The sequence below is a fragment of the Urocitellus parryii genome, chromosome 5 (genome assembly GCF_045843805.1).
Source record: "Urocitellus parryii isolate mUroPar1 chromosome 5, mUroPar1.hap1, whole genome shotgun sequence".
NCBI lineage: Eukaryota > Metazoa > Chordata > Mammalia > Rodentia > Sciuridae > Urocitellus > Urocitellus parryii.
The window spans coordinates 158,131,199-158,184,871 of NC_135535.1; the positions used below are offsets into that span (position 1 = coordinate 158,131,199).

The following is a 53,673-nucleotide window of genomic DNA, read 5'->3' on the forward strand; positions in this document are numbered from 1 at the left end:
ACCCATCACTTTATTTATATCTCCAAGTCCGAATTTAGCCATTTGACTACACCTAGCCACAAGTGAGGCTGAGAAATTAGTCTATGGCTGGGTGGTCAAGTGCCCAGCTAAAACCTATAAGATTTTATTACTGAAATGAAGAAGGTGAAATGGATACTAAGAGGAAATGAGCAGTCTCGACAAAAGGAGGGATTTGAGATAGAGGTTCCTGCAATTCAGCAGGTGAGGACCAAGCCAAAGAAATAAACATTATTTTTCATATTCGGGCTACTGAGACCCGTGGATATATTGGTGTAAATACAGACCATGTGTCCCCTCTCTAATTATGAGCTACTTGAGAGAAAGGCTGAGACTGACACTGACATATCTGCTACAAAGCACAGGGATGCAGATCCCCTACCTGCTTAGGAAGTGTTTATTGATCAACTGTTTAGTCACCAACAGGCCAGGAAACCATAAATTCATTCATCTTCTTCAGTCTTTTTTTGTAGACCAGCCTTTCTGTCCCCGACTCACCAGGATATCAGCAGGTGCTCTTGGTTGCTAGTCCAATATCCACCCTTCTCTTTTTCCTTACCACTACATCCTCTTTTTTTTTTTTTTTTTTTTTTTGATAGCAGAGATTGGACCCAGGGATGCTTAACCACTGAGCCACATCCCTAGCCCTTTTTTATTTTTATTTAGAGACAGCTCTGACTAACTCGCTTGGGGCCTCACTAAGTTGCTGAGTCTGGCTTTGAACAGGTGATCCTCCTGACTCAGCCTCCTGAGATGCTGGGATTACAGGCACACACCACCTTGCCCTACTGCTCCTCATCTTCGTTAGGGCAGCAGTATGCCAGCCAAGCACTCACTTTCCCTGCCTCTCTTCTGTGTCATGATCTGTTAAATTGTGCTAGTTTGCTACAGCTGTCAAAACAAAGGACTAACAGCATAGGTTAAGCAATAGAAAGGTACTGTTTCACAGTTTGGGAGGCCAGAAATCTAAAATCAAAGTATTAGCTGGATGAGATCCTTCTGAGTATGTGAAGGAAGTACCTGTTCTGGGTGTCTGTCCTTGGTTTGTGCATGGCCATCTTCTCCTAGTGCCTGTGGACGCCACCTTCCAGCTGTGCAGGCTGCTTGGGTCTGGATTTCCACGTTTTATAAAGATCACTTATGTTGGGTTAGAACCCACCCTAATGCCCTCTTTTTAACTCGATTGCCACTGTTAAGACCTGTCTCCAAATAAAGTCACTTCTGAGTTGGGACTGTAACATATCTTTTGTAGGGTGGAGGACGGGGAGGGGGAGGAGCAGGATATAACTCCACCTGTAACGCCCCTGAAATAAAACCAGAAATCAGTTGGGGATTTCTGGGCAAGTGTTTACATTGCTGATAAAACAGATGACTCTCCTCCTGCCTTTTGATAGTACAACGTCTGCCACCATCCCCTGGTCACGAGAGAGGAGTCCCCACCAGCTGCAGTAGCCAGACATTTTGTTCTGTGGCTTTTTTTCCCCAGACATTGAAGGGGAGTTTGCTATCACCCGTAACTGAGGGCCTTCCTAACTGTCCCAGCAGCTCCTTAGACTGTCTTTAGTTCCTCTATGTGTGTTAGAGGATGTTCGGAACTTTATATAACCTTAAGAATTTTCTAGGGGTGGGGGGGCGGGGCTGGGTTGTGGCTCAGCGGTAGAGCGCTTGCCTAGCATGTGAGAGGCCCTGGGTTCCATCCTCTGCACCACATGAAAATAAAGAAATACAATAAAGGTATTGTGTACATCTAAAAAATAAATATTTTTTTTAAAAAGAATTTTCTACTGTATGTGTGTGTGTGTGTGTGTGTGTGTGTGTGTGTGTGGCCATTTAATTTTTTTTTTTTTAATTTTGAGACAAGTTTTACTAAGTTGCCTAGGGTAGCATTGAATTTGTGATCCTCCTGCCTCAGCATCTCCATCTATTCCTCTATCTTCTGATATCTTATTCTAGAAGTCAAGCAGAGGCCAGAGCAGTAGCTCATGCCTGCAACTCCAGCAGCTCAGGTGGCTGAGGCAGGAGGATGGAGAGTTTGGTGTCAGCCTTGGCCATTCAGTGAGACCCTGTTTCAAAATAAGAAATAAGGAATAAAAAGGCTGGGGATGTGGCTCAGCAGTAAGCCACCCCTGAGTTCAATCCCCAGTACTACTAATACTAATAGTAATAATAATAAAGGTCAGAAAAACAGAATTGTAATCCCAGAAACTAGGAAGATAGAAGCAAGAGGATAACAAGTTTGAGGCCAACCTCAGCAATTTAGTGAGATCCTATCTCAAAATAAAAAACAGAGGGCTGGGGTTGTGGCTCAGTGAAAGAGCACTTGCCTAGCACATGCAAGGCCCTGGGTTCAATCCTCAGCACCACATAAAAACAAATAAATAAAATAAAGGTATTGTGTCCAACTACAATATATATATATATATATATATATATATATATATATATATATATATGAAGCAGGGTTTATTTAAAAGGGGGTAACATAGGCTTCTCCCACAAGGGAGAAGGGGGCCATAGCTGGTAACATGGTATCCCCCCAAAATAAATATTTTTTAAAAATAGAAAGTGCTGGGGATGTAGATCAGTGGTAGAATGCTTCTGTGTTCAAACCCCAGTACCACCAAATAGTAAATAAATGTGCAAATAAATATCAGGCAAACTGACAGAGTATTGGAAAGGCAAAGGCACACATGCTTTTTACCTAAATGCCTGCAAAGGCTGGGCTTTGAAGAGACAGAGGATGCTGGGCATGGTGGCGCACACCTGTAATCCCAGCAACTCGGGAGGCTGAGGCAGAAGGCTCAGGAGTTCAAAGCCAGCCTCAGCAATTTATCAAAGCCCTGAACAACTCAGTGAGACCCTGTCTCAAATAAAAAAATAAAAAGGGTTAGGGAGGGGGCTCAGTGGTCAAGCACCCTGGGTTCAATCTCCTGGTACTAAAAAAAAAAAAAAAAAAAAAAAAATGACACAGAGTGGAGATGGAATGAGCCTCAGAGAGAGCTCAAGACCTGAACCAGGGAAGTATAGGAACAGGACAAGGGAGTGGAGAGAGAGGCAGACAGCAGGTAGTCAGAGCATTTCTCACAGAAGGATGAGTCATATGGGGGAAGCTCAAGAAAGTCCCAAGGAAAATTTCTCTGCTACCTAAATATGATAATTAAAAAAAAATCACAGGGTAAATGAAAACTGGAGAATATCTAGGTCAGGTATAACAAATTCATATGTTTCCAGGACCCATACATAGAGTAAAGCAGGCAGGTGAAGACTGGAGTATGGTCCCTCTGATGAGGCGGCTGTAAACCAGCTCCAAATATTGCTGCTGTGCTGTGGCCTAGAATGGCTAAACCTGACTTTTTAAAAGCTGGAAATATATCTTTTATATTAGAATATCCAGGGCCGCCCCCTCTTTTTCTGGTATTGGGGATTGAACACAGGGGTGCTTTACCACTGAGTTACATCCTCAATCTTTGAGACAGGATCTTACTTAGGGCTTAGTTACTAAGTTGCTGAGGCCAAGTCTGAGGGCTGAGGCTGGTCTTGAACTTGCAATTCTCGTGCCTCAGCCTCAGGAGTTTCTGGGATTACAGCTATGCACCACTGCGCCCGGCTGGCATACCCAGTTTTTTTTTTTTTTTTTTTTTTTTTAATGTTGGCAACCCATCAATCAATTTTGAAAAATTCAGATGGGCCAAACAAAATGCATCTGTGAGCTGGATGTGGTCACCAAAGTGCCATCTCTGGTCCAGTCCCATCTCATAACAAAGCAGTGTTCCACACTTCAGTGTCTCACACAAGCCTGCCCCAGCCCTTCCCAAAAACCGTCCATTACAGAGACATCACTAGAAATCTGCTATACCCTGCTCTCCTAGACAAGGGTCCACTTCTCTGCTGCAGCTTTAGAAAGGGCGCTGGGCATCCATTGATCTTTTCTCTTTTGTATGTTTATAAAAAAAAAAGCCATATAGAAATAATAAATACTCATAGTTCTTCGGGCTGTCCATAAGAGAGTAACAAGCAGAAATGAGAGCAGAGCAGGAGACAGCAGGCTCCATTTAATGGATACACCACGTGATGTGCTTGAGAGACACCCTGTCAGGGGTTCAGCAAGGAATCTGGGCTGTACCCACAGATTTCGGAGGCAGCCAGCAAGGAAGAGGACAAAGAGGCAAGACCTGGCTAACAGCAACACTCTGTGAGGGGCAGCTGGGTGGCAGATGGTGGCTAAAGACTGAAAAAGAGATGCCAGGAAGGAATGAAGAGAAACAAAAGGGACCAGGGTCCAGAAATGCAAGGGAGGAGAAAGGGTTTTTAAAAAAATAATTGCTGGGCATGATGGCACACACCTGCAATCCCAACTACTCAGGAGCCTGAGGCAGGAGGATTGCCAGTTCCAGCTCAGCCGGGGGCAATTTAGCAAGACTCTGTCTTCAATTTTTCTTTTTTATCTTACAAAGTGTTGGGTGTGTAGCTCAGTTGGAAAGCACTTACTTAGCATGCACAGGGCCCTGGGTTCCATCCCTAGCATTGAAAAAAAAAAAAAAAGAAAGAAAAAAGTCAGACAGGGACTAAAAAGTGTCCATTGAATGTGACATCAAAGTAGTTTGTGTGCAATGAATGGCTGAGTAGAGGCCCAGGACAACAGTGGTAGCTAGAAGGGCCTGAGGGCCTGGAGAGGGAAGCTTCAAACTCATGGACACGGGCCAGCTCAAACTGACGGCAGCAAACCAGGGGAAACAAAGTCCATTGGAGAAACGCAGAACAGGGGCCCAGGAACACTGGAGCCCCTCAGGTTTCTTTTTTATAGAACAAAATAGAGCTTTTTGAATAATTCCCTGCCTTAGATCTCCTCAGACTGCCTTAGCAAAATCAGACTGCACCAGGCACAGTGGCGCAGGCCTGTAATCCCAGCTACTTGGGAGGTTGAGGCAGGAGGATTGCAAATTCAAGGTCAGGCTGGGTAATATAGGGGAAAGCTATATCAAAAATAAAAAATAAAAAAGGAAGAAGAAGGAGGAGGAGGAGGAAGAGGAGGAGGAGGAAGAGGAGGAGGAGGAAGAGGAGGAGGAGGAAGAGGAGGAGGAGGAAGAGGAGGAGGAGGAGAAAAGAAAGAAAGAAAAAAAAAAACCCACATACTGAGTGGCATCGACAACAGAAGTTTATTTTCTCACTGTTCTGGAGGCTAGAAGGCCAACGTCAAGGTGCTGTCTGACTGGGTTCCTGGCCAGGGCCATCTTCCCAGTTTCAGATGGCTGCCTTCTGGCTGTGTCCTCACATGGAGGGGAGAACTCTAACACCCCCATGTTCTTATGAAGGCAGTGGCCCTATCAGAAGAGGCTCCACCCTATGAATGCTGTTTTAACTGCAGTCATCTCCCTGTAGGCCCCATCTGCAAACACAACTACCTTGGGGGCGGGTGAGGACTTCACCATAAGAATTTTTTTTTATATATCTTTGTTTATTCATTTATTTTTATGTGGTGCTGAGGATTGGACCCAGTGCCTCACACATACGAGGCAAGCGCTCTACCACTGAGCTACAAGCCCACCATAAGAATTTTGAGACACTGGGTTCAATCCTCACACCACATAAAAATAAATGAATAACAAAATAAGTGTTGGTGAGGATGTGAGGAAAAAGGGATAGTCTTACACTGCTGGTGGGACTGCAAATGGGTGCAACCAATCTGGAAAGCAGTTTGGAGATTCCTTAGAAAACTTGGAATGGAACCACCATTTGACCCAGCTGTCCCACTCCTTGGTCTATAAAATCAGCATACGACAGGCACACAGGTACATCAATGTTTATAGCAGCACAATTTACAATAGCTAAACTGTGGAGCCAACCTAGATGCCCTTCAATAGATGAATGGATAAAGAAACTATGGTATATATACACAATGGACTATTACTCGCCATTAAAAGAGAATAAAATCATGGCATTCGCAGGTAAATGGATGCAGTTGGAGAATATCATGCTAAGTGAAGTACGTCAATCCCAAAAAAACAAAGGCCGAATGTTTTCTCTGATAAGTGGATGCTGATCCATAATGGGGATGGGGGGAGCAGAGGAGGAATGGAAGAACTCTAGATAGGGCAAAGGGGAGGGAGGGCACAGGAGGGGGCATGGGGGTAGGTAAGATGGTGGAATGAGACGGACATCATCACCCTAAGTACATGCATGAGGACACGAATGGTGTGACTGTAATTTGTGTAGAACCAGAGACATGAAAAATTGTGCTCTATATGTGTACTATGAATTGAAATGCATTCTGCTGTCATGTTTAACCAATTAGAATGAATGAATGAATAAATAAATAATAAATAAATATAGGTATTGTATTCATCTACAAATAAAAATATTTTTAAAAAAATTTTTTTGAAGAATTTTGAGGGAACACCATTCAGTGTCCAGCACTCCACGTGTTCACCTCTATGTCTGCATGTCACCAGACCGTGCTGGCCCTTATTCAAGATTCAAAGAGGACCAGGATGCCCTGGAAGAGGGGCTCGTGACATGGCCCAACCTCACAGCCAGTCATCACTACCCCAGGGATTCTGAGTCCGGCTCAGCAGCGTGGAGGGATGAACAGCCCCACCCCAATCCTGCGGAGGCCATGGTGCAAGGAGATGACCCAGGCAGGCGGACCTGAGGGCTAGGTGGGAGTTCCTCCCGGTCTGCTGTGGTCCCTGCCCGCACTGGGGGCCACACTCAGAGCTGAGCACATGGTTTGGAATAAATTAGTTGATGGACAGATGGAAGCCAGGCAGCTTGTCCAATAACAGATTCAATCTTCCTCTCTGATCCCAACTGTGCCTACCCAGTCAATACAAAAGGATTCCCACTGGAAGCCCTGGACTCCGCCCAAGAGAGGCCAGGACTCCAGGGCAGAGCACCTCTTGCCTCAACTTGGCCAGCGCGGCCTTTGGCTCACGGGCTCTGTACACAGTGTCCCCTGCCTTGGGGCTGGGCCGTTCAGGGCGTGGCTCACCACTCACTGTTTGGATGACTGCATTTCCATTTCAAAAGTGCTCTCTGGAGTTGGAGCTCAAACTCTCAAGTTCAGCACATTCCACCAGACGTGGTGTGACCTTAAGAGTACTGCCCACGATGATGTTCCTTCCACCCTGCAGCCAGGGGCCACAGAGGGGGAGTTGTACCCACGGAGAATCTTCCGCTAAATACCAAGATGGAGAGGAAGAAAGACAGGAAGGACAGGTGTTGAAGTGTAGTAAGCAGGCAGATAATAAACTGGTTTCAACAGAGCACCTTGTTATGCCTAAGTAACTTGAAGCAAGCTATCCTTAATTTTATTTTTTTCTTTTGGTACCAGGGGCTGAACTCAGGGGCACTCAACCACTGAGCCACCCCTATTTTGTATTTTATTTAGAGACAGGGTCTCACTGAGTTGCTTCGTGCCTCGCTATTGCTGAGGCTAGCTTTGAACTCCCGATCCTCCTGTCTCAGCCTCCCCAGCTGCTGGGATTACAGGCGTGCCCACGGCACCCAACAGGCCTTAATTGTCTGAAGTCTAAAATGACAGACAAGAGACCCCTCCAACAAGGCCTCCAAAGGAGTAAATACTAAGACCAAAGCATGGCCCTCTCATGAAATAGCTGGACAGACGGCCATCCCCCCTGTCCCCTCCAGCCCTGATGGACTCTGGCACCTTCTTGGATTCCGTTTGATGCCTGATCACCGTCCCCATCAGCCAAATCTTGGCTGGGCCTGACATTTAATCCTCAGAAGAGCACTCTTAAATAAGGATTGCTCCTCCTACTTTCCAGGCAACAGGCCCAGAGTTCCTGATCATAGAGCAAGCTGGTGGTACAGCCAACATTTGAACTAAAGCATGTCAAAACCTGTGCCTGGTGAACTGTTCCCAGCAACCATGAAAGACTGGAGAAACTTCTGGAGGACACTTTGGACAAGTTAGCTTCTCTGAGGCGGTTTCCTCATCTGTGTAATAGGCATGATAACTCTTACCATGCGTGGGCTGTCGAGGTATTAAAGATCTCTAACAGGCATCTAGCATAGCTCCTGACCCAGCCTTGATGCTTATAAATGTTATCTATTATTATGCATTATTATCACTTTCTCAACAGTCTGTTTCTCATATTTCAAGAGCTCAGGAAATGATACTGCTGAACTCATTGGACTTCAGCAGATGTGATGATAAAGGGTGGGCACCTGAGGGATAGCTGGTACTCTTTAGGAATGCCAGAGATCGGTGCTTGCAGGAGAGAGTCCACAGGACCAACCAGAGCTCTTGGCCCAGCTCCCTCAGCTTCTGGCTGCATGATCCAGGAGCAGTGGGTGACCTCCTTTGAGCCTCAGTTTCTCATCTGCAAATTGTAGGTAAGGATAACGAGCACCCTGCTCCCATCACAGGCTGTGGCTCAGCTGAGATAATGGTTGTGAAAGTGCTTTGTAAAGTGGAAAAATGTTATCCGGATGAAAGGAACCATTAGCCTCATGGTGATACAGATCTCATGAGGGTGTTGCATTGCCAAGGGTGGGGACCAGCCTCCCTCAGACCCTGGGAAAGACAGCACCAGAGGGAACAGGCGGCAGGCGAATGTATGAGTTACAAGAATGAGTTTGGGGAAACTAAGGTGGCAAAATACCAGGATGGATGACTACAGGTGGGGTACCCCTGGTTAGGACAGCAGGTCACTTCAAATTTTTGAAACTCTAGGTATATTGATAATATTTAAAAATTCCAAGACAGGGTTGCCCGTATGCAGTATATTTTGCATTTTCCACACTGGCAATATATCAGGTATGGCTCTAGAGGGTCCTCTGGTTGTGGGGTCATAATGACTCAGCATTCTCAGTCCCCAACTATTTAGATAACCTCATTTAGAGAGAATATCTAACCTGAGATCACTAGGGACTCTGTTAGTCTCCCATGGTAGGCTATAGGGGAGATGACAAAAGTATGTCTTTCCTCTAAATTCTCATCTGATAAGCAGTCTTTGGAATATCCAAAAATGGAATACTACCCAGCCATAAAAAACCACACTACTGATAGAAGCTGCGCATATGTGAGTGAAGAAGCCAGACATAGAATAACATATGCAATATGGTTCCATTTCTATAAAGTTTTAGGACAAATAAAACTAATCAAAAATGAGAGAAAAGCTGGGTGCAGTGGTGCATGCCTATAATCCCAGTGGCTCAGGAGACTGAGTCAGGAGAATGGCGAGTTCAAAGCCAGCCTCAGCAACTTTGTGAGGCCCTAAGTTTCCCAGTGAGTCCTGTCTCTAAATACAATATAAAAGTAAAAGGGCTGGGGACGGGGTTCAGTGGTTAAGTGCCCCTGGGTTCAATCCCTCCTAACAAAACAAAACAAATGAGAGAAAGCAGATCATTGATTACCTGAGGCTGGAGCTTGGGGTTGGGGTTGGGGGTTGCTGACTGTAGGGGAGTACAAATAATTTTGGGGTATGATGAAAATGTTCCGTATCTTGGTTGTGGCAGTATTCCCAAGGGTGTAAACTTTATCAAAATGCATCCACGCATACACTTGAAAGGCGTAATGCGTGTGAAGTACACCATGAGCCAGATGATCCACACAAATTCACGTCTGAATGGGAAACCTGAAAAGCTACGGCCCTTCCCCACACCCCCAACACTCTGCTTGGGACTGAGTCTAGTTTCTCTTTCTCAGCTTCCAGAGAGGTTTTTGTTTTGTTTTGTTTTGTTTTTGCAGTGCTGGGGATTAAAGGGGGGGGGAGGCTTGCAAATGCTAGGCAAGCCCTCCACCCCTGAGCCACACCCCCAGCCCCCAAACTGACTATTAAATAGGGGTGGTGTTGAAACATATCTCCCAAAGTTCCTCTAGCTAAGGACAGTCACCAAGAAAGTTAAAACATATTCTCTGGCTAGTACAGCCTATCGAAATCTACACACGTAGTCACCTGGCCTTTGTTTCTGTGAATTGTAACTACTCCTGAAGGGACACAGGAGACACAATCTAGTAGCTGCTCCTCTCCAGTTTGATCAAAGTGCATAACATTCACTTTTTTTTTTTTACATTGATCCCTTATTTCTTATGTGGGTGAGTGGATGGGTGGGCTGTATAACCCTGCCAGTGGGGACCCAGGCAGCTCCCTGGCTGGGCTGCCAGTACCACTGTGAGTTAGGCAGGAAAGTTGGGGTGTAGGGGTGATCAGCAGAGTCTGGCACACAGTAGATGCTCATTAAGTACTTGCTGAGTTCATGGGCAGTAAAAGCAAAGACAGAGGATAGCTGCAGGCCAAATCTGGCCACGGCCACTTGTTTTGTAAATAAAGTATGACTGGACTCACCTCATTTGTTTGTATATTGTCTATGGCCTCTTTTGCCCTGCAACGACAAAATGAATAGCTGTGACAGAGACCATGTGACTTGGAAAGCCTAAAACAATTACCCTGTGACCATTTATACAAAATGTTTGCTGACCTCTGAGGTGAGGCAAGGAGGGGATGCTTTTAGGAATTAATCCCAGAGCCAGGCATGCTGGTTACACATCTGTAATACCAGCGGGTCAGGAGGCTGAGGCAGGAGGGTCGCAAGTTGGGAGGCCAGCCTCAGCAACTTAGTGAGGCCCTAAGCAACTCAGCAAGACCCTGTCTCTAAATGAAAAATACAAAGAAAAAAAAAAGGGCTGGAGATGTGGCTTAATGGTTAAGGGCTCCTGGGTTCAATCCCCAGTACCGAAAAAATAAAAAGTAAAAAATTAATCACGGAGGCTAGGAGGAAGGAAAGTAGAAGAAGTGAGAAAGATGGTGGAGTGAATTCCATTGTCCAGCTTAAAGAAAAAAAAAATTCCTAGATTTTTTTTTTTTTCCTCCAGTGCTGGGGCTTGAACGCAGAGTCTTATGCTTGCTGGTCAGGCGCTCATTCAGCCACTGAGCTACCCCTACCTTTCCTGGTGGATACACAGGTCAGTGGACTCGATACCGCTCTCACTGCCTTCTGGTTCCCTCTTTCTTCCTCACAAGGTGCAGGCTGGGAAGCTCAGCGATATTTTCCCATGATCCCTTGTAGCCAGTGCTTTGAGTTACCCCCATGAGATGTCCTCCCACAGGACTTGCATTCAGAACTGAGTCGAGTGGCTGAGAGGTAGTGTTGCTCCAGGCATCCGCCTGCTGATGAGGATGCAGCAGGCTTTGTGAGGCTTCGATCCCCATCTCTGAGTTTAGGCTGTGTTGGGGCAGAGCTGCTGTCTGTCCCCAGTCTCCTGATTACGTATGGCTCAGACTCCAAACTTCCCAAGAAGTCTCTCTACAATGTTGTAAAGGTCACTCCTGGAGGCCCAGCCTGGAGCCCCTTTTCTCTAAGTTCTTTTAAGCACCTACTTTCGTCTTCTCTGAATGTCTTTTTTGCTATTGCAACTCACTCCTGCCCGCCCCACTATTTAAAAACATGGAATATGTTGTTTAAGTGAAACAAAGATTAAACAAAGTGTTTATGTCTTCTCTCCCATTAAACCTCTCTGAAATGAGAGTAGATCATTTTTTTTAGGTACTGGGGACTGAATTCAGGGGCACTTAACCACTGAGCCACACTCCCAGCCCTTTTTTATATTTTATTTTAGAGACAGGGTCTCACTGAGTTGTTTAACACCTCACTAAGTTGCTGAGGCTGGCTTTGAACTAGCAATTCCCCTGCCTCAGCCTCCCAAGCCACTGGGATTACAGGTATGTGCTACCATGCCCGGTTTCCTCTTTTATTTTTTTTTTAAACATTTATTTTTCAGTTGTAATTGGACATAATACCTTTATTTTGTTTGTTTATTTTTTTTTAAAGAGAGAGTGAGAGAGGAGAGAGAGAGAGAGAATTTTTAATATTTATTTATTTATTTTTTTTAGTTCTTGGCGGACACAACATCTTTGTTGGTATGTGGTGCTGAGGATCGAACCCCGGCCGCACGCATCCCAGGCGAGCGCGCTACCGCTTGAGCCACATCCCCAGCCCATGTTTATTTTTTTAATGTGGTGCTGAGGATTGAACCCAGGGCCTCGCACATTCTAGGCAAGTGCTCTACCGATGAGCCACAACCCCAGCCCCCCCAGCAACCTCTTTTAATCTTGAGGCTTTTTCTTTTTAAAATTTATTTACTACTACTGCTACTACTTATTATTATGATTATTATTATTATTAGTAGTAGTAGTAGTAGTACCAGAGATTGAACCCAGGAGTGCTCAACCATTGAGCCACATCCCCAACCTTTTTATTTAGAAACAGGGTCTCACTGAGTTGCCTAGGGCCTCCCTTAGTTGCTGAGGCTGGCTTTGAACTCACGATCCTCCTGCCTCTGCCTCCAGAGACACTGGGATGCACCATTGCGCCCAGCTTTAGTTTATTTTTATTGGTGCATTAAAATTATATGTAATAGCCAGGCACGGTGGCACACACCTATAATCCTAGCAGCTTGGGAGGCTGAGACAGGAGAATCATGAGTTCAAAGCCAGCCTCAGCAACTACAAGGCACTAAGCAACTCAGTGAGACCCTGTCTCTAAATAAAATACAAAGTAGGGCTGGGGGTGTGGCTCAGTAGTGGAGTGCCCCTGAGTTCAATCTCTGGTACCCCCCCCCAAAAAAAAATCATACATAACATTTGAACTCATTATACCATATTTGTAGGTGAGCATAACATAATTTGATCAATCTCATTCCCCAGTGATGATCTTTTAAAAGGTAAAAACCCTTAAGGACTAAGAAGCCAGGAAAGGGTATGTCAATGCCTGAGGAGGGCAACACAATTTTGGAAGCTAGAAAGTAGAGACAAATGACAAGAGACGAGGCTGACTGGAAAATGTGAAGAAGCAGTTAATAAGAAAAAGGCCACTTGGTATCTAGGACTCCAGGAAGGCTCAGCTTTTGGAGAATCCTGGTACTTCTGTTATGGGGGGAGCGGGGTTTAGAGATGGATCTGGGAAAAAAAAGAAAAAGAACCGATTTGATATCACTGAAAGGAGCATTTGGACCCCCCCACACTCGCACCCCTCCACCATTCTATATGGATGAGGACCTCCTCTGTGTCCCTGGGGGATGAGGGGCTTGTCTTCTCTAGAGGCTGAACAACAGGCACAGTCCAGCAGGACTCTGAGACACATCCTAGCTGTGACCTGAGGAAGTTGTACTGAAAACAGAGTCATCAGAAGTCTGGATTGGGAAGCCCATATTCGTAATGGAGAGAGGGTCCCTGCTCCCTCTCAGCTCCAGCTTGGCCCTTAGATACCTGGTACTCAGACTTACATGCCCTGGCAGGAAATCAAGGATGCTCTGGGGAACAATGTCAATCAAAAGACAGAACATCTACAGATACTGGCATTGGGGGCTCCCCTAGTTAAATGGCTGGCCAAGACCCAACTACCCTACAGAGGACCCTACCCTGAGACAAGCCTTCTTTTTTTGAGGGGGTGGGGTACCAGGGATTGAACCAAGGGGCATTTAATCACATCCTCAGCCCTTTTTTGTATTTTATTTAGAGACAGGGTCTCACTGAGTTGCTTAGGGCCTCACTAAGTTACTGAGGCTGGCTTTAATCCTTCTGCCTCAGCCTCCCAAGCCATTGGGAATACAGGCATGCGACACCGTGCCCAGTGAGACAAGCCTTCTTATCCTGTGCCCACTCTGATCCCCACGGAATGAGAGGAGAATTTGCAACTCATATATTTGATGAAGTTCTGGTGTTCTGAATACATAAATTGCTCTTAAAATTTAATAATAAGTCCAATAACCAATTTTAAAATGGGCAAATGATTTGAATAGACATTTCTCCAAAGAAGATAGACCTTGGAATGGCTTCATGACATCATGAAGATGCTCAGCATTATTAATCATTAGAGAATGTGAATCAAAAGCACAATGAGGATCCACTCCACACCACCTAGGATGGCTAAAATGAAACACACAGGCATTAACAAGTGTCGGTCAAGGACATGAAGAAACTGGAACTTCACATACTGCTGGAGGGACTGTAAGATAGATAAAAGGCGGGTGATACTTCACTCTCCCCCAAACCTGAGGACTGTATTTTAATTCAGCCTTCATTGGTTTCACTTCATCCCATCTGAGTCTTGCCCTCTAACTTCTTCTACTATCTTCACCCTTTGCTGTAGCCAGAAAGCCAGCCCACAGCCACCTATGTCCCTAGAACACAAGAACTCTGTAATTAAAGACAGATCAAAGACAGGATACATTTGTAAACCACACACTTTGTAAGCTCTCCACAAATGTAAACTGCTATCTTTTGCCTTTTCCTTCCACTTGAAAATGTGTCTTTCTCTTGCCACATCCAAAGTGGTAGAGCTTTCAAAGTTAAGTTCGGCCTCCTCCCCCCACCCCAATTCTGGGGGCTCCAGACTGCAGGGCAGGAAGAAGACTTTTTGCTCTAAATTCTGGGGGTCTCACCACAAAATCAGTCCCATATTATGATCTGGCCCAAACTTCTCTGTGCACATTCTTTTGTCTGCATCCCTGTCAAACACCTGCTGGGCTTTCTAAACAGTGAAATCATCAGTGTTTTACTTATGTTAAACCCTTAATCTTTTTTGGCTTTACTCATTAAAGCAATATTCATCCTTGTGATGTGGTGGCTATTGGTCTTTTCCTTTTCCTAATGGTCCTATGTTGTTTTATGTGTGTGTGCAGGGACTGTCTCTGGAAGCATACACAATAAATTGATACTAATGGTTGTGCCTGAAAAGAGGAATTGAGAATCTGGGAGAAAATGGCACCATAAATCTTTCTGCTGTGCTTGATTTTTTTTTAAATGCATCTGGCATGCATTGCTTGTATTTAATAATAAACAATTTAAAGTACGAATTCACTTTTTTGTGGTGTTACTGATTGAACTCAAGGGCATTTGACCGTTGAGCCACATCCCCAGTCCTATTTTGTATTTCATTTAGAGACAGTCTCACTGAGTTGTTGAGCAACTCACTTTTCACTGAGGCTGGCTTTGAACTCGTGATCCTCCTGTCTCAGTCTCCTGAGCCACTGGGATTACAGGCACAGTTTCGCTTTACTTATTTTATGCACACACAACACACACACACACACATATTTTTTTTCAGTTGTTAACACATACCTTTATTTTATTTATTTTATGTGATGCTGAGGATTGAACCTAGTGCCTCTCACATGCTAGGCAAATGCTCTGCCAACTGAGCTACAACTCCAGCCCACAATTTCACTTTTGGGGGCTATAAATGGGTAGGAAGCGGAAGTTGGCTTAATGAAAGTAGTGTTGATTGACAACCCCCCCACACACGTTGATTGACAAATAAACACACACATTGATTGACACACACACGTTGACTGACAGACAGACGGACGGACGGACACACACACACACACACACACGCACGCACGCACGCACACGAAAGTCCTCCTCGTCCTCCTTCGCCAGGCTCAGTAACGCTTCACACAGACTCCCTCAACCCACTTCCCTCAGGCCCAAGTTAAGCCCCGCCCTCTAACCCCACCCCGCAGGTCCCGCCCTGCATCTACGTCACCTCCGGCCGACAAGCTTTCCCCGAACTCCCTCTGGCTCCCGCCTTCGCCCGCTTCCGGTCGTCGTCGTCGCCGCTGCTGCCGCTGCTGCTGCTGCTGAGGCTGCAGGCGGAGGCCAGAGGACCGGGCGGCGGCGGCGGCGGCGGCTGAGAGGGCGGCGGCGGGAGCGGAGCGGGACGAGAGAGCAAGAGAAAGCGACCGAGGAGCTAGCGCAGCGCGCCTTGCCGCCCGCCTGAGCAGCCGGAGCCTTCCGGGCCCGCCGCCGCCGCCGCCGCCCGCCTGCCCGCCCGCGGACAAAGCCTAGAGCCCGCGCCCAGAGCCATGTCCTCGTCCGCCGGCAGCGGCCACCAGCCCAGCCAGAGCCGCGCCATCCCTACCCGCACCGTGCCCATTAGCGACGCCGCGCAGCTACCTCACGACTATTGCACCACGCCCGGGGGGACGCTCTTCTCCACCACGCCGGGAGGTGAGACCGCGTCCCCTGCAGCTCCTCTGCGTGCCCGCGCCGCCCCCGGGACCCCGCTCGCGGCTTCGGGACCCTGCACTTTGCCTTCTGGCTGGCGCGCGACTCGAGTCTGCTCGCGCCTGCTCACCCGCCCACCCGGGAACGTGGCTCGAGCGTCTCAGAGAAAGCCCCGGTTCCCGCTTCGTGGCTTTAACGAACTCGACCCAGTTTCTCTCCCCGTCGCCTCCTTCCCAGGCGGATTCGGCCGCGCGTGGCACTCTGCGTTACCTTCCCCTCCTGCAGTTTGTGCTCGTTAATGCTTGACTTCGCGGGTGTTCCCCTGGCCTTCCTAGAAAGGAAGTTAGAGAGCGGGATTCAGTTCTGGGACCCTTCGGTGACATGTTTTGCTGTTTTTAAAAACGTCAGGAGGAGGCTGGAATGCAGAGTCCCGAAGCCTCGCCCAGTGTTATCCTGCTTTGACAGCATTGTTTACCTTGTTGGACGAGGCCCCACGGGTGGGGGAGTCCCCAGGCCGCGAGGAAAGTGTGATACAATAATGCTCAAGTCATAGCCAAGGGGAAGGAGGTGAGAATGGTGGAACGCTGGCAGCCTTAAGGGTAGAGTTTCCGAGTCTCTGCCTTTGGAGATTGGATTGAAGGGGGGCTTTTTGTCAAGCAGGACACCCTGGTCAGGTGAGGTTGCCTGATCCTGGGGAATGGGCTTGTAGAAAGAGGCGATGCACAGGGAGGTTCCTGGCATTGCTTTTCAAAGGAGGACGAGGAACTGTTTACAAGCAACAGTGGGGTAGAGGTGAAGCTTGTTGAATTGGTCACGGGAGAAGGGAGCTCAAAGGTTGTCTGTCTCTTGCCAGGGCTGTTCTCCAAAGGCAAAAGACTGGAACCAGGCTTCCTTTTAAGTTTAGATCTTTGCCTTCTTTTAGTGACCAGGCAGTCATCCCCTTGTAGACAGAGGGTGGGGACTTCGCTGGCAGCCCCTGCGGTCTACAGGATCTCTGGCCTTCTTTTTGTGGGCAGGGATGGCAAGTTGTACTACAACCAATCCCTGAATCCGTTGCACAATGGCAAAGCTTGTAGAGTAAGGGAACTGCCTTGCCAACACCAAGGAATTTAAATCTAGGAGAGAGAGTTACTGTGGATAGATCTATGGATAAGAAGCGGAAGTTGACTCAAGGAAAGTAGTGTTGATTGACAAACACACATGCACACAAAAGTCTTCCTCATCCTCCCTCCCTTGGCTCAGTAATGCTGAGAGATCCATGCTGTGCTTCCAGCAGTTCAGAACACGTGTTGCTATAACAACACAACCAGCTATGATTTTTATTTGGAGAAGAGACTAAACTTTTAGCTATATATTAATTTTCCCTGAGGGAAGAGCCACAGAGGGAACCCCTGCCATATTTCAAAAGTTAAACTGTTGTACTTTCAAAACAAGGGCTTTAAAGATAGAAGCCTGTCTCATAGTCTGGATTAGTTCCTAAAATGCTTGGGAAGATTTCTGCCAGAAATACTGATCCATTTACCCTCCCAACACACTATCACTACTGCTTGATCAAATATCACTTAACCTGCCTCCACACAGCTTATATGCATACTTTTGTTTTACATTTAAATACTTGTCATTGGCTCATCTGTAAAGTTGAGTTTGTATTTACTGGTAGATCTGCATGCACGAAGTGATCTTTTTTTGGATACACAAGTGCTCGTTTAATACTTAACAGAATACAATATCACTGCAGTTGAGTTTAATCACTATTTTAACAGTTAACTTAGTGCTGATTAGTTGTGGTTGTGTAGTACTTGACGTTTTTCTCCTTTGGAGATTTTCTGACCTCTGATGATTTGTTTCCTCTCTCTTGCTACACCCTTCTTCTCCCTCTTACCATGTAATTTTATTTCCCAGAACCAGAGTGAAGTTATTATTTGGTCACCTCTAGATTCCCAAACTAACGTGGATACATATCTTCAGTGAGTTTTGTGTGCTTAGTGCAGTGCTTTGCACAAAACAGAACAATACTCAAAAGTAGGAAATGCAATTGCTCTGAATGGACTTAAAATCCTGACTTGGAGAGATAGGAGGTGCAGATTTTTAGTCAAGTGCTGGTTTACATTTAGACAAATGAGAGTCAGTAGGCTTATATTAGAAATCTAGGCTAGGTATAGTGGCACATGCCTATAATCCCAGCCATTTAGGAGGCTGAGGCAGGAAGGTTGCAAGTTCAAGGCCAACCTCAGCAACTTAGTGAGGACCTAAGCAACTTAGTGAGACCCATTTTCAAAAAAGGACTGGGGATGTAGCTCACTGGTCAAGTAACAGTAGGTTCAGTCTCCAGTAGAAAGAAAATAATGGGGGGAGTACTTTTCCTGTCAAACTTCTGGAAACCTGGAGTGGATAACAGTTGATGAGCTGTATGCCTTAGATGATCAGACTGGGCAGATGTGTTTAAAACAATGCCAACTTTGTATTTCTCCACCCCTTTGAGAGTCCTTTATTCATTGGATATCACAGGATATCCTACTCTGGAAGTTTCTCAAAATTGCTTTCCTGTGGTTTGGGAAATGAGAGGTGGGTGAAAATACATTTGTCATAACATCTTGGATTTCTTGTATTGCTAAAAGAGTGCCTGAAAAAATATTCATTATTAAAAAGGGGAAATTTTTTTTTGTCCTGGATTCAAGTGGTAGAGCGCATGCAGCAGGCCCTAGATCCAAGTGCCAACACCACAAATAAGTGAATAGATTGTAGATAATATTCAGTTCTTGCATTGGGAGGATGCTTCTATCTTTGATGGAAGGTAAGAGTTAGCTTCAGTTTGTATGTGTGTGTTGTTGAAGATTAAACACAGGGTGTTGAGCCTGCTAGGCAGTTGCTCTCCCACTGAGCTAACCCCAAGCCCTAGCTTCACATTTATAATATTGGTTAGCCAGAAGGAACTTAATGGCTTTGTTTTATATTTGAAAGAAACTGAAACCCAAAGAAACCCAAATTGGCTGTATCATACAGCCAATTAACCTAGGTGGGTACTCTCAAATTTAGTACACTGGCTACTATTCCAATTTTTTCTTCCACTATATGTGGCGCTGAGGGTCGAACCCAGTGCCTCACACATGCTAGGCAAGTGCTCTGCCACTGTCCCACAACCCCAGCCCCTCACAAACAACTTAAGAGACTATTCTGTCTCTGGAATACTAGCTAATGTGATTTTGCTACTTTATTATTCTTTTCCTAGGCATGGAACTGTGACTTGGGAGAGTTGTGCTCTGGGGAATGAACAGACACTAGACCTCTTTTAGCCTTGCTTTTTCATATATAGCATCCTCATCAGCTATAGAAAATAATGCTGTAATGAACAACAAAAGGTCACTAACTGATGGTCTGAAATCTTGTTTGTGCTATAACTCTTCCTTTCTTGCCTTCTGGTTCCTTTCTTCTGCTCTTGGTTCACTGGGGAAAAATTACCTGAAGGCCATTGAAAGAATTGGTAAAGGAGAAGCGAGAAGAAGGGGAAAATAATTCACTTGGCGCGAGCTATATAAAAAATTTGTATTTTGGGAGAGACCTCCTTCTTAATCTGGCTTCTTTCTTGGGATGAATGAGTCATACTCTATAGAAATGGGGAAGGAGGACCAATTTCTGATGTTGTCACAGCATTTCTTATTGGGTGACTTCAGGCTGAGTATATTCTAGGCCAATACCTTCTGAGCCAACAGAGTGTTTATTTAACTCAATAACTTCAGTTCTTAACAAGAGGACTGCATTATTACCTGTGAGAAGTACATGGAAAACATAATGAAGAGTATTCATCTCACTTTGCCTTGTTAAAGAAGATACCATTGACTCACCTCAGAATTATCACAGATTAATGTGTTGTCATTCTGTAGGAGATTCAGCTTTGGTCTCATATGTCAGCTGCCAAAGTATATATTGGAGATGTCCTTCCGCTTTTATGTTGGATGCGGTGTTGTTTTCTGGGGCGGGAGAACTAAATTACAGTCCCAGAGAAGGCAGCAGTCCTCATCCTCAGGGCAGTGTGCCATGTGGAAGAAGCATCTTTGCCTGACCGAAGTCAGATAATCTGAGTATGATGAGGGGAAACAGCTCCTATGGGTAGATAGATAATGCAGCATACATGGCAGACCTTCATGTACTTCCCTGCTGCTCCCCCAAAGACTCCTGCACAAAATAGGAAGGAAAGTGATATATCTACACTGGCAACACCAAGGTTATTAAGGAGAGAGATTTTTGTTGTTGTTGTTTTTAGTTGTAGATGGACACAATACCTTTATTTTATTTTTTTTGTGTGTGGTGCCAGGGATTGAACCCAATGCCTCACACATGCTAGGCAAGCACTGTGGCACTGAGTCACAACCCTGCCCCAAGGAGAGAACTTTTTGAGAATTTGTCTTAAAAGTAGTTGCAGGGGTGGGTACTGGGGACCAAACCTAGGGGTGCTTTACCATTGAGTTGCATCTCCAGTCCTCTTTATATATATTGTTTGTTTGTTTGTTTATATTTAAGATGGACACAATATCTTTTATTTTATTTGTTTATTTTTTATATGGTGCTGAGGATCGAACCCAGTACCTCACATGTGCAAGGCAAGTGCTCTACCGCTAAGCTATAACCTCAGCCCCTTATTTATTTATATTTTTAAGGTTTTTTTTTTTAAGCTTTATTGGCATATGATTTTTTTAACTTTATTTATTTTTTTATGTGGTGCTGAGGATCAAACCCAGTGCCTCCAGCCCTATTTTTAAGTTTTTTTTTTAAGAGAGAGTGAGAGAGGAGAGGAGAGAGAATTTTTTAATATTTATTTTTTTTTAGTTCTCGGCGGACACAACATCTTTGTTGGTATGTGGTGCTGAGGATCGATCCCAGGCCGCACGCATGCCAGGCGAGCGCGCTACCGCTTGAGCCACATCCCCAGCCCCCTATTTTTAAGTTTTGAGACAAGTTCTCACTAACTGGCTAAGGCTGGCCTTGAACTTGCAATCCTCCTGCCTCAGCCTCCAGTGTTGCTGGGATTACAGATGTGCACCATCTGGATGAGTTGTGGATGTCTATCCATTAAGAGAGGAAAGGATCCTTCACAGGGCAGTTTTTTGGTGAATAGCAGGACTTGTTCTTGGCTCCCAAGTTGTAAGGTGAGCAAATTAATGTTTAGAAGATTTTTGCTGTTCTATTTACAGTAGCTCAATTTATAGTTGAGACTGGCAGTAAGTAGGTAAGGCCTAGACTACTATTTCCAGATATATTCAATGTTTTACTTTGCTTTTTGCAGGCCCCTTAAAATCTGTATGTTCTGCCAGGCAAAGAGGCTGAGGCAGGAAGATCACAAGTTCAAGCCAGCCCCAGCAAAAAGTGAGGTGCTAAGCAACTCATTGAGACTCTAAACAAAATACAAAATAGGGCTGGGGATGTGGCTCAATGGGTAAGTGCCTCTTGAGTTTAATCCCTGGTACCATCATCACCACCCCACCACGCAAAACAAAACAAAACAAAAAACCTGTATGTTTCTTAATATTCAGCAACTATCTACCCCTGGTGTGCCCAGTATTTAAAGATCCCCTTTACCTGGTTCTCAGACCACAGCTTGAAGCTAAAAGCTCAGAAATTTTGAGTATTTACATCTAAATAAGTAATTGTTTAGATCTCTAGGATAAACACCTTGACAAATAATTTGTTTCATTATGTAGTTTTAAAGAGAAAAACCTCACTAAGCAAGGATAAATTGGAAAAAGCAGTTAAGTTTTTGTTATTCCTTGAAATTTTCTAAATCCAAGATCATGTCATCTGTGAATAAAGATAGTTTTTTCTTATCAATCTGGATGCCTTTTAATTGTCCTGGCTAGTGTCTTCAGAATGTGTCACATCTAGTACCATAGTAGACACATATGAATAGATGTGACATGGAGTAAAACATAGAGAATGGTTTCTTTGCCTTATTTTTGATCTTAGGGGAAAGCAGCCAGCCTTTCATCATTAAGTAAGCTGTTAACTGGGGGCTTTTTGTTTTTGCATTACTAGGAATTGAACCCAGAACCTTGTATATACTAGGCAAGTGCCCTACCACTTAGCTACATCCTCAATCCTTCATGAGAATTATTTGAGACAGGTCTTGCTATATTGTGCAGGTTGATCTCAAACTTTCAATCCTCCTGTCTCAGCTTCCCAAGTAGCTGAGATTGCAGGTATATACTACCATACCCAATTTTACTGTGGTTTTTCATAAATCTACTTTATTGGGTTGAGGAAATTCTTTCTAGTCCTGTTTATTGGATGTTTTTAATCATAAAAAAGTGTTACCGTGCTGGGAAAAGAATCCTGGGCCTTGTGCCTGCTAAGTAAGCTCTTTACCATTGAGCTATACCCCAGCCTCCCAATTTTTTCTTCTTTTTTTTTTTTTTTTTTTAATTTTTAATATTTATTTTTTAGTTCTCGGCGGACACAACATGTTTGTTGGTATGTGGTGCTGAGGATCGAACCCGGGCCGCACGCACGCCAGGCGAGCGCGCTACCGCTTGAGCCACATCCCCAGCCCCCCAATTTTTTCTTCTATTGAAATGATCATGTGTGTTTTGTGTCTTATTCCATTGCTATGTATTACATTAATTGATTCTCACATTTTGAATTGGTTGTATTCCTTAGATAAAATCTTAATTGGTTTTGGTATATAATACTTTTTATATGTTGCTAAATTCAGTTTGCTTAATTCTGGGGATTGTACCCAGAGATTTTCTACCACTGAGCTTCATCGCCAGCCATTATTTATTTTTTTATGCTTTTTAAAATTTTTGAGACAGAATCTCTCTCAAGTTGCTATGACTGTCTTTGAACTTGGAATCCACTGCCTCAATATCTGGAGTAGCTGGGATTACAGGCAGTTGCCACCACTCCTGGTTTAGTTGTGGACTTTGGAGTCTGTATTCATAAAGCCTATTAGCCTGTACTTTTCTTTTGATATGTTTGGTGTTGGTATTAAGGTAATACCACACTTTATTTTTATTGTTTTTCAAAATGCCCTTCTGTTAGGAACTTTAGATAGGGCGAAGAGAAGGGAGGAGGCATGGGGGGTAGGAAAGATGGTGGAGTGAGATGGACATCATAACCCCAAGTACACATATGAGGACACAAATGCTGTGACTCTACTTTGTGTACAACCAGAGACATGAAAAATTGTGCTTTATATGTGCACTATGAATTGAAATGCATTCTGCTGTCATATATAACAAATTAGAATAAATACATAAATTTAAAAAAACTGGAAAAAATGCCCTCTGTTTATAGCAGAAGTACTGACTATTGTTTACTGGTGAAGATAGGATTGGCTATAGATTCTCAACTACTTATCTGAAAGTGTGAGACTTGGGATTCTTCTTTAAATGTCCTGGTTAATCATTAGGGCCTCAGAGGAGCTGCTTTTAACACCAGAGATTGATTGTTAGTTGTTGGGCTGTTCCTACATTGGAAGGAAATTGCTCTCTTGTTTAGTAAATTCTTTTGGCACTAGGTAAAAACATTAACGTAGAACTGTGACATTTCTAGGATTAGTATAAGCTCCTTCTATGGGTAAAAGTGGAAGATACTTTTAAAAAAAAAGAAGTAGTAGTAGTGTTGGAAAGGAAAGAAAACAATAGTAGGAATGAAAGCCAGGTTTGAATCCTAAAGTGTTTTCTCCATACCATACCATTAGCAGTGATTGTTAATTACTAGCATTACAGTGACTTGAAAACATCTGTGAAATTGAATCCAAAGAATTGATCCGAGATGCAGTCTACATATTTAGCCTATATTTTCTTGTAATCAGAGCCAGGCATTTCTGGAGAGAAAATTTATTTCCAGGTGTACAAGCCCAAAGAGCAGTGGGAGTATTTGATATACTTCATTTTGACTCAGATTTCCTGATGGTTGAGATAGACTTAAAGTCGGTAGGCGTTTATTTAAGGGTGGATGGTGTCATATTACCATTTTGGACCTGGTACCTAGCCCTCAGCATCTGATTCAACTCATTTTGAAACCTAAATTCAAGTAAACCAGATTTGTCTAGAGTACCTGTGTTGTTTGTATTGTGTCATGATACCTTTGTCACTGTGTGACCTTTTGCAAATACTTTTAACTTCTCTGGACGTATTTTTTCATCTGTAAAATAAGAGACTTCCCCCAGATCCTCTGTAAGTTCTTTTCTAACGCTGGACCTTCTGAATAGAAAATCATTTGATCAGCTTCTCTTTTAGCCTAGAGTGTGTTCTATTGTGGAGGTGGCCTAAGTGATTGGGCAGAGTCCATTCTTTTTTTTTTTTTTTTTTTGAATTATTATTTTTTTAGTTGTAGTTGGACACAATACCTTTATTTATTTATTTTTATGTGGTGCTGAGGATCGAACCCAGGGCCTCGAACATGCTAGGCAAGCACTCTACCGCTGAGCCACAATCCCAGCCCCAGAGTCCATTCTTAAACATTAATATCTTGGAAATCTTGTTCCCAATTATTGAATCTTGAAATTAATCAAGGGATAATTGGATAGATATTTCACAAACCTTGGGTGCCTTCCATTTGCCATAGTGTTTAGCCATATTGTTAAAAGGCCCTGAGGCTTCTAGTTGGGTCTTTTGTTGATGTAAAAATTGTCTCTATTAATCTTACTAGTACTTTAGGGGTTTGATGGTTTTGCACGCCTAATGTGGTTCGGCCACTACCAGTCTCCCTGGAGGATATTGAGACACACAGCTTTTAGTTTCCTTTGATAGAGCTTTTCAGGAGTCTATTCATCCAGAACCTTCACGAACAACAATGTTTAAGGCCTGGGGTTGTAGCTCGGTGATAGAGAGCTTGCCTTGCACATGAGAGGCACTGGGTTGGATCCTCAGCACCACATAAAAATAAAGGTGTTATGTCTATCAGCAACTAAAAAAAAAAAAGGTTTTTTAAAAAAAGAACAATGTTTAAAATTGAAGTTTGGGGCTGGGATTGTGGCTCAGCGGTAGAGCACTGGCCTAGCAGGTAAGAGGCCCTGGGTTCGATCCTCAACACTACATAAAAATAAATAATAAAATAAAAAAAATTGAAGTTTGATCACGGATATTCTCTAAACCAGTCAAACACAGACCTTGTTATCATCACCTTTCTAAATAGAAGGAATAAAACTCTTTATAGTCCTTTCTGTATTTTTACTTCTTATTTTCCCTATTTATTATGGGGGTGGGTGGTACTTGCCAAGTGCTTTGTTGTTGTTGTTTTTAAATTCAGTTTTTCGTGGTCTCTGCTGCCCTAGCAGTATTGTTCTCTTGGTTTATAAAATAAGTGGCAAGCATTTTTGTTTCAATTCCTTATAATTCTTTTAGCATTGTCACTGATCTTTTAAAGTGTATTTTTATGGTGGTAAATGTATGTAGCATAAAATTTACCTTTTTAAGTGTGTAGTTCATTGGCAGTAAGTGTATTCACAGTGCTCTTATAATCATTACCTACCATTATCCCTTTCCAGAATTTTTTTCATCCTAAGTAGTATCTTACTATGGAAGATGAGGATTTTAGTTGACATATTTACCCTTTTCTTGGAGGTGGAAAAAAATATACATATATGTACATACATACATATATACACATATGCACACTCTTCTGTGTACTTTTACCTTCCATCCTCCCAATTTCTTAAACCCATTCTGATTAATATTTATTAAATGTGGATAAATATTAACATATGTGATTGGCATTGTTAGTTTTCTGTCCAACATCTATTTCCTCTTCCATGCTGTCATAAATTCCCTGGTTTCCTAAGTGGCAGTTTGCCAAGAGCAGGGATATAACCATGACTTCTCTAAGCTAGTCATGGCTTCCCCGGTGTTAGATCTGGTGGGCATCTGACCCAGTTCTGGCCAAATGGGATGTAGGGGGAAATCTGCTAGAGGTTTTATGAGATTTTTGCCTTCTGCTGAAAAAAGTCCCATGAGGAAAGCCCATTCAACTCCACCATCCTCTATTATTATATGAAAACAGGACCATCTCAGCCTTAGAGGATTTTGTTACTGGCTTATTCAAGCTGTGCAATTTAGGCAAGTTACTTAACACCCGCTCCCACCCCCCACAAGCTGTCCATTTGTATAAAAGGATGCTTCATTTTGGAAGCAGCCTTGGTTAAACAGAATTGGATGGTAGAGGACCCAATGAAAGTCTAGTAACAACTACCCTGTAAGTTAATCAGGATACTGTGGATTTTCTGTGCTTTTTTCCCAACCAACATTTCTTAGATATATATAGCTTGATATATGGATTAATTATTATTTAATCTATGATGCATGGTTTTGAAAGAGGCCCTTAGGCTTGAATGACCTGTTTCTGTATCAGCCATCTTGGCAAGTTCATTTCAGCTCTCATGGGCCTTGTTGTTTTCTACCATTTGAGAATCATTCGTTTTTAGATCAAAAGGGAGCACGTTTTTTCTCCTTTCTATTCTCCATTAAAGGGACTCTATTTTGCTCCTGACTTTTCCTAGTAAAATCAGCTCTAGAGAATGTGGTGGGATCAAGGTATTATATAGTTATCCTAAATCTGTTCACTAGGGGATGAAAAAAATTATATTTATCTATAAATGCTCATATTTGTTCTGAAATTTAAACATGAAGACTAAATAATATATGCACATTTTATAAACAAAACAGCATAGAAGCACATAAAATGGCACCAGGTGGCTGGGGACATAGCTCAGCAATTGAGCAGTTGCCTAATGTATGGGCAAAGCCCAGGGTTCATTCCCCAGCACCACCCAAAAAAAAAAAAAAATTGCCAGTGAGCTACCATTTTCTGTTTATGTTTGTTTAGTTAACCACAGTTGCTATAAATAATATATCATAATTTCTAATACTAGACAATAGTACTGACTCCTTATTAGAAAAGACAAGGAATTTAGGGTATTTTATTGCTTTCTACCTCTCATTTCCTGTTTTCTTATCTATGCTGGAGATGGAACCCAGGACCTCATATATGCTAAGCCAGTGCTCTATCACTGAACTACATCCCCAGCCCCAACTACCAGTTTTTGTAGTTGAATTTTGTTTTTTGTAGTTACCTCTAAAATTCCAAATAATAATAGGTTTGATCCAGTATTGAGATAAAAATATAGTTAAACTCTGTCTCAATCTGTCAACCTTAGTCCTTCATTGTCCTGGAACAGTTTGATTATAAAAATTGAAAATCAGTAAATTGTGTTTTTTATGCCTTTCCAATTTAAGAACAAGGAGTATGATTGTTTTCATAGAAAAGGAAATGCAGCCAGGTTGCACATGTAATCCCAGCTGCTTGGGAGGCTAAGGAAGGAGAATCACAAGTTTGAGGCTAGCCTGAGCAACTTATGTAGCTCAGTGATAGAATACCTCTGAGTTCAATCCCCAGTAATGCAGAAAAGAAAAAAAGAAATTACAATAATGTATTATTGTATAATTACAATAATGTATTATGTATCATTGTCCAGAAATAACAAATGATTAAAGTGATAGAACTACTAATTACCTGGAGTTGGTCACTACCCAGTATGTACACAAATCAAAGCAAAGCATCCCACTCTACCTCATGTATATGTACAAATATATGTCGGAGGGAAAAAGTACAGATTTTCCTCAATTAACAATGTGGTTACATCTTGATTAACATACTGTAAGTTGAAAATAATCACAGATTGAAAATGTAGGGCTGGGGATGTGGCTCAAGCGGTGGTGCGCTCGCCTGGCATGCGTGCGGCCCAGGTTCGATCCTCAGCACCACATACAAACAAAGATGTTGTGTCCGCCAAGAACTAAAAAATAAATATTAAAAAATTCTCTCTCTCTCTCTCCTCTCTCACTCTCTCTTTAAAAAAAAAAAAATGAAAATGTATATAATACACTAACCTACAAACCTCATAGCTTGGCAGTATAGTACAGAAAATCCAGTTATTTACCCTCTTGATTGTGTACCTGACTGAGAACTGTAGCTAGCTGCCACTGCCTAATATCATAGGTGTCATGCTAGATATTGCTAGACCAGGAAAAGATAAAAATTAGAAGTATGGTTTCTACTGAATTTTTATAGACTTTTTTTTTCCCTGTTTATATGCTTATTTATACTGGGGATTGAACCCAGGGGAACTCTCCCACTGAACTATACCCCATTTTTTGAGAGAGAGGGTCTCATTAAGTTGATGAATATGGCCTCACACTTGTGATCCTCCTTCCTCAGCCTCCTAAGTTCCTGGGATTACAGGCCTGTGCACCTGTTTATGGATGAATTATATATGAATTGTATCTCTATAAAACTTTTTTTGGGGCTGGGGATGTGGCTCAAGCGGTAACGCGCTCGCCTGGCATGCGCGGGGCGCTGGGTTCAATCCTCAGCACCACATAAAAATAAAATAAAGATGTGTCCACCGAAAACTGAAAAATAATTATTAAAAAGTTCTCTCTCTCTTTAATTTTTTTTTTTTTTTTTTGGTGGTGCTGCTGGGGATTGAACCCAGAGCTTTGTGCATGCAATTGAGCTATATCCCCAGTCCAATAAAACTATTTTTTAAACCTTGTATTTTATCAGGTCTGCCTGGTTTTTCTTTTTTTTTTTTTAATATTTTATTTTTTAGTTGGACACAATACCTTTATTTTGTTTATTTTTGTGTGGTGCTGAAGATCGAATCCAGGGCCTTGTACATGCTAGGCAAGCACTCTACTGCTGAGCCACAACCCTAGCCAGATCATGGTTTTTCAAACTTTCTCTCACATTAACTCACACATTAAGGCATAATTCCTACTACCTATGCCATAGTTGGTTCAGTTCTTTACTACATATAATTTAGAAATACTGCTTCTGTCCTGTGCTTTTTTTTCTTTTTTTAACCACCTCATCACTGTATTTTCCAAACTGGGTAGCAGTATAAAAGTACTGCAGAAGTTAGAATGATCTTGTTTCAAATTGCAGGTTGAATGTGAAAGCTCACCTTTCTGAAATCTAGTCATGAACAAGAGTTAGTTGAGGGCTGGGGATGTAGCTCAGTTGGTAGAGTGCTTGCCCTGCGTGCAAAAGGCCCTGGGTTTGATTCCCAGCACTAAAAAAAAAAAAAAAAAGAGAGAGAGAGAGAGTGTAGATGACACACAGGTGTGCAAGGTCCATCCACTAAAGCCCCTTCCCTGTTCTTTGAAATCTGTCAGGCCCTCTCTCATCATGTTTGCCATTATTTTGCATATCATCCTAATAAGCCGATTGCTGATTTCCAAACCCTAATAGATTAGAATCCATTTAGAATGGGTGTAAATGGTGTGCAATGGACTGAATCCTATCTCCCAAAATTTGCATGTTGAAGCCCTAACTCCCAATGTGATGATATTCGGGGATCTATGATGGTATTAGGGACCCTGGGAAAGGTAATCAGGTTTAGATATGATCATGAAGGGTTTAGTGTCCTTACAAGTAGAAAAACCTGAGAGATTGCTCATCTGTCATGTGAGAACGCTCTTCACCAGAAACTACCTATGCTGGCACCTTAATTTTGGACATCTAGACTCCAAAACTGTGAGATAATAAATTTTGGTTGTTTGAATCATTCACTCTGATATTTTGGTATGGCAACCTGATCTGACTGAAACATGGGGGGAAAAACATCTAATAGTTTTATTCTTTTTATTATAATATGACAGGAGTATTCTTATTTTTCTGCTTGAGAATCTAAAGGTCTCTGTTAGCCCATAGTGGTTTTTTCTTTCTTTTTTTTTAATTGGTACATTATAATTCTACCTAATAGTGGAACCTTTTATTACATTTGATACATACACATAATATAACAATATAATTTGGTCAGCTTTGTTTCCTAGTACCTTCCCTCCCCCTCATCCCTTTCTATTTACATGAGGTCCCACACACATGTGTATGTTTTTTTTTTCCTCTTTTCTCCCTAGCTTCTACATCTAAGAGAAAACATATGACCCTTGATTTTCTGAGCTTGTCTTATTTTGCTAACCTAATGCTCTCAATTTCCATCCATTTTCCTGCAAATGACATAATTTCATTCTTCTTGGTAGCTGAATAAAACTTCATTTTGTGTGTCTGTGGGTCATTTTTTTTTATCTATTCATCCATTGACAGACACCTAGGCTTTTCCATAATGTGGCCATTGTGAATCGTGCTACTGTAAACATGTATCACTGTTAAATGTTCATACCAGTTCTTCAGGGCAGATACCAAGGAATGATATAGCTGGGTCATATGGTGGCTTCATTCCCAATCTTTTAAGGAATCTCCATGCTGGTTTCCATAGTGATTGTATTATTTATACAGTCCCACCAATTTTGTAAAAATGTCCCTTTTCCCTTATATCCTCTTTAGCATTTATTATTACTTATATTCTTGATGGCTACCATTTTAACTGGAGCAAGATGAAATCTTGGTGTAGTTTTGGTTTGCATTTCCCTAATTGCTAAGAATGTTAATTTCTTTTGAGAAGAAATTGCTCATTTTTTGATAGGGTTATGTGGGGGGGGGGTTGGTAAGTTTTTTGAGTTCTTTATATATTCTGGATATTAATCCTCTATCAGAAAAGTCACTAGCAAGGATTTTCTCCCATCCTGCAGGTTTTCTTTTCACACTCATTTCCTTTGCTGTGCAGCAGCTTTTTAATTTGATATCATTGCATTTGTTACTTCTTGGTATTATTTCCTGAGCTCTAGGAGTCCTGTTGAGGAAGTCATTGTGCCAGGAGTAATTTAGGTTCTGCTTCTTTAAACTGAATAGCTTTGTAAGGTAATTTTACTTCAACATATAATATTGCCTTTAATTTGGATGCCTAAACCCTGAAAGCATCACCCTCCACATTTAAGCCTAATGTAAGCAGGGTAGCCACAGACTATTATTGCCTTTGTTACTTAGAGTTGAGAGAGATGCTGGGCTACCACTTCCTTTTTCCACTGTCAACCCCTTTAGCAGACGTCACTAAGGATCACCACATTCTTTCTTCCTGAGCCAGCTGAGGTCGCAGAATCAGCAACAGAGCTTCACACATCTACTTTGGGCCAACATCAGGCATCTCTAATTGTTGCTTAGTTTTGTGTCTTATTTATGGTCATTAGTAACTTGAGAAGACCATGACTAAAAGAATGGATAGTACTCTGAGGTATGATTTATGAAATTGAATAAATTTCAGGTGTACAGGTTCATGATTTTATGTGTATATATTGTGAAATAATAACCACAATCAAGTTTAACACATCTATTATCTCATATAATTACCTTTTTTTAGTATATGGTAAGAACATTTAAGATCTACTCTCAGCAGATTTCAAGTTTTTAATACAGTATTGTTAAGTATAGTCACCATGCTGTACATTTAGATCCCCAGAACTTAAACTTGTAACTGAAAGTTTGTACCCTTTGACCATCTTTTCCCCATTTCCCCTGTCCTGGCATCTACCAGTCTACTCTTTTTTTTTTTTTAATATTTTTTGGTTGTAGATGGACACAGTACTTTTACTTATTTATCTTTATGTGGTACTGAGGATCAAACCCAGTGCCACACCCATGCTAGGCGAGTGTTATACCACTGAGCCACAACCCCAGCCCCGAGTCTGCTCTTTATGAATCGTACTTTTTTTAGGTACTTCATACAAGTGAGATTATAGAATATTTGTTTCTGTCTTATTTCACTCAGAAGATTCATCTGCCATCAAGGTTTATCCATGTAGTCACAAGTGGCAAGATTTCCTTCTTTTTATGGCTGAATAATATTCCTTTGTATAAGCTTGTGTACGTGTACATTTCATTATTATTACTTTTATTTGCAGTTCTAGGTATTGAACCCAGGTCCTCCTCATTGCCAGGCAAATGTTCTACCACTGAGTCACACACCCAGCTACACCACATTTTTTTTATCCAGTCACTTAATTGACAGATATTTAAGTTGTGTCCATGTCTTGGCTAGGCTGTAATGAACATGGATGTATAGGCATCTCTGAGCTACTGATTTCATTTCCTTAGAATAGATATCCCAAAGTGATATTGGAGAATTATATGGAAGTTGTTTCTACTTTGGTGATAGCTCACTGGGATTTTTGATTCGTGTTTCCTGATGGTTAGGGATGTTGAGTTCCTTTTTAGGTACCTGATATTCACTTGTAAGCAGCAGGTTTTCATAACTATCGGGTAAAGTGTGCTTTTCAGAACGGTTGTTGTTTGTAAAACATTCAGGTACTTCTTCCAGCAAGCCAATTATTTTGTGGAATAGAGTTCTACTGTGGGGAGGATGTCAGTCTTTGGAAAAAGCCTTTGACCTAAAGGTGACTGTCTGTTTTTCCACATATTTATTTATTCATTTAAAAACTTGTTTTGGACATTTTAATGTTAGGATGCAGATGAGATATTTATAAATAAGACATTGCTTTGTCATCAGGAATGTAAACTACAGAGAGAAGTCAATAGATGTACAGGAGTCTGTCCTAAGTGAAGTGTTTTGTGCAAGCTAAGAGAAAGAATGGTTAAAAGAAGGGGAGAAAGTATGGCTTAACAGAGGAAGTGGTGTTGAGCAGAAAAGAAGAAAAATATCTTCTTATTGTGTGGGTGTAGCAGTATGGTTTGTTTCCCACACAGACATCTTTATTAATAATGGGTCCTGTTTACCTCTGTTAAAGAATGTGCAGGAGTTTCCTGCCAGAAGAGGAAGAAAAGGTATTCCAGATGCCAGTGAAGCCTGTTCACAGGTTGGGAAGTTAGAATTTTGACTTGAATGATAAAATCCTTAAAGATTAGAGTTAGGTGGAATTCAAACCAAATCCCTTAGTGTTATATATTGGTAGCCCCTTAATTTATTTCAAATTCTTTTCAACCCTGTTTTCCAGGAACTCGAATCATTTATGATAGGAAGTTTCTTTTGGATCGACGCAATTCTCCCATGGCTCAGACTCCACCCTGCCATCTGCCCAATATCCCAGGAGTCACTAGCCCTGGCACCTTAATTGAAGACTCCAAAGTAGAAGTAAACAATTTGAACAACTTGAACAATCATGACAGGAAGCATACAGTTGGTAAGGGATGCCAGTGATGGGGACCAAGGGGGTGGCTCTAGGAATTTTTATGTCAGTTTTCTGTAGGTTGAAAAATGTTGATACAACAGGTATAATGATATTTAGTAGATATATGTCTCTGAAGTCCTCTCACCTCCCAAAGTTTATTGAACTGCTTTGGAAGCCCTGAGTTCCAAATTATAATTAAATCTCATTGGTGGGTGGAAAACAATCCAAAGTCAGGGCATGGTTAACTCAAAGTTGACTCTTGGAACCATACCTGAAGGACTGCCTGGTCAAGGCTTTATTGGGCCAGGGATTAACACCCCGCCCTCCCATACACACACACACACACACACACACACACACACACACTCACATACACTCACATACAGAGAGGATGTCAGAGCTCCCATTTCCATCGTCTTTAGAGAATAGACCTTTTTCTTTAGAAGAAAGATATCTTCTAATTATCTGGGTGTAGCAGTATGGTTTGTTTCCCACACAGACACCTTTATTAATAATGGGTCCTCTTTTTACCTCTGTAGAAGCAGAATAATGATGTAGAAATGGCCAGCTCTTGAGTAAACCTCAGGGGTTGCACTTTGATCCCCCCAGTACTGGGATCAAACCAGGGCCTCACATATGCTAGGCATACTACAGTACCACTGAGCTACATCCCCACCCCTTATTAATTTTATTTTGAGACAGGGTCTTGCTAAGTTGCCGTGATTAACCTTCAACTTGCCTATTGCCTCTGTCTCCTGAGTCTCTGGGATTACAGGTGTGCGCCACTCTGCCTGGCCTTCACTTGGGTGTTTTTGTTTTTGTTTTTTGGAGCGTGGGGGGCGGGTACTGGGGATTGAGCTCAGGGTCACTTGGCCACTGAACCACATCGCCAACACTATTTTGTATTTAATATTTAGAAGCAGGGTCTCATTGAATTGCTTAGCACCTTGCCTTTGCTGAGGCTGGCTTTGAACTCACAATCCTCTTGTCTCAGCTCCTGAGCCTCTGGGATTATAGGCATGTGCCGCTGTACCCAGTTCACTTTGGTTTTTAATGAACAAAGTCTCAATACATAGAATGTCTCAAGTTCAAAGCTTCCAGAAGAGTGTGCTCACTTGATCTCTGGCAGAGAGCTCCTAGAAGCTGCTATGTTGTGAGCTATGGACAAGGGTATTCTGGGAAAGTTCACTCGTGTTCTTTTGCCCATTTTCTCTTTCCCACAAGTGATGTGATTTTTTTTTTAATTCCATATAAAAAAGGCCAGCCAAGGGCTGAGGGTATAGCTCAGTGGTAGAGCACTTGCACAGCATGTGCAAAGCCTTGAATTCGACCCCCAGCACCACAAAAACAAATGAACTGAAAATTAAAAATATTAGGCAAAGCAAAGTAAAACAGAATGAGTGCTTTAAAGTAGCAGAGAGTGGGATTGTTTGAATTATTTTCTTGACCCTTGTGTATAGGAAATGGTATTTAAAAGTGTTTTGCTTTTCTTTTTGTGCTAAACTTTGTGTTTCTTCATCCTACCCAGGGGATGACGCTCAGTTTGAGATGGACATCTGACTTCCCTGTGAGGAGGAGAAGAAAAGCAGCAACACCAATGCCTATGTGTACCTGATCTGGCTGTAGGATCAACAGTGAAGAGACACAGAGGCAGCACCAGCATCCCCAATGCATCTCCACCTCTCCCTCCTCCTCTGTGCCAAATGATGGGAAGATGAGATTCATCTGACCATTTCTCCTCCCTTTCCTATCCCTGCCCAGTTAGATTAGCTTGAAGGCCCTTGGGGTGTTTCCTTAGAACTAAGCAGTCCATAGAGGAAGAAAACTAACTGTGGCTTCACTGGTCATTTCTCTATTGAAACCACTCTCCACTTCAGATTTATTCCAAATCAAGTCTCACTCTACCAGCTAGGATTTCTGGGATACAGAGATTTGGCTGGTTGATCATTATTTGTGTTCTTTTCTTTGTCTCTCTTCCTTGAATCCTACTTGTTTAGTGCTGGGTTTGGGGTCTTTAGATCCAGAATGGGGAAATTACAAAAAGAGGGCTGCTTTCTCTTTTGAGTTTGAGTTGTTTGTCCTTAGGGACAGTTTGTGCAACTCTGATAGCAGTACCCCGTGACGCTGTTCTGAAGTCTACTTCCCCTCCTTCCTCTGGGAGGAGTATCTTCTATCTTTGGTATTATAGTTCGTCTTCCCATTCCTTTACTTAGTGCAAATAAATTTGTGCAGATACTTTTAATCTTTACCACTGAAGGGAGTCCTTGGTAACCAGGTGTACTTTACCATTCTTCTGCCATTCCTCCCTGCTTGAATCTTGTTGCTGGCAGAGTTCTCTGAATTGTGAGATCTCCACATGATTTTTTTTCTGCTCCCAGAGCAGGTTCATAAGAAGGAATTGAGGCACTTTGGTCTCCACATGGTGGGTAAGGACTAATCCTAGTATTCTGCCAGATAATGCCTAAGAATGACCTCTGAAGACTGTTGAACCATTTCAGTACCCAGTTTTAGTAGTCAGCTGTTTTAAAATCCAATCAACATTGTGATATTTGTTGTCTCAGATTTCAGTTTCTTCTATTTTGAGTTTAAAGTTGACTTTCAGAATGTTCTTAGAAAAGAACTACATATTTTTCCTGTTTGGATCTGCTTTGTTTGGCTGCTGGGATAAATAAGCATGGGCTTAAAAATGTGTTCCTTTTTTTTTTTTTTTTTTTTTAAACCATTCCCATCATACTCTGAATTTTCACTTCCCTTCCCTCCCTCCCACCTTCCCTCCCTCCCTCCTCCCTCCCTCCCTCCTTCCCTTTCCTCTACCAGGCCATCTTTCAAATATACATCAAAGATACCTCAAGTGTTGGTATCTGATAATATCTGTCACTCCTCTTAAATGAGGAGTGACCTTTTATTTTTAAGAGGACTACAGACCTATTTTTAGATATGTTTTCAGTACAATTTTGAACAGCAACTTTTTAACTAAACATCTTCCAGTGTTAGGAAGGTAAGAAATGTCCATAGTCTGCTGTTCCGTGTCACCATACTTTGTTTCCCCAGTTCCTTCTGAACTCTTTCCTTCCCCCTTAATTTTGGGTGTGTGTGTTTGGAATTTGTTGTGAGTGGTTTATAAAACTGGACCATTCTGCCTTGCTGTGGCTTGTTCAGGAAAGCCTTGTTCTTTTCCTTACCCCTCCCCTGACTTGTTGTCACCCCCCCTTCCCCCCACCCCCTACTATCCTGGTACTATTGACTGGCACAGTAATCCTAGGGTACCTCCCTCGAAAGACTGATCCCTCCATCCCCTCAGAGGAAGGCAAGTAAAGTAGCCACTGGTATCCTGGGAATTTGTGGTTGGATTAGGCGCCCTGAGCTCTCTTAAGAGACCAAATCCCAGGGTAGAAGTAACGGTTCCATTGACTAGGAAAGAAAGCTGTTTTTCTTTTGAACTATGAAAAGACCCTACTTGTGAAGACCTTTTAGAAAGAAGAGAAGAAGTATATCTGCGGAACTTTGTTCTGTTTTCTGCTACAAAAATGTGAATAGTTCAAAGAGTAAAAATCTTTTTTAATGATTGATGTCTCAGGAATAAGCTGGATCTCCAGTGTTTTGGGGATGCTTTGAGTCAAATTGATAATCAGAAAAGTATTTTTTGTTTGTTTGTTTGTTTAATGTATCCCTGTTCTGATTTTAATTAAACTCAAAATTTCGCTTTACATAGTCTTAGAAAAACTTAAATTGCACTGTCATTTACATAAAAAGCTTGCTCAGGACCTATTTGTACCTAGAGCTTGGTTCTTTGGGAGTGAAGCTTTTTATTCTTCATATGCTGGTGGTGGCATCCTGTGGAATCTGACTCCAGCTGGCAGCAAGCAGGTGTCAGTGGGCAGAAGAGTATGCTTTTCTTGATTTTATTGTTGCCTCCGAAAACTTGGGCTCCTCACTTGCCCACAACAGGAAATGGATTTAAAACATGACCATTTGAATAGTATCAAAATACCATTTGCCCCTTTCTCTCCATCTTGGGGAATCTCGGCACATGACCCTTAATCAGAGGATATGTTTCTAGAATTTGTTGAGCGTCTCCTGTGTCATGCAGGAGCTGCCTAGTCCCTTGACCTTTTCCTACCAGAACCTCCTCACTGCTTGGAGTATTTCTTTCCTGGAGGCTACCATTACTAAACATACTCTGATCTCCATAAACCAGCATGGCAAAAATAATTGCACAAAACAACAGATAAACTTCCAGTAGATGGCATCTTTATGTCATGCCTCATAGAATCACTTTCAGAGCAAGCCAGAATCTAATACGTAGTGCTCTGGGTGTTTAGAAGGAACCTCCCAGATGAAGCCCTAAGTGAATATTATTCCTGACTTTCTCTTGGGGAGGAAACACCATAAGTTACTATCTGAATGAGAGTTCTTAAAATCTTAGTAACTATTTATACTTTTTATTTTATGAGGAAACCATGTTTCTATACTTCTGGGACAATCAATCTTCATGACAAATGACCTAGACAGACATATACTCTTATGGTTTTGTCTTCTTTGCAGAAGCAAAGGGTTCCCCAGCTCTCATATTCTGTATTATTTGGTGTATCATTCATGAGAGCACAGGAGTAGAAACTAGTTGGCTTCTAGGTGTTGGGCTTCCAGGCCAAGTTTTTTCCTATCTGTATTAGTTTTCTGGCTTTATAAGAAATTGCTTCCAAATTTAATAATATAGCAAATGTTATCAGTTCTGTAGGGTAGGAGTTTGGGTGTAGCTTAGCATAGTGGTTCTAGCACAGGTCTTATAGAGTTGCAGGCAAGATCTACACAGGGCTTGCTGTCACTCTGGAGCTAGGCAAACACTACCTACTGAGCTGCATCCTCAACCTGAGAATCCACTTTCAAATTCCATCTTTGTAACTGTTGGGCAGGCTGCCTCAATTTTCTCCCCGCGTGGATCTCTGCAGAGCAGCACAAGTATCTTCATACCATGATGCCTGGCTTCTCCCTGACATTAGAGGGAGGCAGGGAAAGAGAAAATTGTGGTACCCTTAAACCACACTCCCAACAGAAGATGAAACCAGGGCTGGGGATATGGCTCAGTTGGTAGTGTGCTTGCCTTGCATGCACAAGGCCCTGAGTTCGATCCCCAGCACCACAAAAAAAACAAAAACAGGTCAACAGGGAGGTAGGTTTAATCTAAGTGAACTATATTGCTACCAAAAACAATTCTTTAAAGTATGTATCACCAAGCTAGGGTAAGACAAACCTTCTATTCCCCAAAGCTACCTGATGGCTTTGAGAGAGGTAGCAAGAAATGGCAGTTCCCAGGAGAACTGTAATATATGTACACCCGTCTGACTACTAGCTGCTCAAGGATGCTTATGTGCAAAGCTTAGATTTGGTCTCTAAGACTCATTAACCACTTTACTTTCTTTTAGCCAGTAATCGATGGAAGGAATTGGGTCTACCACTAAAGCTGTCTTAAAATGGGGATTGTCAAGCAAAGGGAGTAAATCTGAATTAGATGTTAGGTTATAGAACCGAAGACAGGAAAGATTCAGGATGAAACAGATGATAGTGTCAGGAAGCCAGGTCCCTACATGAGTCGGTGTATGATACTTGTTATCTTCAGCTACACCAGCTTGCAGGCTTGAGTTAGTTCTCTCACCCAAGAAGCACCTTCACTTTACCAGGGAACACCTGAGAATGACAGCCATCTTTCTGTGCTTGATTGCCCTGTTAAGCCTATGTGTAGGTGGCTCTGTGTGCTCATTTTGTCCTGGGCTTCTTGATGTCATTGTGTTCTTAAAACGAAGCAGTTTTCTTTTTCACCCTCAAGAGAAACCTAGAGGCCATTTGTCAGTCAGCACATTTCTGGTGAATGTCTACTTTGGGTTTCTGGCACTTGTTCCCAGCCAAGTCTTTAGCAATTTCAGACATCTTAAAAGATGCAAATTCTTGTTTGGATTTACACTGAGCTCCTGAGCATTTCCTTTTCTGTAGCTGTGCTTGCTTTAGCCTGTACTTGAATAAGAAGCCTTGTTGCTGAGGCAGTCATAAGCAAAGTACAGGGCTCATCTCTGAAGCACCTTCCATTGATTTTGGTTTTCCTGCTGATTTGGAGTGGAATAAAAGTAAGTGGTCTTTTATTTATTTATTGGCTCTTTTGGAACTCTCAGGCTTTATCCCACATTCCATCAGAATTCAGCTAGGATTGTGGGGTTTTCCCCCTAGTCCTTCCTGAAGCCAGAGAAAAGAGAGTCCCTGCTTTGATCCAAGGTAACCGATGTAAAGGGCTCACATTGGTAGCAGTGTCCCAGAGATGGGATCTCTTTCCTTGCTATTCATTGTGGATGCCAGCTTCTGGAAGCTGGGACATGGCCCTTTGCATTCTCCTCAAGAGAAGGCCTCACTCTCTGGTTCAAGACTGTCCCTCCTTGGCATGTTTTTCGGACTATAGGTATGTAGAAGCAATTTAATAATCTGCGAAGCCCAATCACTTCCCAATCATTTAGCGTTTGTTATAAAGAACATTGTTTCTCTGGGAGCAATTCCTGTCAGAACTTTGAAGGGGGAGTAGTTACCCCATTGTTCCTTTCCTCTCAGATTTTAATTAGAGATGAAATTGGGGTTTGGTTTTGTTTTGTCACTGTACTGGGAATTGAATCCAGGGCTGTCCAGCATACTAGGCAAGTGCTCTGCCACTGAGCTACCTTCCTAGCTCTTGATATCAGGTCTTGATATCAGGCAGGTGGGTCACAATTCAGAGTACTTATACTTTAGGGACATCCTGTGTTCTGGTTACTGTTTCCTGTTTTAGTAGTGGAGTTTCCTTGAGGCTAACTCACAGAAATTTCTAACTAAAGACTTTAAGGGTGATTGCTATGTACTCGTTTTTCCAGTTAATCATTCATAACACCTTTCCCACCTTCTGGAATTTACACTGATTTCTTTAGGCTAGTCCTGGAAGTTGATACCTTTTGACAAAGCTTAGATTGAGCAGAAAGTTGTTTGAGTCCCTGTTCAAATGGTCTTTGGTTTCTCTCTGCTTGTTCACCTTTGCCCGTGGCCCTGGCAGACCATGCTGAGCTGAAACCTTTGCCAGGGAATTTAAACTCTTCCTCTGCCACCTTTCCAAGGTGGGAGGCTGGCAGAGAGATTCTACAGTGCTTGATAATCACTTGACCATGCTGAAATTTCCAAAGGGAGCTCTTTCCGGTGCTTAAAACCAAATTCCAGGACATTAAACTTAAAGGGAATTCCACGAATCCAGCACAGCATGTTCATTCTTGTTGCTGTGTTCCTCTTCAGCTGAGTCTTTAAGAAAAACAAAAGGCTCAGGCCAAGAGCAGTTCTTACTGGGAGTGGGGAGGAACACTGGTTTGAGCTAAGGGGCCAGTTGGGCCAACCATCCTACTCCTTCCTGGTGTCTGATCCATATCACCAAGTCCCTTGCACCAGTGCCTTGCCTTTACCTGCAGACGAGCCCGTCTTTTTCCACCAGGGTGAGGAGACCTCCACAACCCCAGGGTAAACCTTAAAGAAAGTGTTTAGAAGAGCCCCGGGGATGCTTATATATTCTAGTGAACATTTTAAGCATCTTTTAAAAATATTTTGTATAAAAAGCTTCCCTGTCTAGTACCACCAGTTCCAACCACATCAAATGGAAAAGCAGAGACTGCCAGCACTTTTCTTGGTCTTCCTGTCCTCTCCCTTGATGTGTTTGTTGTCCCCTCACCCCTCCCATCCATTCACTGTCAGGATGGTTAACGGAGGGTACCATGCAGTTCTGAGGCAGTCCTGTGTGATTCCATGACCAGTTTTTGTTTTTAACTGTTCTTCCAAACCAGCAGGTGTTTGGAAATTAGCGGGGGGAAAATCAATTCTCACCAATGGTTGCTGTTACAGTTAAATCAATAAAGATCTTGAGTATGAATGTGGAGTCTTGTGCTGAAGATTGAACCCAGGCTGTTGAACTTGCTAAGCATACACTTTACCCCTGAGCTACTCCCTGCACACACCCAGCCTCAATTTGGTGTTTTAGTTTTTTCAATGTTTCAGGTGAACTGTTGAGGGTTATTTCACATCTGTGGAGTCTTCGCTGATAGGGCAGAGAGTGGAGGTAGTTGGCAATTTTGTGTACATCATCCCTGAGGAGGCCCACACGCCTTTCCCTCTCTCAGAAGGGCTGTTTCTGGCCCTTGGGAGCCTTCATTAGATAAGTGCATGTCTGGTGTCTTAAACCAAGGTGTGCTGCATGAGCATCAGACTCCTGCTGTTAAACCAGCAAGTCCCCAAATTAATATTAAAAGAAGAATCGTCCTCTCATATTTTACAGTCTGTGAACAGAGCCCACATGACCTTTTCCTGTAGGAAAATTATTATGTGGGCTCTGTTCACAGACTGTAAAAGGTCCAGTTTTATTTCCAGTGCAGAAGTTAAGGGCAGAGGCCTTGGAGTTGGGTAATTTCATTTCCAATGTTGCTGCTGGGAGCTGAGTCGCCTCCATACAGCAAGATTCAAGTCTCTTGTGCCTTGGTTTTCTCTGGAGTGAAGAAAGTTTTTCAAAAGTGAAAGGGGAGCGGGAATTCTAGATTGTCATGAGGCTTGGGTAGGATCATGGAGCACACTTAACCTGGTTGCAGATACAGAAAGTTCAGGATAAACAGTTCTTGTTAAAGAACTCAAGCCCAGCTCTGTTGGCCTGCACACCCAGAAGCTAGCTGTTCAGCTGGGTCTCCATTCCCTCCATGTGTGCAGGTGTGGGAGTGGAGCAAGTTTGACCACTGAACAGGCACCCAGGCTGGGTGCAGTGGTGCACACCTGTAATCCCAGCCTGGCTCCTGTCTAAAGAAAGGAGAAGAACAAAAAAACCTCTGTAAGGGAAGATGGGGACAAAATAACTTGGAAAGCACTTCCAGACATCCTGTGCTCTGCCCTAAAGGCAATTAGGACAGAGGGATAGGGTCTTATTGATAAAAAGGGAGGTTTTTCAGGGTGGAGATAGCTCTTGGTTATGGTGCCATCTAGAGGCAACAGCCACTTCCTTGCCTGTGATTCCATGTTTCTGCTGCCCTCTTAAAATTTGTCTTTCTGTTTTTACCCCCTGCCAGCTATGAATAGTAATGCATCCATTTTTTCCCCTTCGAACTTGACTTGGTACTGCTGAAGGAACACTAAGTGGAACTTTGCCTTGAGAGCAAGTTAAAATTACTGTAAGCCCCAGTGCAGGCAGGACAGCGGTGCTCAGGCAGTACTTGCTCAAAGACAGTGACCAGCCAGCCCACAGCCTCAAGCTGAGAGCTGCTCCCCAGGTTAGGGCAGTAGGCTTTGCCCACAGACCTCTGGCTGGGCAGCAGAATGACCCTGCTGTGTCACTGGCACAGGAAGCACTAGCAGGGGTCAGGCATGGAGTCACCACTTTGTGCCTGCATTGTCATCTTGCAAGGGGAAGCAAGGCCTTGCTATCAGGGAGGTCTGTTCTGAGTCAACAGAGAAGCTGACTAAATGTTCCCATGAGCTAGAAAGCCAGAAGTCGGTCCATCTTCCACTTTCTTGGCCCAGGCTATGTAAGAGCCATTGGGTAAAGATTCTTGAAAGCCCTGGGATGGTGTTTGTGTGTGTGTGTGAGAGAGAGAGAGAGATGCTGGGGTTAAAGCCAGGGCCTTGTGCATGCTAGGATGGTATTTCCATTTCTGAGAACTTCAGGCCAAGCCAGGTGCAGTGACACATGCCTTTAACCCTAGCTACCTGGGAGGCTGAGACAGAAGAGTGGCAAGTTTAGGCCAGCTGGGGAACTCAGAACTTCTTTAAAAACAACAAAGGCCCTCAGGTTGTGGTAGGGTTGGGTTCAAGATTGATTCTAAAGGCCAAGGTGATACAAAGCTAGGTGAGCAAAAATTTGTAGATGGCTGTTAAGGACAATACCCTGTTGTGGCCAGCCCATGAGGCCTCCTGGGGTCTAATTCAGGAAAGAGAATGGGACAAGCTGCCCTCACAGGGTTGCCCCAGCCCTACTGTCCTCCAAAGTAAAATCAGTATATGTGCTGCCGAAGCGAGCACATCCAAAGTAAAATCAGATGCAGGATCCCATTGCGATTCTGAATTGGGCTAACCCCAGAGCAGGTGCATTTCCATTCAGGAAATGAGCAGCTATATCTACTGCTGCTGAGGCACTGAGGTTTCTCAGGCCCAGATCTGGTTCTGGCAAGTCCAGCCCCAGCCTGGGCCAGAATTGTCACCTTGATTCAGTCTACAGATGAGTCAAGTCAGCTCAGTGAAGTTCCCATACAGTTGGGATCATTCTGTGGCTGGAGGACCAGCTGAGAGGCTTCCTGGGAAACAGGGTAGGGGATCAGTTTCCCTGGGCTCACACGCTTCATCAAATGTACTCCCCCACCACATAGCCCCTGTTTTGGCAGTGCTCAACAAGGTTAAGCAGGTAAGAAGTGCTGCCTTTTCCATCCAGAAGATGAAGATTTGTGCTCAGATATTCTGCCACAACTTCCTGTAGAAAAACTTGGGGTCCTCTTTCTGTAGTGCGTGTGCAACCAAAAGTAAGCCAGTCTCAGAGCTGACAAAGGCTGGGTGTGGTGGTGCATACCTGTAATCCCAGTGGCTCTGGAGGTAGATCGCAAGTTCAAAGCCAGCCTCAGCAACAGCAAGACATCAAGCAACTCAGGAGACCCTGTCTCTGAATAAAATTCAAAATAGGACTGGGGATGTGGCTCAGTGGTCGAGTGCCCCGGAGTTCAAGCCCTGATACCAAAAAAAAAAAAAAAAAAAAAAAGAGCTGGCAAAAGAATATGCCAGGGACTGGTCTTGACAGGCCTTACAAGCTTTGGAAGGAGATGACAGGGATAAGGCCCCAGAGGACAGCCTATGGCTTAAAACTCAAGGTCTCTGAGCCCACCAAACAAGACTTTTTGGTGGTGGTGGTGATCAGACCCAGGGCCCTGCACTTTGCTAGTTATACAGGTACTCTACCACTGAGCCACATCCTCAGTCATACCCAGAATGTATTCTAATACACCCCATATGAATGTTAGCACCCACCGTCTTGCATTTTACAAGAGGAAGCTGAGCAGTGAATACTCAATTGAGGTCACATAGCTCAGTGACTACAGTCCATGTCTCCTGCCACCCAGAATAAGTCCTTAACCCCTGTTCAATAGGAACCGCAAGGCCCTCATTAACCGCACACATTGAGAGGAGGAGGTGAAGTGTCACCGACTTTAATAGACTCGAGTTGTGTCTGCCAAGCAGACTGACTCAGGGATGTCTGAGGGTTCCAGCTTCTGTAGTCCAACATGGCCAGTCCTCTAGGAGTTCCTGGCTCTCTTGTTAAAGGCACCAGCTGGCCTAGGAGAGCTAGACAATGGCTTTATTGTTTATGCAACTCATTAGCAGAGACCATGCCAGGGAGCCTCTGAACACAGCCAACAGATTGCCACTGGCCAACCAGGAAGATGTGCAGGGCTCCCCCACCCCAGCCTGATGCAACGAGAGCCAATAGTTTTAATCTAATAAATTGATACTTAATCTTTGAAGGAGAAGCAGTGGTTCACAGACTGCTTTGGAAAATACGCCAAAGCTATAGATCGCCTTGCCCCACCTCAAAAATAAATGCACATTTGCTCCAACTTTGCACACAATTTCAAGGGGTTCATGAATTTAAAAACAAATTGGGTAAAGAATTCTTGCGCTTGCACTTTTACTTGCTACTGTCTTTTCGATAAAAAGAAAATCCAGCAAGCACTCTGCCCTCTGCAAGGCTTTCTCTTCCCTCCTCCTGACCAGGGCCTCTGGGCTTGGCCAACCTCACAGGGCCCTTCATTTACAGAGCGGGCAGCCCTTCCTCTTTGGTTCGGCTGGGCAGAGCTGCTTCTTCCCTCTGTTTCTTCTCCCTGGATAAGTGTAACGTCTTCCAGGAGCTTCCCAACCTTCTGGAGTGTAGGCAAATCTGACATCCCTCCAGGATGTGGTCAGAGGCACCCACACTCTTCCACGATCATGTCTTTATGGTGCTCTAGGAGCACTCTGCCATTATCCACATACAGCATGCTCAGCGGCTTGGTCTTCACTGGGGCACAGCAGGTGGAAGGGACCCGATGGGGCTGGTAGCGTTTCAGCAGACTCTGGAAGGAAGGGGAGGAGAGTCAGTTCACATCCCTAGCAGTAGGTCAGAAGAGTATTATTTCTAGGTAAGGAGTAAGAAAGAGTGGAAAATCATTTATTGGCAGGGTGGAGTAGCACATGCCCGTTAGTCTAGCAACTCAGGAGGCTGAGGCAAGAGGATCACAGCCTCAGCAACTTAGTGAGGTTATAAGCAACTTTGTGAGAACCTATCTCAAAATAAAAAAAAAATTAATAAAAAAGGGCTGGGGATGTGGCTCAGTGTGGCTCACTGGTTAAGCACCTCTGGACTCAATCCCCAGTACTAAAAAGTAAAAATAAAAAAATCAGTTTGTAGGTGCAAAAATAGAAGAAAAATGATTTTCACGAAAGAATCAGCATCCAGCATGGCAATATATCAACTCTCACAGCTAAAATAGCTTTGTGCAACCTAACCAAGAGATTCTAAGGCTCATGTTTCTGGGTAGAGCAGTAGCTAACTTACAAGTCCTACTGTTCTAGCCTAAAGTGAATACCAACTTTAAAAATATTCCAAGAAACTGCTGGTTTAGTTCCAGAATTATGAAGCAGAGGGAATCATGTGGAAGCTCTCATAGGATTTGTTTTGTTGGCCAGCGAAGGGCAGGCAGAGTCAACAAGAAGAAAGGTGACACCCCGTTGACATTTAGGAACCTGTTCCTGTGGACATCTCTTCAGAGTGTGAGAGCTCACACTGGGGACTGCCTGGGTTTCCACTTGGTGGCAAGGCAGGGGGCTAGTGGGGGCAGCGGCACCTCTGAGGCTCAGGAGGGCCTCTGCCTAGCAGTCCTCTGAGGCTGTGGCCCACCAGCGACTCCCTTGAGGAGCTCAGCTTACGTGGTCATGCTCCTCAGAGGCCCTGAATCTGCCTGGGACTTGGCACAGAGATGGACTGCAGGTCCCAAAGATTCACTCCAGGCTTCACGGAGTAGATTAAAACACTCTGGTCCCTTATGACCTTTGAGAGCAGGGCAGGGCCACCTCTAACACCAGGCCGCCACATCAGGCTCTATATTCTCTCCATCTCATCCTGCCTCCTACACGGGTCTTGTCCCACTCCCTCTGCCACCTCCTAGCCCTTGCGCTGACTAGTGGCCCCTGGTGGCAGCTTCTGGCCTTGTCTACTCCTGCGAAATGAGTGCTCAGCTACAGTCTGAGGCAGCAGAAGTACAAGGGCTGTAACAGTGTTGTTTGTAACCATGGCCCCATACACAGAGCCCCCATTTCACTAATGAATCAAACACATCTAGTACCTGCCACCTACTATATAGGCTGGGTACCAATAATCTCATGAACCCTACAGCAACCCTATGGGATATGGCACTGCCTTCCCCATTTCACAGGTAGGAAAGCTGAGATCCAAGAGAATAAGCAGCTTTCACACAGCTAATGGGTAGGAATCAAAAAGACTCCTTCCTAGAATGTCAGGGCTAGAGGGGACCCGAGACCCTCTATTTTACCCCCCCTCCCTAATTTTATGAAAGACAAGAAGTCCTAGGGAAGCAGTGTGTCAAGGGTAACCCCCCCACTTATGGCATGACTGCACACGGGCTCTATAGGGTAGTCCCCGAGTCCTCCTAGGCCCTCCCACAGGATCTGGCACATGGTAGGTGCTTGAATGGCTATAATAGACTAAACATGGTAATTCGACAGCAGAGCTGGAGTCCTGTCCCCCTCTGACAGCACGTCCCCAGGGCTTACTGTCTTGGCGTCACACCTGGATGTATGCGTGGTTGGTGGGATGGAACTCCTCCCCCACGGGGTTAGGGCACTCGCCCTCGCAGCGGTAGGCATTGTACTGCTTGGGGTAGATGATCCAGGAGCCCCACCCGATCAGGTTGAAGTCCACCTGGAACTTGACCTTCCGACACAGCTGGCTTCTGTCTGGCAAGTGATGCCGCCGGTGTCTCAGGACCCTCTCCCGGGAGAGCTGTCCCTCCTGGGCCCGCCAGGAGCTCTCAGCTTCCCACAGCAAGGTGGCGCCACCCAGCCGCCTCTGCTCCCAGGGCAGGTTGGAGTAGAGCATGAGGAGCACGTTGGTGCCAGTGACAGGGGGGGTGGGGGAGAGTGGCCAGCACTCTCGGGACAGACTAGACATCTGCTCCTCCAGCGCCCTGGGGTCCTTCAGCCATTTGGAGAGGGGCTTGGTCACCTCCAGGACCATGCTGCCGGAAGAAAAAGTGACCTGGGACAAAGAGATGGTGAACAGTTCCATCCGAAGACGCCTCAGGCAGTTGCCTGGGTCCTTGTCTGTGTCCAGTTTTGGCTGGTGGAAGATCTCAATGGTGAGCTGGCCCTCGGCGGGGAGGTCCACGGGGCTGGGCAGCTGCAGCCGGAGCTCAGCCCACGCCAGCTCTTCTTCTTGGCTCAGGAAGGAGAAATCAAAAGCAAAGGTCCAGTTCTGCCCATCCACCTCCACATCTGGGAAAAACCAGAAAAGAAGCAGAGTGAGAGGGGGTCCCCCACCTCAGTCCCATGTTAGAACCCTAACTTATGTCGACCATCTCTTACTCTCACCCCCCGCCCTGTGGAGGTAATGTTCTTGAGTCCATTTTAAATATAAGGAAAATTAAGGCCCAGAGAGGTTGTCCATCTGGGAAGGTGACACAGTCAAGAGTCAAAAGTACATCTTAATTTCCTGATTGCCAAGTCCAAACCCCAAATCACTGCTCCACCAGTGAGTGCCCTTTTGGAGACAAACTGGCAAGAACTGGATCAGTCAGGCAAGAGGATCACAAGCCTAGGCAACTTAGCAAGACCCTATCTCAAAAATAAAAATTAGCCAGGTGTGGTGGCACACACCTGTGATCTCGGGGACTCAGGAGGTGGAGGCAGAAGGATCACAAGTTTGAGGTCAGCCTGGGCAACTCAGTGAGACCCTGTCTCAAAAAATAAAAAGGACTAGGGGTGGGCTGGGTTTGTGGCTCAGTGGTAGAGCGCTTGCCTAGTATGTGAAGCCCTGGGTTCTATCCTTGGCACCACCTAAAAATAATAAATAAATAAATACAGATTTTGTGTCCATTTACAACTAAAAAATAAAATAAAATAAAGGACTAGGGATGTAGCTCAGTGGTAGAGCACTTGCCTATCATGCATGAGGCCCTGGGTTCCATCCCCAGTATTGCAAACACACACACACACACACACACACACACACACACACACACACTGTATGAGTTCTGTCTTCCCCTCCTCTCTCCCCTTGCAGTCTAAGGCCAAAGAAAGCTTGGGTCTTCTAACCTAAACTTGGGCTTCCACTTGCCCTGTGACCTTGGAGCAAGTCATCTTCTTGAGCTGTTTCTCACTGGACAAGGTGGTCTGTTTCACAGGCACATTTAGCCAGATGCAAGTGTCATGAAAACCTCAGAGAAATAGATGCCAATGGCTGACCACCCTCTCCCCATCCTGTGCCTAAGGAGCAAGGCAGAAACTTCGTTTTCAGCAGCCCTCCAGGTAGGTTTCTAAAGGTATTTGAGGCATGGCTTTTCAGGGACCTCAGCTGGTCTTTCCTATCTAGATGCAGATGCTCACCCTCCGGGCTTCAGGTCCTTCACACACTTGGGGCCACACACAGCAAACATACACCACACACAGCCTTGTTCAACCCGCCAAGACAGCCAAGCCCAGACCAGGTGAGATGGGGGGGTGCATATTCCATTCATTTTAGTCTTGTACTAATTTTGTCTGATGTCTGGAACTAGCACACATTTCTGGATTTCAGCTCTCTTAATAATCTTGCTGGGCATGGTGGTTGCACACCTGTAATCCCAGCAACACAGGAGGGAGGCTGAGGCAGGGGGTTGCAAGTTCAAGATCAGCCTCAGCAACTTGGTGAGGCTCTAAGCAACTTTAGCTAGGTCCCATCTCAAAACTTGAAAAAACAGCTGGGGATGTAGCTCACTGGTAAAGCACCCCTGGGTTCAATCCCAAGTACCAAAAAAAAAAAAAAAAGAAAAGTAAATAATAATAATCTTTAACTTTTTTCCCTCTTCTTTGCATTGGGAATAATGACGCACTGCTCACCTCTGTCTTATCACCCTGGGAAACAAAGAGGTGTGATGGTTTATTGTAAAGAAAATCAGGGGTTATCCCTTAGAAATAAAATCAGGCGACCTGTAGCTGGTTCATGCACAGATCCCGGAAGCCATGGCGGTTACCAAATTAGATACAGTGGCTCACATAGCAGTTTATTTTTTACTGTCCACAGAATCTGCCATCTTGTAACAAGTTTCTCTGGAATGTGACCTATATCATAAAGGGGTAATTCCTAGCTTCAGCCTCTGGGCAACTTCTCAGTTGCCCCTTTTCACTTAATTTCCACTTTTCTCCTAATTAGCACCTGCAGGGGGCAATAACCGGCCCCTGACTAGCAGCTCTCCCCAGAGGTGTGGGAAAGACGCCCATCCATGCATTCCCACTGCTGCATCAGCTGACCCTCTGGGGACAGTGGGACACTGTAGCAACTCCTGGCCACCTGTACCAGCAGGCCTGCAATTTTAAAATATTTAATCTCAAGTGTATACAAATGGTCTTTTAGAGTAAAGTACTCTTGCTTAATGGCTAAGAGCAGCAGGAGCCCCAGAGTTTCTTCAAGATGGTTCAGATTCTACCATTAGCTGTTTTGCTGTTCAACACTGCTCAGGTTGCTTTCCTTCTCTGGGCCCAAGTTTCCCTCTTTGTAAAAGGAAACAGTAACAGTAACAGTGTCCACCCTACTGGGTGTTATGATTAACTGTACATAAAGTGCTTTGCCCAGTAGTTACCTAACTTCAATAAGCATTGGCTGTCTTCAAACTTCCTCATTATTGTCAGTGTCCAGAAGTTAGGCAGAGAGGTCCCTGGACAGGTCACATAGTCTTCCTGTAAGTGGGATGGGCAGTGTCCCGGATGGGTAAGAAAGAGACTGCTCCTTCCTGTTGGAAGAAGTCTGGACTTGGTGCCTTGCTCTGCCCCTAGAGGGCTACTTCCCAAAGTTTTTTTTTTTTTTTTTTTGGCGGGGGGGGGGGGGGGGGGGGGACGTTTAAAATGTATACTGGGGAATGAACCCAGGGTGCTTTACCACTGATCTACATTCCCAGCCCGTTTTATTTTTAGTTTGATACAGGATTTTCCTAAGTTGCTGAGGCTAGCCTTGAACTTTTGGTACTCCTGTCTCAGCCTCCCCAATTGCTGGGATTACAGGTGTGGTCATTGGGCTCAACTTCCAATAGCTTTACAATAACCCTCTCCTCAAACCCTCCCCGCTGTTAGCACCCTTTGAAGGTGAAGAAAGTTTAGGTTGGGGGGGAGGTGAAACAGATGTAAACCTAATTTGGTTAGACTCCAACTCCCATTTTGCAGTATTGAGCTACAGCTCGACAAACACAACCGGGACAGAGGGCGGCTGGCTTAGGACAGCCCTTCCCCACCCGCCCCCTCCTGGAAGGCTCTTCCAGCAGCTTTTACACAACGCAGCGATCACAGGCCAACTGTGCTGAATTTTACTGTGGATATTTAGACACACCCCCTCCCCAGAGAGCAGTCCCCTGGTCTACACAAGGAAAACCAGAGGAGTAGGGTGACTTGCTGGGACACACATGGAATTGAGAAGCAGGGTTGGAGGGGGCAGAACCCTGTTTTCCAGATTCCCAGTCTGTGGAATCACCAACCACATTTTCAAGAACTTTCCAGAAGGAAGTGAACTAGAAAAGCGTGTCCTCCCCCTTTCCCATCCCTCATCCCCGGCCACCTTCTGGTCTTCTGGAGGAACTGCCACAACAGATTTCCCATGGCCTCGCCCTCCAAGGTGTCCCCAGCCTGGTCAGTCCCCACGTGACCCTTCCGGAGAGGGTCACCAGTCGGCCAGCCGTGTCAACCCAGACGCGGCCGCCCAGGCCAGGGAGCTAGGAGCCCCGCCCCCAGGCCCAGAAGGACCGGCGGGCGGCAGGTCAGATCAGATTAGCGGATGTGGATTGCGCCCCGGCCCGGGGAAGCGCTGTCTGGCCCCCCGCAGGCGGAGGGTCTGGCCCCCGCAGGCGGAGGGAGGCGCGGGCCGGGGAGGCTGCCCAGGTGTCGGGATGTGGATTGCGCCGGGGAAGAGGTCCTAGGTCAGGGCTCCCCCTCCTCGGCACCCAACTGCCCGCTGCGCTCGGTGCCCAGACGCACTGCCTGGTCCTGGCAAAGATGTTCCTGGGTCACTGGGCACACCCGCACGCAAATTTAGGCCGGGAGTCCTGGGTCACCCGGGAAACTTGACGTCTCCCCGACCCGGGTTTAAGGCTGCCTTAATTCTCGGCTTCGTGACACTCCATCCCTAATCTTGGACCTGCGAGCCCTAATCCCTGATGCCACACCTCAGCCTGGAACACTCCCGCCGCCGCCAGACTCCGGGACCCATTCACCCTCATTCGCAAAAAGAAAAAGGAGATTCGACAGGACAAAAATAATTACAGCAATCATGGCCCTTTGTTATTACTGTGCCCAGTTCTGTGTTGTTTGATGTGATTGTCACCGATCCCTTTCCACGGTCTTACAAAGAAGGCACTATTCTACCTTTTTTACAGATGCGTAAACTGAGGCTCCCAGGTACCTAACTTCGAACACCGCGGCGGTGAGAAGCTGCGCGATCTGGCTCCCACCCTCCAGCACTGCTCTCTGCGCACCCCAAATCTGGACCTGGATGGCAGTGGTCCCTGTCGGGGTCATACCGGAACGCTGGAATCCCCTCCCACTAGTCCGTGCCACCAGCCGTGCCGATACAGAAAAACATGCACAACCAGACCCTGGACGCGCCTTTCGAGCCCTGGGCTCGGACCACCCGGTCCCAGGCACCCCTCCGCAGTCCCAGCGCATTTCCGGAGCCCGCAGGCGAGTGGCTACCCCAGGCGCCCTGGGCGCAGCCTACCTTGTGCCTGCAGACTGCGGATGATGTCCGCCCGGGGCAGCGGGTCGCGGTAGAGGCTCAGCATGTAAGCGAGAGGGGACGGCGACGAGGGTTGCCCCAGTGTCCGTAGGGGTACCTGGGCCACCGTGGCGGGGCCTGCCTGCAGCAGCACCCACCAGGCGTGCAGGAGGAAGAACTGGAGGCGGTGGGCGTACATGACGGGCTGGCTGGACCTGAAAGCAGCGCCCCCGCCCCTTATATCCTGGGCCTGCACAGCCGCCCCGCCCCCGCCATTCCTCCCACCAGGGAAGCTTTAAGAACCTATAACCCCCCTGGAGGGGGAGGGTGGACCTCGACTGGGGGCTGGAGAGATCTGAACCTGGGACGGCGGCCTGCAAAAGCCGCGGAGGCCTTAGATCCAAACACCAGGTCTGGGCGCCCGGGCACCCTGCTTCTCAGTAAGAGTCCCTGTGGCTGAGACAGCAGGCCCCCAGTTCAGAATTGAGGCTCTCTTCCTCCGCCTCACCTGGGCTCCCTGCCCCGTCCTCTCCTGAGCAGGTAGGGGATGTGGAGTGCCTGCAGATCTCAGCGCTCAGGCGGTGGCTCCACACACCGGGATGCTGTGACCCAGCCTAGCTGGGTGCGGCCTTCTGGGCACTGTGCACGTGAACTCGGGGAGCTCCCCTGGCTTTCTGTGGCAGGGCCTGTCTGGGGAGCCAGCCTACGGGAAAACGATTGGGTACTGGATACTTACAGCCACAGAGGTGAGGGCCAGAGGAAGGGCCTGGGGACAAATGCCAGCTTCAAATACGGAAGTGCTCTCCTGGGGAAGGGAGGGCAGGAAGGGCCAGGATGAAGCCTTTTCTATCTGAAGCTGGAACCTGGGGTGTAGCTGATTGGGGGTAACAGCAGTCTCTTCCCTTCCCCCCCCCCCACGAACAGGTATCACTTCAGGAAAAAAGGTGTTACCATGTCCTGCAGTCCCTGCCCAGTGGTGGCAAGGCCACAGGAGACCTCAAGCCCCCTCCCTTCCATCTCCCTGGACCCTGCTTACCTCACCTACACTGGAGTGAGCCTTGCCTGGGCTCCCTCCCAAAGGAAGGGCAGGACTGGAATCACCTTTAAAGAAATGTAAATTCCTGCGGGCCAGTCTGTTTTCCTCCTACTGCAGGGCTTTCTTCTCTGCTGCTCCACACCCTGCTCCTCCTTTTCATTGAAAGCTGACCTTGTGCAAGACTCAGCACCAGGTGTCCACATACCGGCTGCTGTTTCACAGGATGCCTCCAGCCGAAAACAAAGAACAACAGATCAGACCTGAGCAAGGGTTAGAAAATGGGAAGAGGCTCAGCAGGTTCACCCGGGGGGTTCCAAGGCTGGGTTCTCCTGAGGGGCTGACCCACCCAGCTGGACAGGGCCCTGCTCCGGAATCAGAGGCCTGAGGTTCCAACCCTAGTCTGTGGTCAGTCTGCACACCAACCATCTGTGGGTTCCTCAAAGCTGGGACTGCCCCATTCATCTCGTTCTCCTGATATATATGAAATCAGGACCCAAAAAACCTGTGTGAAGTAAATCCATAAGTTTCACTGTGTCCGGACTTGCCAGAGGATAAGTATCTCCTGAAATGTTTGTTACACTAACGATTACTGAATCCCATCCAATATTCAGAATT

At 44.7% G+C, this 53,673-nt stretch overlaps 2 protein-coding genes across 2 annotated transcripts; one reads left to right on the forward strand and one right to left on the reverse strand.

Moving 5' to 3' along the window:
* The first annotated feature begins 15,555 nt into the window (after positions 1 to 15,555).
* Eif4ebp2 (eukaryotic translation initiation factor 4E binding protein 2) lies at positions 15,556 to 35,252 on the forward strand. Its single transcript, XM_026405817.2, has 3 exons — positions 15,556 to 15,992; positions 32,831 to 33,016; positions 34,533 to 35,252. Exons 1-3 carry the CDS (start codon positions 15,848 to 15,850, stop codon positions 34,562 to 34,564), a joined length of 363 nt encoding a protein of 120 aa, XP_026261602.1. The 5' UTR covers positions 15,556 to 15,847; the 3' UTR covers positions 34,565 to 35,252.
* A 9,721-nt stretch (positions 35,253 to 44,973) lies between these two features.
* Nodal (nodal growth differentiation factor) lies at positions 44,974 to 52,221 on the reverse strand. The gene is made up of 3 exons (XM_026405839.1): positions 52,026 to 52,221; positions 46,860 to 47,563; positions 44,974 to 45,126 (listed from the first exon to the last, which is right to left on the reverse strand). The coding sequence occupies exons 1-3, from the start codon at positions 52,219 to 52,221 to the stop codon at positions 44,974 to 44,976; spliced, it is 1,053 nt and encodes a 350-aa protein (XP_026261624.1).
* Between the last annotated feature and the right edge of the window lie 1,452 nt (positions 52,222 to 53,673).

Excerpts from the sequence above, each read along its gene's own strand:
- Eif4ebp2 (XM_026405817.2), top strand. The coding sequence starts at position 15,848 with ATGTCCTCGTCCGCCGGCAGCGGCCACCAGCCCAGCCAGAGCCGCGCC. Across the intron at positions 15,993-32,830 it reads CTTCTCCACCACGCCGGGAG|GAACTCGAATCATTTATGAT; the intron begins GTGAGACCGCGT and ends CCTGTTTTCCAG. Across the intron at positions 33,017-34,532 it reads TGACAGGAAGCATACAGTTG|GGGATGACGCTCAGTTTGAG; the intron begins GTAAGGGATGCC and ends CATCCTACCCAG.
- Nodal (XM_026405839.1), bottom strand. The coding sequence starts at position 52,221 with ATGTACGCCCACCGCCTCCAGTTCTTCCTCCTGCACGCCTGGTGGGTG. Across the intron at positions 47,564-52,025 it reads CCGCAGTCTGCAGGCACAAG|ATGTGGAGGTGGATGGGCAG; the intron begins GTAGGCTGCGCC and ends GGTTTTTCCCAG. Across the intron at positions 45,127-46,859 it reads CCAACCACGCATACATCCAG|AGTCTGCTGAAACGCTACCA; the intron begins GTGTGACGCCAA and ends CCTTCCTTCCAG.